The sequence below is a fragment of the Lycium barbarum genome, chromosome 7, assembly GCF_019175385.1.
Source record: "Lycium barbarum isolate Lr01 chromosome 7, ASM1917538v2, whole genome shotgun sequence".
In the NCBI taxonomy this organism is placed as follows: Eukaryota; Viridiplantae; Streptophyta; class Magnoliopsida; order Solanales; family Solanaceae; genus Lycium; species Lycium barbarum.
This window is the reverse complement of record NC_083343.1, coordinates 99,711,596-99,783,684: the sequence shown is the minus strand read 5'-3', so window position 1 is coordinate 99,783,684 and position 72,089 is coordinate 99,711,596. Positions and strand designations below refer to the sequence as shown.

The 72,089-nt window shown below is 38.8% G+C and overlaps 3 protein-coding genes across 6 annotated transcripts; 1 reads left to right on the top strand and 2 right to left on the bottom strand.

Moving 5' to 3' along the window:
- Nucleotides 1-19,466: 19,466 nt before the first annotated feature.
- Nucleotides 19,467-20,681, bottom strand: LOC132601651 (uncharacterized). The gene is made up of 3 exons (XM_060314728.1): nt 20,508-20,681; nt 20,361-20,412; nt 19,467-19,783 (listed from the first exon to the last, which is right to left on the bottom strand). Exons 1-3 carry the CDS (start codon nt 20,679-20,681, stop codon nt 19,467-19,469), a joined length of 543 nt encoding a protein of 180 aa, XP_060170711.1.
- A 23,423-nt stretch (nt 20,682-44,104) lies between these two features.
- Nucleotides 44,105-46,653, bottom strand: LOC132601650 (receptor-like protein 9DC1). The gene is made up of 6 exons (XM_060314727.1): nt 46,158-46,653; nt 45,686-46,007; nt 45,435-45,582; nt 45,065-45,236; nt 44,651-44,916; nt 44,105-44,554 (listed from the first exon to the last, which is right to left on the bottom strand). Exons 1-6 carry the CDS (start codon nt 46,651-46,653, stop codon nt 44,105-44,107), a joined length of 1,854 nt encoding a protein of 617 aa, XP_060170710.1.
- A 13,334-nt stretch (nt 46,654-59,987) lies between these two features.
- LOC132603637 (factor of DNA methylation 1-like) lies at nt 59,988-67,578 on the top strand. Of its 4 annotated transcripts, none has more exons than XM_060316774.1 (8): nt 59,988-60,212; nt 63,187-64,087; nt 64,459-64,640; nt 64,887-64,976; nt 65,355-65,642; nt 65,842-66,060; nt 66,976-67,210; nt 67,305-67,578. In XM_060316774.1, the coding sequence occupies exons 2-7, from the start codon at nt 63,187-63,189 to the stop codon at nt 67,201-67,203; spliced, it is 1,908 nt and encodes a 635-aa protein (XP_060172757.1). In that variant the 5' UTR covers nt 59,988-60,212; the 3' UTR covers nt 67,204-67,210; nt 67,305-67,578. The 4 variants fall into 4 exon arrangements, with proteins under 4 accessions (XP_060172757.1, XP_060172759.1, XP_060172756.1 ...); XM_060316776.1 differs by having other exon boundaries at nt 67,279-67,578; XM_060316773.1 differs by having other exon boundaries at nt 59,989-60,212; nt 67,334-67,578.
- The last annotated feature ends 4,511 nt before the right edge of the window (nt 67,579-72,089 follow it).

Sequence of the window (72,089 nt, the reverse complement as noted above, 5' to 3'; positions counted from 1 at the left end):
AGTACTTGTTGTTTGTACTGACCTGCACTTGTTGCATTCTTTTATGAATGCAGAATTCCAGGTGGGATTGACCTTTGTTTCTCATGGTCGATAGCCATTGCGAGAGTTGCTGTTTAGAGTCTACAGGGTGAGCATAAGGACGCCCGCCGCCTTGAAGATTCTTCTTTCATTTATGTCTTAATTGCTATTCCGAGACATATTCAGACTTCGATGTATTATGGATAATTCCAGACTTATAGATTCTAGTTAGATGCTCTTGTATGGATTAGACAAGACCTTGGGTGTATTTTCTTATTTTCGCACTTTTTCTATATTATTACTGTCTGACTTACGTGAATTATTCTCTTTCGCTTATTTTATTTTATTTATTTATTTACGTCTTTATGATCATTTGGTTAAGGGTTCGCTTACCGAGGTAGGAAAGGTAAGTGCACGCACGGCTTAGCCAAATTGGGTCGTGACACAAACTCGGGGATAAGAGCTCTGGAAAATTTACGGTTCAAGAGATCTTGAATCATGGTGCATGTTGTTGGTCTCGTCGAGAAGCATGTTAAGGCATTAAAGTGCAAGAAGTGGTAGTTGAGGAATTGGTGAATTTTCTCTAATTGCGACTTCGTTTGTTATCTTCAACTGCTAGTCTTGGGTTGCTAAATGCTTACTATCTTAGCTGGTCACTAGTTGATACTCAAAATTTTCGCCTAGCCTCCGTTGCAGTCTGGAGAAGGAGATCTTACTGATTTAGTCGAATCACAGGGGAACAGATTATCGTCAGTTTGACAAACTCGCTATAGTTGAAAAATACCATGGACAAGGCTTAATATCATTAGGGTGGACTAAGTACCTTTTGAGGGAAACGACACCGAGGGGTTCGCTATGGTGGAACACTTACGCGTCATGGCGGACCCGCTGTGGTGAAATGCTAACCACTATGGTGGTTAGGTGGGAAAGACAAGGCTTGCCGTGGCGATACATCTACTCGTCATGGTGGACGCGCCATGGCGGAACACCTCCGCTGCGGCGGAACTCGGGAAGATCAGAAACATAAACGGAGGGTCTACTCCCTCTCCACACCCACTACAAATTCTTCACTGCTCGAAATTCCCTCTCCCACTCCCAAACGTTGCACCCCTTAAACTCCCTTCTACTCTCAATAAAAGTCCCCCTCACCCTAACTCCTACTCCCACACTGTCACGACCCGACTAGGGGGCCATGACGGGTACCCGGAGCTTACTACCGAGCACCACATATCACTCTAGCCTTCATACTCATTCCAATCAAACTAATCTCTCAAAGTAAACTTACCACGAAATGATCACCACCATCTCCCAAACAATACATATAAATACGCATAGGCCCACAAGGCTACAAGAACGATATACAGAATATACACTAATAAGATCACATAGCGCCTACTACCCACACATATGTATCTACATGCCTCTACTAGAATACTGAGATCATAAGGATGGGACAGGACCCCGTCATGCCCCAAATGTGTACACAAAAGAATATACCAATGAGCGGCGACTCCGGAGTAGTGGAGTGCTCCTATATAGCTGCTGGTAAGGCTCCTAAGTGTCCGGGCCATCTCCCTATCTACCTGTAGGCATGAACACATCATCCATAAAGGAAAGGACGTCAGTACGACAATTTACTGAGTATGTAAGGCACATATGATAACATAATAAGAAAGTATAGAAAGCATGAGAAGAAAGGATAACTGTAACTGCTTGCCGCTTGAGGCGGGATCATGCATGCTCACATTTACCTTTAAAACAAATTACACATACATACATAACTGTCTGAATCAATAACATCATTAGCCCGCGTCTGGGCCTCCCGTGTTTGGGGGAATTATCTCACGCCGCCCATTAGTGGTGCTTTCATCATCCATATGCCGCCCGCCTTAGCAGTGCTTCCTGGCCATCTAGGCACGGTGTAATCATTATTATCTATAAGCCGCTCGCCTTAGCGGTACTGCCTGGTCATCTAGGCACGGTGTAATTATCATCATATACTTAACCTAAGCATGCATAAGAACTCAAGTAAAAGTTGTAACTCTATCGGAGTAACGTAAGGTCGGTAACCTCCGATTACATTATGGAACATCATGATCATCATGTCTCACCTTGAAGGAACTAGCATTATAAGGTGAGACTATCAACAATGAATAGCATCAAGGAATCATGTAAAGATCATTAACATCATAATAGCATTATATCATAAGCTTTAAAATATCTGGACATAGATTCATCATTATCATTGTCATATTCATATTCCTAACACATCTCTTAGCTCTATCTCATGAGAAGCTCATAAGAATCTTTAACTTTCATCTTGTGGGATGTTAGAAGGTCATGGAAATATAGAGAAGAAATCATAATATAGGAGTCATGCCTGGGAAAGAAGGGGACTATCCTTACATGCCTTTATTTCTCTTTAACTCTATCGACTAAATGGTTTCCTTCCAAGCGTGCAATTCTACATTCAAGAGAAGTCGTACTATGGTTAAGCCATTGAAAACATGCCTAAGTTAAAACAAAGTGACTAAGAGCTAATGACAGTTTGGCCAGCATTTCCTTTGTTTCTACAACTTTCTCCATCTGATGAACGACTCCCAAACATCATTAACAACACCAAAGATACCATAATCAATAAACATTTTCAAGTTAAACATTATTCAATCCTTACAATGCCTTTCCAATGTCATCCATAACCAAAACTATGACATAATACCATACATATTCTCATATAATACTCCTTTAACATCATTGTTATTATTCACCACAAGATTATACTCATAACATGTCAAGAACTATAATTCAAGTAAAGTTAATGTTCAAGAATACCACTATTTTCATATTTGAACTTCATACTCTACTTTCTTCCATAATCCAAGTCTTTCAACTACTCAATATTCTTAGTAACATGAATTAAATGTGAAACTCACCTTTGATCACATAGGAATGTTCTTTAGATGAAAATACTCCACTTGGAGAAAAGCTCAACTTCACCACCTAAGATGTTCTTGGCTTCTATCAACCCTAGTGAACATTCTTTCACTTGATTTCCCTTGATTGTTGGTGTTTAATCCTTGATTTCTCTTGGATATGTGTTAATATGATATGAGGAATATTCTAGAGGTTTCAAGAGTTGAAGAGAAAGTGAAATCTGAAAATTATGAACAAGGGTCGTCTATTTATAGCTGGAACCAAAAAATTCCAAAAAGGCAATTTGACGGCCAGGTCGACGGTCCGTCGACTTGTCCTATCGATTTGCGCCTGCAGATTTCAGTCTCTAGAAACATGTTGATGGTGTACAGTGACGGCCAGTCGACACTGACTGGTGTCTGTAGAATTTCCTGAATCAGTTCAAATTGCGTCGATTCTGTCTGTTCAAATTATAACCCCGTAAATTACCAGGATTACCTGCTGGTACATTTATACATAGGGTAAGGCACTTTCTACCTTAACTTTCTCCAACGAGCTTTCTTCTCTCGCCTCCAATGTCTTTGGAATCTTAATTAGAATCCTTAAGTATCCCTTTTCACTTCTAGGGGCATCATATACACCTTAACTTGCATTAGTCTATTCACCGCACAGCAACCGAAATTCCGGGGTGTAGCACTCCCCCTCCCCACCTAGGACTTGGGCATAAGGCCACAGATTATGTATGCACATATATATTGGGCCTAAGGTCACAGACTATAATTTTCAGTTAAACATGTGATTCTCCATTCAGAACTGAGAGTATTCACATCTTTACTTCTTTACTTCTTTTGTTCATTTCAATCATCAGCTATTATATATCAGCTTCAGTTTCAGCACTCTTAACATGATTATTGATTTGGGCTGCCCTTTCCCCGAGCACCCCAATTACAGTTCTTTCTTTCAGTTGCTTTGCATACCAGTGCAATTCAAATGTGCTGAAGTCCTTTGTTTCCCAGGGCCTGCATCTCACGATGCAGATAACGATTTACAGGATGACACATCTACTCGCTAGGATCTCCAATATCAGCTTGTTGGTGAGCCCCAGATCTTTTGGGGCCTTACTATTTATTTACAATATTTTTAGTTAGTGAGGTTTGCTGGGGGCCTTGTTCGCGGTGACAGTCAGTATTTCATACTCTCTAGAGGCTTTATAGACTATAGTTGTAGTCAATCAGATGTTTAGAAAGCTTTTGTGTTAGCCTTGTCGACTACTTATTCTGACTCTCAGTCTTATTCAGTATTTCTGCAACTATGATATTTCAGTCAGAATTTTAGTAGATCAGCATGTGTTAATGTTATTTTCGTATTCAAGTATGTTTTGATATCACATGTTGATTCAGCCAGCTAGTTGGTTCGTTCGGTCACATGCAGTAAGGAACTGAGTGTCGTGTTACGCCCAGGCTATGGTTTGGGGTGTGATAGCCTTAGCGGTCTCTTCTCGCCGTGGCGAGATTCGCAGAAGCCAAGAGTATTTGCTAAATATAAAATTTTCCCCACATTATAAAACTAACTTAATCTACTATAAATACACAATAAAAAACATGCAATACAATCAAAACACAACACTCTACATACCAATTGGATTCAACCCGATATCAATTTCAAAGAAGTGGCACGATAGGAATGAAAGAGGTGGAAGCTTCCTAAATTGCCTATAGCCTCTCGCAGATGGGTATAGATGTCCACATATCATTCCACGAGACTCTACTAGACATTGCTCTTGTACTTTTGAGACCGGTAAACCTAAGGCTCTGATACCAACTGCCACGACCCAAATTTCGGATCGTACGGGCACCTACCTTACCCTACCTGGTAGGCAAACCCTTTACAACCAACCCGCCATCAATACCCCCACAAAATAAATTAGTAAGTAAATATTTGACGATAAGAGGGAAATATAAACGACACCCTGTTTATTTAATGAAAACTCCCAAAACCCGGTCTAGACTTGTATAGGAGCTTCTACATTATAAGGAAATGAATTACAAATGAAATAGTAGAGCTTTTATTTTAGACTAGGAATATACAGAAAGCTTTAAGATGACATCCGCTAACTCTGGCTAATGAAATCTTGAGCAATAACCTGAAACACATCAACACCCTGAAAGAATTATAGCAAGAGTAGTATCAATACACCACACGTACTGGTAAGTATCATAGGCTGACTAAAATTAGTTCACGCATATAAGTACAACATCAATCAAGATAATTAGGCAGGTACAATTATCCAAACATTCACAATCCATAGCCTATACCAAAGCATCTACACACAAGTATACCAAGTTTTCCTCGTACTAATGAGAGAACCAAGAATCAAACCACAACAATCATTTACACATTTTGCACAACCTTAACCATGAAACTATCTTGCCCAATTACTACAATACAGGGTAATAAACAAAGATAAGCAGTTAGGCATATAATGACCGATCATAGCCTAAGGTGAAACTTCTAAACCATCAGTCAATAAATCTCAACTACTCATGAACCACTACAATATTATTAGAACAGCACCCAAACAAATCAAATCACAATAGTCATCACCCACGGGGAACCAATGGTGTCCATTTACCACACGCTCCAAAACAAACCTCAAATCAAGAGTTCACAACTAGGCCACATCCTAACCCCCTGTCAAATGTGTCTTATATATATGCGGAGATCAAATGCTAATAAAAGTACAAGTCACAATGTCACAAGCCATATCAAGACTTAGATAAATCTGCTTAACCATAGAATGAATCATACGAACCATCTCAATCAACATAAAGAACCTAGATCATCCCTTTCCTTCCAAAACGCAGCAAAATACACCTCATGATTGAATACATAAAGTAACAGCGACAAGCCCACATAATCAAAGTCAATACCAATCTAAGAGTATATCCATCCCAACATCGTGTCCGAAGACCTAATCATGCTCTATCCCGTCAAGACTACTTCATATGCAATTCACTAATCAAAGTCTAACTAAAGTAGACCGTATCCTACCTCGAATGAAGAACAGGAGTCACGAAATACTCCACATGAGCCTTCTGCCTTCGAAGTGCCTTAGAATGATAGTGGTCTGAAAAACATCAATTTATAAGTAAGCAAAAGACCATAACAACCAACTAGTTGGAAGAAGAATCGATGCAGAAAGGTTAATCAAAATACCCCTAATGAGACGCGAGGGCAAAACGGGAGTTTAAGGATGAAAATACACTACCCAAAGTCTCACTAGTCATTAGCCTTAATTATGGGAAGTTCTAATCTTAAGTGGTTCCTCAATTTTATCATTTAGACCAAATCCCCAAATTAAAAGAACCCTAAATCATGGATTGATTTTAGAAACCAAAGAGAATATTCAAGCCGAGAATCTAATACCTAATGATTAAGTAGAAGAAAATCAGTAATTTAACTTAATTCTAATAGGTTAAGAAGGATTAGTGACCAACTTTAGGGTGCATAGACTCATCTTCCCCAACCCCTCATACATTAGCCAACCAAAGGGGCTTACTAGAAAGAAAATGAACAATTAAAGAAAGGGGAACTTACCCCCAAGGATGATCCTATTAAGTCATCTCTAGAATCTGTCCCTATCAGCTCTAGGACTTAGGCATTAGAAAATGGGGAAAAGAGTTCGAGGTTGGGAATAAAAATAGGAAATCTGGTCACGCTATTCCACCGTAGCGAAAAGATGATCGTCGTGGCGGAAGCGCTATGGCGGTCGAGAGTCCCACCGTGGTGGACTTATTAAATAATCTCCAGTGTCCACTGTGGCGAATGCACACTTGCCATGGCGAGCTCACCGTAGCAGCTCGACTGTCACTGTGGCAGCTGGACTACCCTAGGGAAATTTGGAATTTCTCCCCAACGCGGTTCAAGGAAAAATTTAAACTAGAAGCTTATGAAAAAATCATCGATATGAGCCTTTACAAGGATTGCCTTTAGGGAAAGGTTTGAAAATGCTCGTAATGACCAAACGGGTTGTTACACAAAAGTCCAAAAAGATTAGCTTAGAACTGGATAGAGAAAAAAATGATCCTCAAAGAGCTAGTCGTTGGACTCAATCCTCACATATTCTCACTAATCTCACTAGTAGAATACATAGCGCAACCACTAGCTTAGGATTTAAAAAGGAACCTATAGAAGTGGAATTGTGAATTTTTTGTGGTAAAACTGGACATATAGAATTAAGCGTCCAGTGAACCTAAGGCTTAAAGAAAGAAACCTGAAAGATGTCAACAGAAATACCAAACCTGTTAAAATGAATGGAATGGATAAAAGGAATAGGTTCTCTTATGTGTTTCCAGGATGGACAAAGAAAGATTTGATTCATCCTTTTGCATAAGGAAAATGACCCAAGCTAGTCTGAGTTCCTAAAACTAACCTCTGATTGTTTTGCAGGTGAGAGTGAAATGAAGCAAGCAAAACTGGTACATGGATAGTGCTTGCTCAAGACACATGGCTGGAGATAAACAAAAATTCAATTCACCCTCAGACTTAGAATGAGAAAATGTGGCCTTTGGATGAGGCAAGAAAGGAATAGGAAAGATATGCATGACAGAAGAACATGCTATTGACAATATATACCATGTAAATGGACTAAAACACAACCTCCCGAACATATCACAGCCATGTGACAGGGGGAACAAGGTAGTGTTTACTTCTGCAAGCTACAATATAACTGACCTTAAAACATGTAATGCAGTTCTAGCTGCCATGAGGTACAAGAATGTGTACAAGGTTGACATAATGGGCATACCAAGCGATGATCTCACTTGTCTAAGTGTGACGGACCGTGACCCCTTGCAATGGCACAAAAGACTGAGCCATGCTAGCCTAGGTCAAATGAAAAAACTAGTCTCCAAGAACCTAGCGATAGGTTTGCCAAACATAAGTTTAAGGAAATTTGTGGAGCGTGTTCAAGGGGGAAACAGGTAAGATTATCACTCAAAACAAAGAAGGTTGCCAGTACAACTAAGTCTCTGGAACTGGTCCATATAGATTTATGTGTTCGAATAAGAATAATGAGTCGTGAGAGTAAGAGGAATATATTTGTAATTGTTGATGGTTTCACCAAGTTTAGATGAACACAATGTCTTGCATATATATATGGGGCATGTGATGCCTTCATAATTCTTGTGAAAAATTTGGAAACAAGGCAAGGAAATAAACTAGAATCCATCAGGTCTGACCATATAACAGAATTCAAAAATTCTAAATTTGAAGAATAATGTTCTACTAATGGAATTTATCATAATTTCTCTACACCTAGGACTCCACAGCGAAATGGAATAGTGGAAATAAAGAATAGGGCTCTTGAACAAATGGTTATGTAACGATCCGCTTGGTCGTTATAGTCTGTTCAGCACTTTGACCCCTTTCTCGAGCTTGGTTAGCTCGATTTGACCCGAGGCCATAGTTGACGTGCTTCTCGAGGTGCTCGGGGTTGATTTTAGTGACTTTTTAGGCAAAATAGGCTTTAAGCGAAAAGAGTTGACTCAAAGTTGACTTTTGGGTAAATGGACCTTTTTTAAAATTTAATCAATTCTGACAGGTCAGGATAGTCATTTAAAACTTGTGGGCATATCTGGTTCGGTCCCCAATGCACTCGAACTCGGGTGCATTTTGGGACTTGGGTTGAGAAGTTGAATTTGAGGTATCTGGGGTTGACTTGGTCAACGAGACCTCTGTTGAAAATTCCTAGGCCACGAGTGCATCCGTAGCATGTTTTTATGTTTGTTTGTGTTATGTGGTTTGTGACCAAATCGCCTAGGGAGTTAGTTAGAAATTCGGGTTGAGTTGTGAATTTGGCAAATTTTTTGGTGTTTTGTGCCCGCTTTGGCGGCTCCAGCACCGCGGCAGCGGTACCGCTATTGCGGTAACCCTGCCGCTGAAGCGGCTTGTGCCATTTGACCTTGACCGCTGTAGCGATCACGGTACCATTGGGGCGGTGCCGCTTCATGCAGTAATCTCATCGTGGAAGCGGGTGACGGGCAGTTAGTTCATTAAATGAAGTTTAAATGCCCTAAGTCCCTCATTTATTACTATTCCAAAATTTGAGCTTTTGGGAGCAATTCTAGAGTATTCTCAGAGAAGACGTGGTAATTATTTTTAATCTCTTTCCTATTCCATTGCCCCTAATCATCTTAAAATCCCTTCATCTTGTTAGTTCTTTAAGTGATGGAAGATTAAAAGTGGTATTAATGGATTTTCCATATAGGCTTCTAAATCATGAATTGTTGGTTGGGTTAGCTTCTTTAAGAATTGGATTGATGATTAGAATCCTTTATTTCATAATTTCTTCCTAATTAGAGGCTAATTTATGGAATTGGAAGTTGAGGATTATACCCAAATTTTGGGGTTTTGCCTAGAATCCGAAATAGAGTGAATTGTTGATTATTCTAGCTTGCTATTGATGGGAATTGATCACCTAGAAGTTTAATTTCATGTTTGGACCTTTAGATCCATAATTTCACCCTTCTAGTTCATAAACCCTATTACATAGGTTGGGGATTTGGGCCTTGATAGAAGTAGGGTAGGTTTTTGATGTTCATCTTGATTCTAGTTCTATGATTCGAATATGCTTAGACTTTCTTGATCTCGAGGCTCAAAGGAAAGGAAAGGCTAAGGAGTGATTGTTAGTGTTATTATTGTTCCGCCTTCTATGTAGGTTACGATTTACCCTGTGGTGAGACTTCGTTTAGTGAAGCACATATTTAGATGATATTGTCAGAGAAAGCATGTAAATCTTCAGGTATAAAGTTGGGTTGGATATTGTCTTAGGTTGGGCCCCATTGTGTGATTGGAGCTAGCCACCCCATTGTGTTGTGATTTGATTTGTTCTATTATTGTTGGCTTGATGCCACGTGATGATAGTACATATTGGATATTGTTGATAGATCGTGATCATAATATTGTAGTATCTTACTTATTGATGTTTTATACGAGGATAGTGTTCTATATGGCTTGTGTAGCCTTTTTATGATATTGTTGGCATACCCATGCTTGGTACTAGTGATATTGATCTGATTATTGATGTTAAACTCATACATTTCACGCATTCTCATCCTTCATGATACAATGTTGATACATTGATGATACTTGAGGAAACACTGTGATGAGCTGGGCTCAGTTGGATGAGAGTGACGTGAGGACCGATATTCGATGATTATTCCAAAATTGTGGTTGTGTGGTAGCGATTCTCGAGGTTTATGCCGGGCTCGTGAGGTAGTGGTATCCAGGTTATCGCCTAACCGTGAGGTACATGGGCTCTGCGGGTCCCCCATGGGTTGTGCTACCGAGATGTCGATACTTCCCTCCGGAGTACATATGTACAAATCATTGCATTGCATCCACATTTCATACATTATTGATTTGCATTGCATTATGGCTTTATGTTGATGATATGATGTATACTTGTGTTATTTGGATACGGATTGATTATTGAGACTTGGCACACTTGGGTTTAGATGCTATAACCTAGATGACAACGTGTCTTGGTTTCTGATTTGTGTTGACTTATAATTATTGGATTATCTATTTAACTTGCTTTATTGACTGGATTATGTTAGCTAAACTTAGTCGGCCTATGATACCTACCTGTACTGTGGCTTTGTACTGACCTGCACTTGCTGCATCCTTTAATGAATGCAGAATTCCAGGTGTGATCTACCTCCGTTACTCATGGCTTATAGTCGCTCCGAGAGTTTCTTAGAGTCTACAGGATGAGCACAAGACGTCCGCCGCCTTGAAGATTCTTCCTTAGTTATATCTTATTTTCTATTCCGAGACATATTCAGACTTGATGTATTATTGATATTTCAGACTTGTATATTCTAGTTAGATGCTCTTGTATGGATTAGACCAGACTCTGGGGTGTATTTTCCTTACTTCCACATATTTTTTATATTATTATCGTCCGACCAACATGATTTTATCTCTTCCGCTCATTTAATTATTTGTTAAGGCTTTTACTATTGTTGGGTCGAGGGTTCGCCTACCGAGGGGGGAAAGGTAGGTGCCCGCACGACTTAGCTATATTGGGTCATGATAAGTTAGTATCAGAGCCCAAGGTTACCCGATCTATAATACAATAGCATGTCTAGTAGAGTCTCGTGGATCGGTACGATGAGCTCCGTACATATCCGCGAGAGGCTATAGGACATTTAGGAAATTTCACTTTCTTCCTTCTATGGTGCTACTTTATTCTAATTGGGATCTGGAACATTCGAATTGTTATCTGACTCTAATCCTTTTATCTCTTCTCTCACATATGGTGACGACTGGAGCTACTATAGCCCGAGATCAGGTGCCAGAGCCCGCGACTGCAGCTAGCACCAGAAGGCGAGAAACGGCCAGAGGGCGGGCAGAGCTAGAGGCTACGGGATTGCCCCAACCAGGAACAGGGCTCTTGTGGTAGGACAGCGGTGTGAGAGATCTCCGTCTCCAGAGCCTGAGGATCAGCAGGTTCAAGACCAGGCCGCCGAGAATGGTGTGGCCCCAGCACGGACACAACCCGAGATTAATTTTGATCAGACTATGTGTGATACTATAGCTTGTATTCTACTCCATCTATATACCCAGCAAGCTGCCTCTGGCGTTACTAATTCGGGCGGAGGTTCGCAGGCCAGAGTTGGGTGCAGTCCCCTGAGCAGAGACCTACTCGAGTAGCACACCCCGCTACAGCTATGGCTCCCCGTATTGATATAGTGCTAGCCCCGGGGGATGATCTTAGACACGTGGAGGGTCCTATTATGACCTTGACTGATCAGGATCTTGTTGAGAGATTTACGAAGTTGGAGCCGCCGAGGTTTTTAGGTACTTCTAGAGAGGACGCTTATAAGTTCATCTTGAATATGCATAAGTTTCTACATAGGATGGGGATCGTAGAGTCCCATGGATTTGATTATGTGTCCTACCAATTTTACGGCAATGCGAAGACTTGGTTCCTCCACCTGACTTGGGGCCCACCAATGAGTTTGGATGGACAAGGGTACAAACGGGTATGCAAGACATTAGTACACATGCGTAAATTAAACTAAGTACAACAATTAAATTGAATTATAATTATTACATAGCCAAAAATGAATTACAAATAACATTGGGCCAAGCCCAGTAAGATAACTCAGACTGGTAGCAGTTATTGCAAAGGTGGCCTAATAAAGGCTAAGGAACTATTGGTCTCAGAAACACATAACAAAGTATCCCAAAAGAACAAATGATTAGGGCCCAGAACTGGAGGCCCAAAGCCAAACACCTCAAAATTCCACTAAGGCAGGAAACTACAATATTCACTAAGTATACACCGGTATACCTTCTTTTGGAGGGCAACACAACATGTTGCATACCCTCCAAATATTCAATATACGTCCCAACCTAACTATTTTAATTCCCAAAAATGAATAAAATTATGTGAGCAAAGCAACATCACTGTTTTGAATGTCAAGAAAGCACAGTAACATAACACACAAGTTACACAAGGGGAACTAAGGGGGGCATTGGTGTAAGATCACCTAATCAGGAATCCACAGAAGGCAAACATAACCTGGACTACTCATAAATAAATATTCAAAAGCTACAAGGAACACATTGAATTCAAATTTAGGATGATAGATTAGCTAATAGGCAGGATTAAGATCAAACATGGTCAAACTAAGTGCACCTCCAATCTATTTTAACTTAAGTCAAGTTCAAGTTATTTTTCAAGATAGACTAATATGAGAAACGAAGTAGCACAACAATGGTCTCAGATTCAAGGTCATCTTAAGTTCAGGATTAGATTGTGGCAAATCTCAGGTAGTCAAGAAATGCAAATAGAGATTCCTATGGCGCAAGTAAATGTTACTATGAGTTATCTTACTAATTTAAGCCTAGATTTATTCCCTTTAAGTGTTCAAAGTTCAAGACCAAACAGTACATATTCATTTCATATGTAAAAATACTTTTAATCTAGCTCAGCTTAAAGCAGGATCAAAATGGCAAGTAGTATGCAGGTCATAGGTTGAAAACGATCCAAGTCCCCGGGTTCTCGATTTCTAAGTTAAGGTTCAACTTCAAGTGCTGGAAATGATTTAGCAAATAACAGGTCCTAATAGGAACTCCAAACAGGTTTCAAACATGATAGCTAATCTCAACTGGCCCTCAAAATTATGCAAAAGGACAGGGGATACATATATGTCAAACTAATGAGAATAATGTATAGGATCTACTCAAAGCAACAGAAGGCTTAAGACAAGTTCTCAATCAGCACAAAAGGTCTCAAATAGCACTAATAGGGACATGACACTTACTCAGGCCATGAGATAAGCTCGGAGTAGGACCAAATTCGTACACTTAGCACACAAGCATATATATATATATATATATATATATATATATATATATATATATATATATATATATATATATATATATAAGTTTAGGATGGCAGACAGTATCCAGGATCAGTTTTTAAACAACTCAGAGGCCTCAAGATTGGACATATAGAATATGACACTATGTTTTACTCAAATCAACATATTGGGCCTGGTATCATGTTTAAACTGACACACACGAGCAAATAGGTGGCAAGAAACTCAAGTTACACAATGATTGCAGTAAGAGAAGTATAGACACCAACTTAGACTTTTTACTTTGATTTAGCCTTTTCTGATCATCCTAATTAGCTTAGGTGACCAAGATATACAATGGAGATTTTAAACAGTAAAACAAGCACAAAGAACAATTATAGCAAGTGCTACCAGAATCAACTAAAGAAGTAAACTCAACTGAAGAAACAAGTCACATGATTCACAAAAGTAAAGCAGGTCCAACAGTATACCAATCACCCCATTTCCCTCTCATTCCAAGTTTTAGTGTCAAAAACAACAAGTTCCAAATGCTAGTGCCTCCTCTTTTAATTGTTTGCAAGTCAAATTCCAAGTGCACATAAAGAGTGAACCAATCTAAAGTTTAACAAACAAGCCACAACCTCTTTCAAGCTCTTTCATTAAACAAGTAACCAAGTTACAGCCTCAAAATTCATTTGACTAGGTTAAGAAAACCATTTTATCTCCTTTAAACAGTCACACAAAGTTTAAATAGGATAGAATAGCACATAAATTCAACAAGTAGGTTTAAGAAACACAAATCCAAATCCTCACATTTTAACACAACTAGCTAAACCAAACAGAAGACAACATGAATCATTCTAAAAGGTTTTAGACATGACAAGCTCTTTTCTTTCCAAAATAGCACAGAAAATTCAAAACACATCCTGCTAGGTGTAAACAAGAACAATAAATATCCACAACCATTTTTTAGACCAGGTTTTCACTCAAGGGGTATTCAAAGCCCTTTTAAACTAGTTTGCAGGTAATGAACATATACAAAGCACAAAGGTAAGTTCTCAAATCCACTTTTTGAATTTTAAAGACAGTCATTAGAGGTCAAACAAGCATGACACAAACAAACATTTTGGAAAACCCATTTTTTATCTCAGTTTTGCCTTCAAAGCCTTAAAAAACAGGAATCACAACATGACCAGTACTAAATAGGGGACAGGACATTAAGATTTCAATTCTTGATACAACACAGAAGTTTAGTAAAAGCAGTGTTTAGGCCACAGAAAGTTATGAACTTCATTTGAAACCATTTTAAACAGGAAATCCTTTAAACAAACAAGCAAACACACAATGATTTATGTCTTAACCTTAAACAGACAAACAATACACCTCAAACCTCAAGGAACCAATGGAACAGCAACTCCATCAGAAACAGATCCCCTTTTTGTCATCTTAAAATCATTTCAAGACATCAAATCCTTTAAAACATCAAGACACCACTAACAAACATCTCAAAACATTGAAACAACTAAAACATCTCAGAGCCAAAGGAGAATTCTGTAAAACAGTAGGCATGAACACAATATTGGATTCTTTGGCTCAAACATCTATTTTTAAAGTTCTAAAATATATTAAACAACATCATAAAACAATCAAACAAACTCCATATCCTTATTTCACACATCAAGGTAGTTTTTAAATGGCATAACATGATTTAAGTAACTCAACTAACAATATAAGCTGTAAATAGAGTAAACTAGGTTGGAATAAGAGTGTTACCTTTTTGTAGGGTAGCCAAAAGATCAAAATGGAGGGATTGAGTCAACTTTCAAACACCCACACTTGAAAATCTTTTAAAACAGCCTTTTTTCTTCTTAAATATTTGTATAATATGTGTATATTAGAATAGTATAAGTAGGTATATCTTATAGTATTCTTAAAGTAGTGGTCTATTTGTAGTATTTAGGTAGTATATATATAGTATATAGTATATTTTGGTTTTTTCAGTGTATCTGAGTAGTAGGAGGATTGTATATTTTCTAAATACTTAGAATTTTTAGCCAAAAGGCGGGATCCTTAAAAATGGCACAATTGCCTTCTATTTATAGCAAACAATTAGGGCTTTATGGATAAAAGAGAGAATGTCATTTATCCAAATGAATTTCCCCCCTAAAATACCATAATTTCAATCTCACTAATTCAAATTAAAGGCTATTCCCAACATAATTGTACTACCTTATCCTATATTCAACAATTTTAACAAAATCAGATAATTTCCAATGGATATACTAGAATTTACACGCAAAATATCCAATAAATCCCTAAATACTAGGATAGTAGAGTGAGTCACATATACAACCAAAAAATAGTACAACTAATGTTACAATAGTACTAATTTAGGATAAAATCCCCTAGAATTTCCTTTACCTGAATCCCATGGAAGTTTTCCCTTCAAAATATTTCATTTGGTGTCATGGTGCTCAAGATAACAGCAAGCTCAATGGCTTCTGTCCACGGCTCCCATGACACGGAAGAATTTTAAGGTAACATCCCATTAGGGGTTCAATTAGACATGAAAACATAAGTAAAATATAAAATTAAACCTGATAATAGCATTAGGATAGAAAGGGGAACAAAACCCCTCAAAAATTTGCCGTGGAATAGCCATGAAAATGGCTCGATGATCGATCGCATAAAAAACCCTAAGTCGCCATTTGAGTGAGAAAAAAAAAGATGAGGATCTCAGTGTAAACGAAATAAAAAGGGGGGGAGGAGGGGGGGTTGGAAGTTTAGTTTAAAAACTTTCAACCCCTTTAAAAATCTAAATTCCCCCCAGAAGTTTTTTAAAATATTTAAAAAGGCCCCCTATGTTTAGAATACACACTTTTCAAACTTTGTACTCCATTTCTTTTAATAAGTACCTAATTTTGCAAAAATATGTATTCGTCTAGAAACCCCATCGTAAACTTATTTTTTATAAAAACAAAATTTGGAATACGCCATTTTAAAATACGAACTTTAATATAAACCCATTATTGACATAATTCCGGGTAATATTTAAAGGTGTGAAAAATGCGGTCAAAATGAGTTGTAATTCATATGTCGTTTTAATTAACAATTTTTTCGAGTTAGACGGAGCAGGATACGTATTTTCTTTTTAAATTATATTTATGAAAATAAATAACTCGTAATTTTCTTGCAATTTTCAATTTTTACAGAATAACAATTAAATGTCAATTTTTGCGATTTTTTCGAGATTTTTGAAATTTTATTTTCTTTAAGGGTGCATCCTTGCTCCGTCTTAGACTCGGGAATTTTGAAAATTAAAATATGCATCTTATGAGGTGATATTTAGGTGTCAACAATTGCTCCTTCGGAGTTCGAGGTTCGCAAAGTTATCCTTGAGATACGAATTTGACAAACCTAATTTTTACCGAATAGTAGAAATTACAGCTCTCCTCGAGCAAAATATCGAAAGTATGGCTATTTGTAATTACGAAAGTATGGCTATTTCGAAAGTAAGCCCAGAATTACAGTTGTTGGGCTTCCTACATATCTTAGGCTACACGAGAATTCAGGCCGTTTGTAATTCTGACTCTATGAGAACTATGAAAATAAAGAGTTTTCTTTAAACTATCTCGAGGTGTCTCGAGATAATTATAGGAATATAGTCGAGCCTCGAATTTTGAGTAGCCTACATATCCCTGGCTTTGGGAATCAGACCAATTGTAGTTCGACTCGATAGCCCGAAAAGGAATATCCCTTTATATAGGAATACCTTTGACTATTTCCGGTTGAAAATCCGAACCGAAGGTAGTTTTTGAGGAGGATTTATTAGTGTTGGTGCTTGAAGTGTTTTTACCAATCCCTGGTGTATAAAGCTTGACTCTCGTCCACGGTTTTTGACCGGTTGCCCAAGAAAAAGTTTCACGTATGCTCCGCATGTCTTGAGTCCGGCTTTTACTTCCTTCCAAGGTAGCTTCTAGCTCGTTTCCAAATACTGAATGGTGTTTTTCCATTTTATTGACATTGAAGTCATCCTCCAATATTATGTCCTCCTTTTCGCAAATGCTTGTCCGTTTTCTTTCTTTCTCCTGTAAGTGTGTGTTTTTTGCGTATTTTTTGAAAAAATGATCTACTTTGGAAAATAATCACAATACTTTGACCGGCTCTTTCTCCGTCATTTTCAGATGTTTTCATTGTTCAATGATAACTTTCGTTGGGATTTGGGTCAGGCTATACCGCATTTTTGCAAAACCTACACCCCCAATCCGGTTGTCATTTTCGTAAGCAAGATGCTACTAATGAAAACCATGTTTTCAAGTGCGGGGTCATGTTTTTTTCTTATGACATCCGCCACCCCTGAAAATTTGGACTCACATCATTTTCACAGATTGCGGTGACTCTTGCAAATCTGGTGTCGACTGCATCGTTATCCTCATACGAAGCTTACGGTATACCAGTTCGAGACTACATCACTTATAGTAAAAAATACCCAAATGTAGACTGCACATCAGAGTTCAGTATCATATTCCTCTCATGATGACTACTAACCTCTGTGCCCAGAATTACAACATTTAGTCAGGATGTTCAAGTTAACCACTGCATACTCAAGTGCGGAGCCTTTTCTTATGACTACTACTATCCTTGAACCATGATTACGTTAACTTGAAACAAACTGCCGCAGCGACTGCAAAACATGATGTAGGAATCACATTCCTATTTCAAAGATTGTGGACATCAACCTCGGAATTATGCTACCTATTTCTGGCTATATATATGGATGATGACTCAGCCCCTTCAGCACGTAGTTGTTCAATCCATATCGTCATCTTGAGGAATGAAGCTTACCTCGGTGGCAAGACTAACACCATCCTTTTTTGACTCCGGGGAAGAATACCCGCCCGTCAATATGGTTCACATCTTCCAAAAGGACTAGACTCGATTGTGAATACCGCATTTCAAGACCGATATCAATGCGTCGTCTTCAAATATTAGATTTTTATGAAATCTAATCAGTAAATGTATCAAGGCAAGCCATGCGACGTCTAGGTCGGGGTCTCAATACCTTGACACAATACTATTTAGTGGAGACCTGGCTTTTGGTACCGTGATTATATCTTTCAGTAGTCTTAAAATTTTCTTTTGTAAAAGTCTTTGTGCTCTGTAAAAAGAACAAATTTATCAGCGTAAAGCCAACTTTACTCAGGAAGGATTTTGTTACCCTTTCGTATGCTCTTCTTCGCCGCTTTCCTCGAAATTTCTTCTTCACTTGGCTTGTTGTCGTTATCTTATTTTAAACATTTTTAGCAAACAAGTTAGTGTAAAATATCTATTCTTGTTTGTTCCTTCATCCACAGAAAATTTTTCAGTTTCCCATATGGTCGACCGCTCTCCCTGGGCATGGACTTCTTCCATTCACGCTTTGGCGAGAAAGGATGCTCATTTTCCTTTAAAATCTTTTATTTTCTAGCAAAGTTTGAAAAGCGATGATTTTTTGGAACATATATGTATTTGGTATTTTTTTAAAATGATATATTTTATACATACCCTTTTAATGTCATGACATTAGTTACTCAAACAAAGACTTCCGTCTCTTCTTCTTCTTCTTGATCTCAACTTGTGAAATTTTCGAATCCCTTTCAAAATATTTGCCCCAGTTTGTATATATCTTTGTACCGACTCGAATTTCACTATATCGAAGGAATTTTTGAGACCCTCTCGAAAATTCCGCCCCAGTGTAAGTGTGTACTTGTCTATTCTTGATTTTACCGTGCTTGAGGAATTTTTGAGATTCTTCTAAAAAATTCTGACCCAGTGTAGAAGTTTTAATCAGTTAGTTCCTTTGAACTAATATATTTAAAGAATTTTTGAGGTCCTCTCAAAAATTCTGCCCAGTTTCCTGTGGGGTTACCTTTATCTTTCTCTTGCTAGATCATTTCTGAGGTTTCCTAAGGTTTATTCGGAATTTTGTTTGGAATGACCGAGCTCGGAAGAGCGCCTACGTATCCCCTTATAAGTATAGGAAATCAGGTCCTCGCGTAGTTCGTACATGATTTGGATTTGGTTTTTTCTAAAAAAAAAATGTAAAATTACAAGCAAAAGAAATGCAATTAAAGTAACATAAACTAAAAAAACTCTGAATCTTCGTAGTCGTCTTCTTCTTCACACGTAGTATGTCTTGATGACATCTAAATTGATTGCTCTTGGCCACTCTTGACCATCCATCTCAGCAAGTACCACAGCTCCTCCTGATAGTACCTTTCGCACCATATAGGGCCCTTGACAGTTTGGTGCAAACCTTCCTTTGTATTCGGGGAATATTCGTTTGAGCACCAACTGCCCAATTTGAAAAACCCTAGTTCTCATATGCTTGTCGAAAGCCCACGCCATTCTTTGTTGGTACAATTGACCATGATAGACGGTAATCATTCGCTTTTTATCTATCAAAGCCAGTTGCTCATACCTCTTGCGGATCCATTCTGCATCATCCAACTCAGCTTCTTGTATTATTCAAAGTGAAGGGATTTCTACTTCGGCTGGTATCACTGCTTCAGTGTCATATACCAACAGGTATGGAGTGGCCTCGGTTGAAGTTCTGGCAATAGTGTCATATCCCAGTAATGCATATGGCAGTTGGTCATGCCAATCTTTGTAGTTATCAATCATCTTCCTGAGGATCTTCTTGATGTTTTTGTTGGCAGATTCCACAATCCCATTCATTTATGGTCAGTGTGTAGTTGAATTTCGGTGAGTGATTTGGAAATGTGCACACATTTCTTTCATTAAGTGGTTATTCAGATTATCCCCATTGTCTGTTATGATCGATTCTGGGATACCAAATCGGCATATGATGTTTTTGCGCACAAAATCCGCGACTACTTTCTTTATTACCGATGAATAAGATGTCGTTGCTACCCACTTGGTGAAGTAGTCTATGGTGACCAAAATGAAGTGGTGCTTGTTCGACACAACTGGCTCAATTGGTCCTATGACATCCATGCCCCCAGCGGCGAATGGTCAAGGTAACGTCATAGTATTCAATTCTGTTGGAGGAACCTTTATCAAGTCTCCATGAATCTGACACTTGTGACATTTTTGGACGAATTTGCTACAATCAGTCTCCATGGTCATCCAGTAATAACCTGTTCTTAAGATTTTCTTTGCTAGCACGAACCCATTCATGTGAGGCTCGTAGGTATGCACCTTTTCAATCAACCTTGTAGCTTCGATAGAGTCAACACATCTAAGTAATCCCAAATCCGGCGTTCTTCTGTGCAGGACATTTTTGTTGAGAAAAAAACCATTCACCAACTTCCTGATAGTCTTTTTCTGATTTAAGGTGATTCCTTCAGGATATTCTCCTTTCTCCAAGTACATTTTAATTTCAATGTACCCAGGTTTTTCATCAGTCTCTGCCTCTACAAAAGCACAGCGAGCCGGTCGATCCCTGATTTCAACTTGACAGGATCAATATACTTACTCTCGGGGTACTGAATCATGGATGATATTGTTGCCAATGCATCAGCAAACTCATTCTGTGTCCTTGGTATATGCTTGAACTTGACTTCTTGGAACCGATCTGCCAACCTTTGTACAAGTCCGACATACGGTATGATCTTCTCGTTTTTGGTTGCCCACTCTCCTCGAACCTGATGAATTAACAAATCCCAGTTGCCAATTACCTGAATATCTCTCACATCCATGTCGAGGGCTAAACAGAGACCCAAAATACATGCTTCCTAGTCAGCCATGTTGTTGGTGCAACTGAAGTTCAGCTTGGCGGCTACTAGGTAATATTGTCCTGAGTCTGAAACTAAAACGGCTCTGATTCCTGATCATTTAAAATTGACCGCTCCATCAAATTATAATTTCCATCCTAATTCATCTTTATTTTCTTCGCCCTCAATTTTCATTATTTCTTCATCCGAGAAGTAAGTCCAAAAAGGTATGGGATTGTCATCTACTGAGCTTCCTGCCAGTAGATCTGCCAATGCTTGCCCCTTAACTGCTTTTTGTGCGACGTACTGAATATCGAACTCGCTTAATAGCATTTTCCACTTGGACAACTTCCCTATTGGCATAGGCTGCCGAAAGATGTACCTTAGGGGCTCCATGTTTTGGATCAAATGAGTCGTGTATACAGCCATATAATGTCTTAACTTCTGAGACACACAGGTTAGAGCGCCACACGTCTTTTCCACCAAGGAATATCTGGATTGACAGGGTGTGAACTTCTTACTGATGTAATAGATGGCCCTCTCTTTCTTTCCTGTTTCGTCATTTTGTGCCAACATGCACCCAAAAGCATTTTCTAATACTAACATATACAGCATCAGAAGGCTTCCCGGCCTTGGCGGGACCAAAACGGGTGGATTTGACAGGTATCTCTTGATTGTGTCAAAGGCTTTCTGACAGTTTTCTGTCCATTTAGTTGGAGCATCTTTCTTGATGAGTTTGAGAATTGGTTCTATGATTACTGTGGACTAGGCGATGAAGCGTCTAATGTAATTCAACCTTCCTAAGAAACTCATCAGCTCTTTCTTTGTTCTTCGCAATGGAAGTTCTTGGATTGCTTTGACCTTTGTGGGATCTAACTCAATACCACAACGGCTGACTATGAATCCTAGTAATTTTCCAGCAGGCACTCCAAATGCGCACTTTGCAGGATTCAACTTTAGATCGTACTTGCGGAGTCTGTCGAAGAATCTTCTTAAGTGCTCAAGACGATCATCACCCACTCGAGAGTTAATGACGACGTCGTCCACATACACCTCAATCTGTTTATGCATCATATCATGGAAAATGGCAGTCATTGCCCTCATGTAAGTGGCACCGGCATTCTTGAGCCCAAAAGGCATTACCCGATAATGATACACTCCCCATGGTGTGATAAATGCCGTCTTTTGAGCATCTTCTTCATCCATCAGTATCTGATGATAGCCTGCGTAATAATCCATAAAAGATTGCACCTCATGCTTGGCGCAGTTATCAATTATTATGTGAATGTTCGGGAGTGGGAAATTATCCTTTGGGCTAGCGCGGTTAAGATCACGAGAGTCCACACAGATCCTTATTTTCCCATCTTTCTTTGGTACTGGGACTATGTTTGCTTAACCATGTCTGGTAGGGTGTCACTTCCACAACTCCCAACTGAATCTATTTTTCTACTTCTTCTTTAATTTGGATGCTGACATCAGGCTTTAGCTGCCAGATTTTCTATTTTACCGGATTCGCCCCGGTAAAATAGAAAATCTTCATACTTTTTAGTTATCAGCGTATGACTAAGCGAAAACATCTTCATACTTTTTCAACAAACTCTGATACCCTTTTTTCTCTGCTTCTGTCAAATGCACACTTATTCTAGATTCCCAAACCAACTCCCCATTTCCTAGATTAACTGCCTCTATTTCCTCTAGGTTTGGCGTTGGCCTATTCTCGTATTCTTCTTCGGCATCTATCAACCCCTCTGGTTCAGTTATCTCTTCTTCTTGATCATTGTTTTGTTCGTCGTCGTTTTTACATGTTTCGTAACATGTCACAACATTATTTGTGGCCTCTCTATTATTACTGTAAAATAAAATAACACGGTTATTAATCATGTAAAAGCAATTTTCATTATGTTATATATATATATATATATATATATAGGTAAAGTAAAATGATTTCATCATATTGTAAACTTTGAGGCATTTTCATTGAAGTTTAGAAAAGCGATACAAACTGTGGTCCTGACTCGGAATGGAACATCGAGCCATTTCCGTTATTAAACAACACGTAATAAGGAAACATGAAAAGGCGACAAGCAAGGCCTCAAAGCCAACTTTCGCCATTTTTTCTGAAAATGAGCATTCTTTCTACTGTAGAGTGAACAACGGGGTAGAAGTCCATCCACTTGTTGTTTCCCCTAGCTCAGCTCGCTGAATCTCCAATGCTTCGAAGCATTCTTCAATGATGGTTGCGCATTCCTCTTCCGAAAACAACGTCCTTAAACCCTCTTCTAGATCTCGGCTGTTAGGATTCAATGGGCATGCTGTAAAGTACTGGTATAGATGAGGGAACGGCTTTCTCATTCAACGGGACCTCTTGGTCCATATTCTGCTTCTTCTTCTTCTGCCTCACACGGCTCGTATCCAACCCCAAATCGATATTTTCCATTTTCGATACTCACTGGTTCTTTGATTCCTTGCAAGTTCTTTCCTAAACCTTTCTTGGGCTCAAAACCACTCTTTATCATAGTTGTAGCCACCATTTTGTAGACCAGCGGCATAGGGATATCTTCATCAGCTCCCCTATGGTCTATCATGGCTAGTTCAACAGTGTGAAAATCAGTACCAACTGGTGACCACTCTATGACTGGCACGGAGTTGTCCAGCTAATTGTGAATGTTTCCTTTACCATGAATCACAACTTCTTGATCATCCCATATGAATATGAGACATTGTTGCATTGAAGATGCTACAACTCCAGCAGCGTGTAACCAAGGTTTTCCCAATAATAAGTTGTAGCTTGTTTTGATATCCATGATGACGAACAGCACTACGAACTCTGTGGGACCCATTTGTATATGTATATCTATCTCTCCAATCGGGTCACTGGTCGCGCCATCATAGGCTTTCACGTTTGTTTGACTCTGGCGAATTTTGCCAACATCATACCCGAGTTGTTTCAAAGTCGCCACAGGGCAGACATTCAACCCAGCTCCTCCATCAATCAGCACTTGAGGGATAATCTTGTCATGGCACTTGAATGTTATGTGCAAAGCCTTATTGTAGGTCATATCCTTTCTTGGTAATTCATCATCAGAAAATGATAGCCTATGCGCTCGTACAACATATCCCACAATCTCGGCCAATGTTTCACTTGTGGTGCCAGCAGGCACTTGGACTTCCTCCAAAGCTTTTATCAAGGCTAAATGATGTTGAGACGAACTGACTAATAATGACATTACTAATATCCTGGCAGGAGTCTTATGCAGGTGCTCAACAATTGAATAATCCTTGACTGGCATTTGCCTCCAAAAGTTTTCAGCTTCGCCTTCAGTGATTGGTATTTTCTGAGGGTTTTCGCAACGTGGCGCTTCGAGCACAGGTTCTTCTAGGGCATAACACCTTCCTAGCCTGGTCATACACTAAACCACAACAGCTATCTCTTTTTCTTTATTGACCATCATCTGGTTCGCGGTTTGATCACAAAGGGTGCATTCTCAATTGGTCCTGATGTTTTGAGTATGAATGGCTCGTTCTGAATTCGAGCGACTGTCGAGGGATATTTGAGCACGAAAGGCTCTCTTTTGGCTACAGCAGATGTCTCAGATTTCTTTGTCAAAGGGCTTAACACTTCTTTTCGCTCTTGTAAAGACAACGAGTAGACGGTGCTTTCTAACCCTTCAATATCTGGATGAATTATTGCAGGGCTCTCTTCCCATTTGTCACCTCTTTCTATCATGTGAATTTGATTCCTTCCATGTTTCGGGAGGGGATTTGTGTCCACGGTTGGAGGTGTTGATTCCAGGATAAGCTCATGATTGGCAATCATATCTTATAGTTTGCGCCTTAGGTTTATGCAATATTCGGTGGTATGGCCAACTTGGTTAGAATGATAGTGCAAGTCAAATCTGGCCTATACCAACGATCCATGGGATTTGCAGGTTTTGGTGGAATGGCATTCATTCGCCTAGCGTCTCTTAGTTTGGCAAACAAACTAGCCCTTGATTCCTGTAAAGGAGTGAATACTCTCATAGGTTTATTTTGGGGTGCCTCATAGTTTGCTGGGGGAGGCTAGTTTTGAAAAGTCTGGTTTTGTGGAGTTTGGTTATTTGGTGCTGGCATTCGGTAGTTTGGTCGTGGAGCTCGGTTGCTAGGTGCCGGTGTTTGATAATTTGGTTGTGGAGCTTGGAAGCCAGGTTGTGCGTAGCACACAGACATTGGGCTATATTGGGGCGAAGTAGTTATATAGTTGGTTGGTAGAGGTGATTGGTAGTTATCTTGATTTTTGTGGGTCATCTCTTTTCCTCGGCTTTTTAGGCTAGTAGCTCTAGAAACATAAGTTATGTCTTCTCTCTTCTTTTTGCCACTCATAGCATCAGACTCACTTAATACACTAACGATCCTACCGGTCTTGAGGCCATTTTCAATATCTTCCCCAATGGCGACTAAATCTATAAAGGAACTCCCTTTCATAATTATCATTTTGTCAAAACAGTCAGCCTCTTGGTACCGTATAAATGCAGCTACCAGCTCAGCTTCACTCATAGGTGGTTCCACATGTGCTGCCTTGTCTCTCCAGCGACTGGCATATTCTCTGTAGGTTTCCGTCGATTTCTGACTAATTTTCTCCAATGAGAAGCGATCGGGCACATTTTCCACATTAAAGCGAAATATTTCCATGAATGAACTTGCCATCTCTTCCCATGTCTTCCATCGACTGATGTCTTGAGAGATAAACCATTCCATGGTTGTTCCTGACAGACATCGACTGAACAACCTCATGAGCAAAGCTTTGTTTCCGTCATTTTCAACCAACTGGTTGTAATAAGCCCTCAAGTGGGCTCCTGACCGATTAAAGTGATCAAATTTAGGAACTTTGAAGCCTTCTGGTAAACCCAGATCTGGATGTATGCACAAATCAGAGTACCTTAGCCTTCTTTTTTTTTAGAGCCGTGTTCTAATTCCGTAATTTTCTTCCCCATCTCCTTCTCGATCTTGTCTATTCTTGCCTCAAAGAACATTTCTATGTTCTCCAGTTCTGGCGAAGAATCAATATGGGTGACATGGTCTTGAAAAGTGACATTTGGTTGTACGGGATAGATCACAGGAGCTCCTATTGCCCGAGGGGCTTGATAAGCATTTGTGTTTGTACCATGAACGGGTGTTTGGTGGGAGGAATTCCCCACATGGGTGGTATTTCGGTGCAGTAGAGTTTGAAAAGTAGCCCCAGTCTGGGTTTGTGGGAAATGATCAGGAATCAGTAAATCCAGATTTGGAAAAATAGGTGGAGATATTCTAGCCTCAGCATTAGCAGTGTTTTCATTTTCGGCCCTCAAGCGGGCTGCTTCTTCTCTAGCTTCAGCCAATTGCCTCATCAACAGGCTAACAGCCTCTTCCAAAGGCATTCCGACTATGTCCGCTGTCGGGGTACCCTCGACTAAAGCAGTTCTGTTCAATGGCAGAGTCTCAGGCATGTTTTCTTCTTGAGGATTTAAGAAAGCTGCAGTAGCTTTTAATCAAGTAACCGGTGCAAGCGAATCGACCCTTGTCTATAAGAGAAAACAACTCAAAAGCTCCCGAGTTAGCGTTAGATTTAAGCACGAAACACAAGATATCACGTTGTTTATAGTTTATAGCACATAGATTCATATATTTTATTTCAACTCTTGACTGATTCACATTCCAATGGTATTTTGGTTTTTTTGTATTTTTTGGGAATATTGATTTTTCGGTAAGTGGCCTTTATGGTTGATTTGCTTCTACCCATCCTGTACTAAGGGAGATTTAGGTTTTTATTATAAAAGGACCGAGTCTTAAATAGACTGCCTACGTATCCTACCAAAGGGAAATCAGGTCCATCTGTACTTTAGGTATACACAGAAAAAGGTTTTTTCCTATGCTACCTGAAACTTAGTTTTCTACCCTGACCATGCCTTAAATAGGCTTCCCACGTATTCCCAATGGGACCTCAAGTCAGCGTGGTTTCATTTACATAAAAAGGGAAAGAGGTATTATATCTTATTGAAAGAAGTAAAGGGATACTTATGTTTTCTACCCAACCATACTAAGCGGATCTTCATTGTCTTCTTTATCTTCATCTTCTATCCTTGTCTTCCCATGACAATCCAAACATGGCCTTCATTCACAAGGAGTTCTAGTTCAAGCTTGAAATTCACACATTCTTCAATGTCGTGGCCAGGGCGGCCATGGTGATACACGTAAACCCTTTCTTTTTGGAGCTCCTGGGAGACCCTGATAGGTTTGTGGTACTGCTCTTATGTTCGTCACGCTACATAGTAGGGAGTGAATCCTGGCGTATGACTCTTCGAATTTGGAAAGGTCGCTTCTCCAGAACCTAACCTTTGATATCTTTTCTGGATGGTTTCTTCCTTAGTCATGGGTCAGGAAAGAGTGGGGCCCCCATAGTTGGCTAATTTTCCCTTGTTCAATCCATTGGATAAGCTTCATTTCCGATGCTCCACACTCCTTGGCTGTATGTCCTGACTGATTTCGGTGGTAGACGCATTTTCTGTAAATCATAGAAGGAGCACATAGTGGCAACATATTTGGGCTTTGCACGAAAACTCCAAAGCTCCCCAAAGTCTCCAAGAGTTCTTGTTTAGACAAATCTACTGGTGTACCCCAATTGTCCGATCGTGTGCCTTTAAGAACAATTGTGCACAAAACTGGAGATTGCTCTAGTTGCAATTCGCGTGGGTCTCCATCGACTTTCAGATTAGGGATAAGTAGTTCGTCATCTCGATATGCTATGGGGTCAAGCCCTTCTTGCTGATTGAGTGGGACATATCTCCCAAGTGGTGCTTCAGGTGCCTTTCCCCGCTTTACCCGATTGGCAGGGTGTTGCTTAGTTAGCTCCTCAACATAAGCTAGGAGAGTTTTTGTTTCTTTCATTTTCTCATTGGCCGCCTTAGTGGTTTGTACAGCTTCTTTCATTCTAGCAGCGAATAGGGCCATCTTATCATCCCATTGTCGATTTTTCTCATTTGTCGCTTCCATGTTCTCATTGTCACTGACTAGGTTGACGTAAGGAGAAGTCGCACTCATGCTGTCTGGAGCCTCCATTCCCTATTAGCAAATCAGCTTTTTAAAAGTGGAGCTAAATTTAGTTTTAGGGGTTATTTTCTTGGTTTTTCTTTTGGGTAGTGACCGAATATAAACCAATCAAGAGTTTCAACAACATATATGATTTTTACGCAAAGCAGTTATATCAAACAAGCATTTATACTATACATAATTCGCTTTCCTATACCTCGTTACTCCGAGGCTACTAGCGTATGAATCAGAATTGTGTCATATGTAAAACAGATATATTGTTCCTGAAAAATAAAAATCCCTGTGCTTTTCATTAATAGTATTTTCCCAAGTGAGATAACAAGGCTTTTAAAGTAAATGCAATAATCAGAAAAAATCCACTCCACAGACAGAAATCTGCTCTCTATCATCTCGTGCCTTCTTGGCCCTTTGAAGGGCATTCTGAATGGCTACGTAGGCTGGCATCAATGTTGTCCCGATCCACTGACCCCTCTGATCGTTAGTCAACAACATCCTGTATCTATGGCTCCTTTAACAAAAGTGTCAAGCCATTCTAAGCTCTTCAATGAGGCGTTTGCCTCATCTGTCAAACTCTTAATTATCTCTTGGTCATATTTTGTTTTTGCTTGATGATCCACTTCGATTCCTTCCATTTGTCGTTTCATTCCTCTAACCTGAATTGCATTCGCGGCTTCCCTATCTCAGGGAAATTTGTACAGATAGGGTCCTGGAGTAGCAGCACCAGCTAGCTTGGCCCTGAGCCACTTGTAGTAGTTCATCATGACTTGGATTATTTGGATCATTATCCAACTTATCTTTCTTTATCACATTCTTCCAATCTTTCTGAGCATCCCTTATGCCTTCGATACGACCTTCTTCATAATCTCGTACAAACTCTCCCATATTATCCACATTTGGAATAACTTAGCTCATACCAAACTGTCTAAGTACTCTTAATGGTGTGTAAGGTCTGATTCCCCTAATGCCCATAAGCGGCAGATATGGACGTCTACGACTCTTAACACAAACAGTCTTGAAATGAAAATCAGGTACCCTCCACGTTGGATTTGGTTTGGTTGAAAATGGTTTGAATAAAAACGGGTTGGGTTTCAAACTGCTCATATTTCATATGGGTAAATATGGGTTGGGTGATAAATGGGTGGGTTGGTTATAGGTTAGCTCATATTATACAAGTGTAATATTATAAATAGAATTTTCACGGGTGGTGTGAGGGGTAAAAAAAAATTCCATTTTTTTATAAAAGTAAAATATATGAAATTGAACTTTAGCGCAGGGGGGGAAGGGGACGGGGTCGTGCAGGGGTTGGCGTGGGGTGGGGATAAGAGTTTTTTTTTTCATTTTTTATAAATTTTTTATAAAAGTCAAATAAATGAAATTGATTTTTTTTTTTGGGAGGGGGGAGGGCTGGGGGTGGGGGTAACACCTTTTTTTTCCTTTTTTTATAAAAGTAAAATATATGAAATTGAAATTTAAGGGGGAGGGAGGGGGGTTCGTTGAGGGGTTGTGTGGGCAGTAAGAATTTTTTTTAACTTTTTATAAAAGATGTAATGTATGAAATAGAAAATGTTGTTGTTGGGAGGAGGGCAGTGGTGGGGTTAGGGGTCGGAGTGGGAGGAAGAAAAAAATTCTCACTTTTAAATTTTTTATAAAAGTAAAATAAAGTATATGAAATAAAAAAATGTGGTGGGGGAGGGGGGGGGGGAGTTAAGAAAAACTCCTCATTTTTTATATTTTTTTTAAAAAGTAAAATAAATTAATAGAAAATATTTTGGGTGGGGTGGGTGGTGGGGTAAGAGTTGGGGTGGGAGGTAAGAAAGAAATTTCTCATTTTCAAAATGAGTTGTTATTGGGTGTAGTGTATTCTTATATGGATAGCCATATTTTACCCATATTTGCCCATATTTTTATGGGTTAAAAAGAGCTCTTTAGCCCATATTCACCCACCTAAAATATGAGTGACCCAAATCACTAAAATGTGGGTTAAATGGGCTAATTTTCTAAATATGGGCTCAAATTGCCACCCTTTCCTCCACCTGATACGTTCGCCTCACAATCTAGAAAAGATGTGAGCCCATCTTCTTTTATCTTGAACCCCACAAGGCATAGCGGCGACTCCCAAATCATCCCCTCCCAGGTTCGGATCTCGGCGGGTAGATAAACCGTTCTTATCTAAATGCTTAAGTATCCACCATTGAACTAAGAGGTTGAACCCTGGAAATAATAATAACGGCCGTGGCATTTTCTCAAAGCTCAGTATATATCTGATAAGATAATAGGGATGATGTCAAAATATTTGGTAAGCCCATTCGTTGTCTGGTGCAGCATCAACTGCCTGATGTTCAGCTTTCATTTGAATTATGGAGAAACCATGATCTTTGGCTTTGCATTCCACAATTCACTCAAAGTGAGTACCTTTTAGCACTTTTCTTAGGACAAGCCACCCTTCACTTGCTTCATTTGGACCATTTCTCCCACCAACAACATTATGTTTTACAGATTTGAGATTAGTCGAGTAGCCATTTGTGGAGGAATTTGAATCTTGCTCAATTTGCCTCCCTTCGGTTGACACTCACTCTTGCACTTGTAACTCAATTCTTTTGGCATAGGTGTAGAACCTATCAACGAGAGTGCCTTGCACTTTTTCTCACATGAAGAATGAATCATCTTCTTCATGCTACACACTAGCACACTCCTGTGCTTTAAGGCTTTGAGTGAGAGATTATCCATTTCTCCAGTTATATGCTCAGAACTGTAAATATCTTAATCATGTTCACTGTCTTATCTCAGTCCATCCTTCTATTGTGATCACCTGTTCACCCTAGGAACCCAATTCTGCTTAGGCCCCAAGTGGCAGTAACATGGATAGGCTTGATCCTGGTTCACACATCCTTGTTACTTACCTTTTATTCTCCAGGGACCGGGTCCCATGTCTCTTGATTCGTGTAAAAAAAACTCCTTTTTTCTCCGTTCAACCTGAGCCTTTGCTTTGTCCCAAGTCTCAAGATAACCGGTGTGGTTATGATAAGAGCAGCTCCATTTTTTAGACACAGATATGTATTTTCCCTGAGCAAAGTGTGAGACTTTGATTCTTTCAGCACCAGAGTTCTTTCTCTTATCATATTAATTACGGAAGGAGATGTCCTTACCAAAAGGCCATGTCCAGAGATATGACATCTCAAGATCTGTCTTTGTCTGCTTTACCTTCTCCTGAAGTAGCTTATTCTTTGCAAGCTCAGCAATGAGATTTGCTTTGGCCTTTTCAAGTTCTTTCTCAATCTCAAGATGAATCTCACAGATCTCCTGTTTTAGTCTAGGAGAAATGTTAGTTAACTTCTTCATTTGATTGATTTTCAAGACATTTTCCTTGATCTCTCCCTTAACTTGTTTCTGTGGATTCACTATGGATACAGTCTCGTTGTTTCTAGTTTACTAAAACACATCAGCCAAGCCATGATAGATATTAATCAAAAGATCTGCAAGAGATATCAACTTTTTCTGAGAGTAGCTTTCCAGATCATTTTGAGTATCAAAAAAATTTGCTTTGTTGTCAAGAACCTGGTCTTCCTCGTTTACTTCTTCGCCTTTTCCTTGATATCTCACAATTTTCTCATGGATCATGAGGTCATTGATAACTTCTTCATTACCATTATCAGCAACAGATCTTTCCTTGAGTATAAATGTAGATTCATGTTCTGCAGGTTCATTGTCAACACCAATCATAGTTATATTACCTTGGTCATCTTCAAACTTACTGAAGAAGTCTTTTCTGGCAGCCATGTCTTGCTTCACCAAGTGGTCAGCATCAATTCTTCTATTGGATTTCTTGACAGGGACCAAGTTCCATGCAGTTGTATTTTCAGTGTGATTTTTGTAATGAATCTATATATGATGAGGTCATTCCTTTGAGAGGTGTTCATGCTTTCCACACTTATAGCAACAATTATTTTCTTTGCAGTTGCTTCTAAATCCTCCTTTCTTTGGGATCCCACTGTTTGTTCGAGCTATATCTTGGAATCTTTGAGTGAAATACTCCATGTCGAGGTCGTCACTTTTTGAGTCATCTTTCTTCGACTCTCCTCTCTCAAGATCTTGAATAGGCTTGTTGTCCTTCATTTCTATAACCCCCTGCACTCTTGCCTTCCACCATTCATAAGATTCTATATTGAATGTTGGTGGTCTTGTGCTAGATTTTCCCTTCTCTAGGTTTGGTGAACAAGCCATAAGAGGATCATTTCTAAGTATTACCCTTTTAAAAAGTCCCTGCTCTGATACCAATTGATAGAACCTATGGGTTCACACTTTGCTAGTTCATAAACTGAGAGTTTACAAAAACAGTCTAGGAGACCAGGTCCTTAAACTGTTTTCACAGATAATGACAAGAAGTAAATAAGGCAAGTAATTTATGTGGAAAACACCTTACTCAAGGGATTAAAAACCAAGACCTACCCCAATAGGATTTCCAACTTCACTAAAACGAGCAACATCATATTACAACCTATTGCAACATAGGAGTTAAAACCTTAATCCCTAACCCTTACAAGGCACTCATTGTAAGCACTTTTACAATAGCTCTATTGCAAAGCTCCAAGTCATGACTAACTCTAGCCAACGACATAATTGATACTTAGCTAACTCTAGCCAAGAAAACAAAGTTACAAAGATTCAAATATATCCTAGTATGATGCTTCTTGACAAGTAGTGTAGGAATGAAAATAAAGAACATGAAACAAGACTCAACTATCCTAGAGGCTTCAGATGTCTTCAGTGGCAGGAAATGGTCCCTTTGACTGTTTGTAACGACCCGTTTGGTCGCTATAGCCTTTCTGGCATTTTTGCCCCTTTTCAAGCTTGATTAGCTCACTTTTGACCTGAAGGGACCGTTAACACGCTTCCCGAGGTGTCTACACTTAATTCGGGTGACTTTTTGTGAAATATGGGCTTAAAGCGGAAAACGTTGACTCAAAGTTGACTTTTGGGTAAAAAGGATCTTTTTCGAAAATTCGTCGATTCCGAGAGGTCTAGATGGTCATTTAGAACTTGTGTGTATATCTGATTCGGTTCCCAATGAACTCGGATGCATTTTGGGACTTGGGTTGGGAAATTACAATTGAGGTATCGGGTGTTGACTCGGTCAACGAGACCTCCATTGGGAACTTTGAGCTCACGAGTGCGTTCGTAGCATGTTTTTATATATGTTTATGTATGTGGTTCGTGAGCAGATGGCCTCAGGAATGAGTCGAAAATTCGAGTTGAAGTCTGAAAACTTGGTAAGTTCTGGTGTCTTGTGCCCGCTTTAACGGCACTAGCACCACGACAGTGGTACCGCTGAAGCGGTCACCCTGCCACTGGAGCAATCATTGCCATTTGGGCATGACCGCTGTAGCTGTCATGGCACTGCTGGAGCGACACCACTGAAGCGGCCTTAGCATCGTGAAAGCGGGTGACGGGCAGTGAGTTCATTAAATGAAGTGTTAAAAGCCCTTAGTGTATCATTTAATATCATTCCGAAATTTGAGCACTTGGGAACTATTCTTGGGGATTATTGATGAAGATTCTTGGTGGTAAGTTCTCCCAACCCTTTTGCTATTTCATTGTTCCTAATCATCTTAGAATTTCTCTTTCCTTGTTAGTCCCTTAGTAATGGAAGATTAAAAGTGCGTTTTGATGGATTTTCTATCTAGGCTTATTAATAATGAAATTGATTGGGTTTATGCTAGATTATGATGTATCTAAGGTTTTTAATCATATATCTTCCATTATTAGTGTTGGATTCTTGAATTTAAGAGTTATAGTTTATACCCAAAATTGGGTTTTTACTTGAAATTCGAAATTAGGTGAATCCTTGAGTTAATTTGGCAATTAGTTGTTGGGTTTTGATCACCTAGTGCTTAATTTGATATTTTACTCCCGAATTTCCCGTTTTGACCTTGTGGGCCCCGTTTTCCAAAATTCGAGGGTTGGGTTTTGACCTAAATTGAATGATAGCAATGTAGGTATCGATTTTCATGATTTCTAATCTAGATTTCGAATATGCCTAGACTTTATTGATCTTGAGGCTCCGCGAAAGGGGAAAGCGAAGGAGTGATTGTTGGTGTTTGTTGTTCGGCCATCCAAGTAGGTTATGGCTTACTCTTGGTGAGACTTCGTGTAGCGAAGCATATATTTAGATTATATTGTCGGAGAAAGCATGTAAACCTTCAGGTATGAAGTTGTGTTAGATATTGTATTAGGTTGGGCCCTATTGTGTGATTGGGGCTAGCCACCCCGTTGTGTTGTGATTAAGTTGTCCTATTGTTGTGGGCTTGATGTCGTATAGTGATAGTGGATATTAGAGACTATTTTGATATCTTTTTCATGATATTGTAGTGCCCCACTTGTTGGCATTTGATTTTGAGGATAGTATTCTATGACTTGCATAGTCATTCATGATATTATTGGCGTACCCATGTTTGGTACTTGTGATATTGATCTGACTATTCATGTTGACTCATACATCGCACACATTCCCATCTCTCGTGATATATTATTGATACATTGTTGAACCTTGACGAAACACCGTGATGAGCTGAGCTCAGTTTGCATGAGAGTGATGTGACTAGCCTGCTATCCGATGGTTGACCCAGAATCGTGGATTGTGTGCGAGTGATGTGAGTAGTCTGATGTCTGATGGTTGTCCCGAAATAGAGGATTTTGTGATGTGAGAGTCCGATGTTCGATGATTGTCTCAGAATCGTGGATGAGTGATTACATGGACTTCACGGGTCCCTCATGGGTTGTGCTACCGGGACGTCGATGTGTACACTACATTGCATTGCATTGCATTGGCATTCTTACATCATTGCATTGCATTGCATCTTGGCTGCTATTGTGATGATCCGGTGTTTTACTTGTGTTGTTGATTTCGGATTGGATATATATTGAGACTTGGCATATTTGGGTTTAGATGCTTCAACCTAGGTGATGACGGATACTTGTTGCTGATTGTGTTTGACTTATACTTGTTGATTTATCTTCCTATCCTACTTTATTGTCTGAATTATGTTAGCTATACTTAGTCGACCGATGATACCTACCAGTACTGTTGTTTTGTACTGACCTGCACTTGCTGCATTCTTTTACGAATGCAGAGTTTCAGGTTGGGTCTGCTTCCATCACCCGTGGCTGATAGTCGCCATCAGTACAGCTTCGTGTTTCCAGGGTGAGCACGAGATGTCCGCTGCCTAAGACTCCTCTTATTATGTCTTACTTTTCCATTCTGAGACATAGATAGATTTGATGTATTATTATATTCCAGACTTGTATATTTTTCATTAGATGCTCTTGTATGGATTAGACCAGAACCTGGGTGTATTTCCTTATTTCTGCACTATTTCTATTATAATATCGTAAGATTACGTGATTATTCTCTTCCGCTTAAATTGATTTATTTATTTATGTCTTTACTTTCGTTGGGTTGAGGGTTCGCTTACAGAGGTGGGAAAGGTAAGTGCCCGCAAGGCTTAGCCAAATTGGATCGCGACAAGTTGATATCAGAGCCCTAGGTTTCCTAGTCTATAATACAAAAGTGTGTCTAGTAGAGTCTCGTGGATCGGTACAATGAGCTTTGTATCTATTTGCGAGAGGCTATAGGACATATAGGAAATCTCACTTTCTTTCATTCTTTCGTGCTACTTTATTCTAATTGGTATCAGAAAAAAATCAAATTGGTATTTGACTCTTACCTATTCTCTCACAGATGGTGAGGACTCGAGCTACTATAGCCCGAGGTCAGGCGCCAGAGCCAGCAGCTGCGGCTGGCACTAGAGGGCGAGTGACAGCCAGAGGGCGCGGCAGAGCTAGAGGCGGCGGGGCTGCCCCAGCCAGGGGCAGGGCTCCGGCAGTAGGACAGCGGCACGAGAGATCTCCATCTCCCAAGCCTGAGTATCAGCAAGATCGAGAATAGTCCGAAGAGGATGGTGTGGCCCCCGCACGGACACAGCCCGAGGTTACTTCTGGTCAGGCTATACAGGATACTTTGGCCAGAGTCTTACTTCATCTAGATGCCCAGCAAGCTACCGCTGGTGCTACTACTCCTGGCAGAGGTTCACAGACCAGAGTTTGGGTGCAGGCCCCTGAGCAGAGACCTACTCGGGTAGCACACCCCGCTGCAGCTATGTCTCCCCTTATTGATGCGGTACCCACTCTTAGTGATGATCTCAGGCCCATGGAGAGTTCTATAATGACCGTTTATGATCAAGACCTTGTTGGGAGATTTAGAAAGTTAGAGTCGCCGAGGTTTTCGGGTACTTCTGCTGAGGACGCTTATGAGTTCATCCTGGAAATGCATGAGTTGCTACATAGGATGGGTTCGTGGACACCCACGGAGTTGACTGTGTGTCCTACCAGTTTTGCGGCGACAGTAAGACTTGGTGGAGGTATTTTGTTGCTTGAAGACCTGAGGGTTCCCCTCCCCTAACTTGGACTCAGTTCTACCGGGCCTTCCTTGAGAAGTATGTGCCCCGGTCTTCGAAAGAGGCGTGTAGGGAGGAGTTTTTACATCTTTAGCAGAGGGGTATTTCGGTAAAGGCCTATGTGACCCGCTATCTGTATCTGGCCCGTTATTCCACTCTTTTGATCCCTACTGAGGCTGACAGGATCAGGCGATTTATTGGTGGGCTAGTCGGTTCTCTTCAAATTCCTTTCCTTCAAATGGAGGCTATGAGGGCTTCCTTCCAGTCCATCGTCGAGCATGCTTCTTTGGTTAAGGGCGCTAAGGCCCGTGCATTTGGTGGTGCTGACAAGAGACCGCGTCAGACTGGGAGTTATGGTGGTTATAGTTCGAGAGGTGTCGGTCAGCTATATTCCAGCCACCCTGTGCATTCAGCTTTGTAGGTTTCTCCCAGTGAGCCCCCCAAACAGAGAGCTCCCAAGAGTTCGGTTTCTCAATCGGTAGATAGGGTTGTTTCATCCGGGTCCTTAGCTTCAGTTTATCAGCCTCTGACTTCTTTGACCTGTTATGCTTATGGAGAGGTTGGGCATATTTCTAGGAGATGTTCCCGACCCAGGCGTGATTATCAGCCACCGAAGACTCCGACATCATCTGGTGGTCGATGTGGTGCATCTCAGAAGGGCGGTACTCAGTCAGGCTGCGGTGGTTCTCATGGTTCTAGAGGTGGATCCAAGGTAGTTAGAGGTGATTCCCAGAGTGTGAGAGGGGGATCTCAGACTGGACGTGATGGGGCCTATTGTTACTCATTTTCGGGTAGGCCCGAGGCAGAGGCCTCAGATGCTGTGATTTCATGTACCATTTTTTTCTGTCATAGAGCAGCATCTGTGTTGTTTGATCCTGGATCCACTTATTCGTATGTGTCTGCATATCATGCCGTTGGTTGGGATTTACCTTGTGATAGCATAGTTATACATGTTCATGTGTTTACTTCGATTGGAGATTCTGTTGTTGTGGATTGAGTTTATCGATCTTGTTTGGTTACTTTTATGGGGTATGACACATGGGTAGATTTGACTATTCTCGATATGGTGGACTTTGATATTATATTAGGGATGTCCTGGCTTTCTCCTTATCACACGATCTTGGGTTGTCATGCTAAGACAGTTACCTTAGTTATGCCGGGCATTTCTAGGCTCGAGTAGAGGGGTACTTCTAGTCCCGCTCCGAAGAAGATCATTTCCTTCGTTCATGCCAAGAAGTTAGTAAATAAGGGGTGTTTAGCCTATCTGGCTCATGTGCGTAACACGACTGTTGAATCTCCACCCCTTGAGTCCACTCCTATGGTGAGCGAGTTCGTGGAGGTATTCCTGTCGGATCTACTGGGTAGCCACCCGATCGCGACTTTGACTTCTGTATTGACTAGGATCCGAGTACTCGCTCTATTTCTATTCCGCCATATCGGATGGCACCTACCGAGTTGAGAGAGCTTAAGGAGCAGTTACTGGATTTATTGAGCAAGGGGTTCATTAGACCGAGTGTCTCTCCTTGGGGTACTCCTGTGTTATTCGTGAAAAAAAAAAGATGGGACCATGAGGATGTGGATTGATTATCGCCAGCTGAACAAGGTTATTATTCGGAACAAGTGCCCTATGCCTCGTATTGATGATCTATTGGACTAGCTTCAGGGTGCTTCAGTATTTTTAAAGATTGATTTGCGTTCAGGCTACCACCAGTTGAGGATCAGGGCGGAGGATATTTTAAAGACAGCCTTCCGGACGAGATATGGCCACTATGAGTTTCTGGTGCTGTCTTTTGGGCTTACCAATGCCCCGGCTGCATTTATGACTTTGATGAATGGCATTTTTAGGCCATTCCTTGACTCCTTCGTGATCGTGTTTATTGATGATATCTTGGTGTATTCCAAGAGTAGAGAGAAGCATGAGAGCCATCTTCATACTGTTCTTGGGTTGTTGAAGAAGCATAACATGTTTGCTAAGTTTTCTAAGTGTGAGTTCTTGTTGGAGTCTATTGCATTCTTAGGCCACGTAGTGTCTAAGGATGGGATTATGGTTAACCAACAGATGATTGAGGCTATGAGGGGTTGGGCGAGGCCCACTACTGTTACTGAGGTTCGTAGTTTTGTGAATTTGGCCGGTTATTATCGCCGCTTTGTGAAGGGTTTTGCTGCTACTGCTTCATCTTTAACCAGATTAACTCAGAAGGATGTTCCCTTCCAGTGGTCAGATGATTTTGAGGAAAGCTTTTTTTAACTTCAGCGCCGATAATAACATTATCCGTGGAGGGTAAGGATTTCGCAGTTTATTGTGATGCCTCCCGTATCGGTTTGGGTGCTATATTGATGCAAGAGGATAGAGTAATAGCTTATGCTTCCCATCAGTTGAAGATTCATGAGAAGAATTACCCTACCCATGATTTGGAGTTGTTGGCTGTGGTCTTCACCTTGAAGATTTGGAGGAATTATTTTTACGGTGTCCATTGTGAGGTTTTCACCGATCACCATAGTCTTCATCATGTGTTTACCAGAGAGATCTTAATTCCACGCAGCGCCGATGGATGGATCTCCTGAAGGACTATGACATCTCTATTCTTTATCATCCCGGGAAAGCCAATATTGTGGTCTTGAGTCGCAAGTTAGTGAGTATAGGAAGTTTTGCTCGTTTGATTCTTTCCAAGCGTCCGTTGGCCATAGAGGTTCAGACTCTGGCCAAAAGTTTCGTTCACCTTGATATTTCAGCTCCAGGCAGGAGTTTAGCTTGTGTAAAGGTGAGGTCATCTTTATTGGACCAGATCCGTACTCATCAGTTTGAGGATGCTCAGTTGAGCAAGATTCGAGATAAAGTTTTGAGAGGTGAGGCCAAAGAGGTTGTGATTGATTCTGAGGGCATTTTGAGGATTCAGGGACACGTGTGTGTTCCTCTTGTTAGCGATTTGATTCAGTTGATGTTGTCTGAGGCTCATAGCTCTCGCTATTCTATTCATCCGAGGGCAACTAAGATGTATCGTGATTTGTGACAACACTATTGGTGGCATCGGATGAAGAGAGATATAGTTAAATTCGTGGCTAAGTGTGGGAATTGTCAGCAAGTAAAGTATGAGCACCAGCGACCCAGCGGTGTGCTTCAGAGGATGCCCATTCCTGAGTGGAAGTGGAAGAGGATTGCCATGGATTTTGTTGTAGGTCTTCCAAAGACCCTGAGAAAGTTTGATTCTATTTGGGTGATAGTTGATCAGTTAACTAAGTCCGCTCACTTTATTCCAGTTCAGGTTTTCTATACCGCGGAGAAGTTAGCCAAGTTGTACATTCGGGATATTATGAGATTGCATGGGGTTCCTATTTCTATTGTATCTGATCGGGGTACTATTTTCACTTTTCGATTCTGGAGGGCTTTTCATGAGGAATTGGGTACCGTATTGGATCTCAGTACAGCTTTTCATCCCCACACCGATGGCCAATCCGAGCGGACCATTCAGGTGCTCGAGGACATGTTGAGAGCGTGTGTTATCGATTTTGGCGATCATTGGGACCAACACTTCTCATTGGAAGAGTTGGCGTACAACAACAGTTATCATTCGAGTATTGGCATGGTGCCTTTTGAGGCTTTATATGGTAGGAGGTGTAGATCTCTGGTTGGCTGGTTTGATGGGTTCGAGGTTCGACCTTAGGGTACTCATCTGTTGAGAGAGTACCTTGATAGAGTGAGAGCTATTCAGGCTAAGCTTTTGGCAGCTCAGAGTTGACAGAAGATGTATGCGGATTGGAAGGTCCAAGATTTAGAGTTCGTTATTGGTGACCAGCTTCCCACGAAGGGTGCCAGAGGTTCGGGAAGAGAGGAAAGTTGAGCCCCAGGTATATTGGTCCCTTTGAGATTGTTGACCGTGTGGGCGATGTAGCTTATGAGTTGGCATTACCGCTAGGCTTGGCAGCAGTTCATCTGGTTTTTTATGTTTCGATGCTGAAGAAGTACCATGTCGACGGTACCGACATTGTTCGTTGGGATTCGATATTACTTGATGAGAATTTGACCTATGAGGAGGAGCCTATTGCGATATTGGACAGGCAGGTTCGGAAGTTGAGGTCGAAGGAGATTGCTTATGTGAAAGTGCAATGGAACCATTGTCCTATTAAGGAGGCTACTTGAGAGACTGAGTACGACATGCGTAGCTGATATCCCCAGTTGTTCGCTGATTCAGGTATTTTCCCCGTTCTTTTTCTTTCTTCGCTCGAGGACGAGTGATGGTTTAATTGGTATCTGATGTAATCGTTATAGCCTTTCTGGCATTTTCACCCCTTTTCGAGCTTGGTTAGCTCACTTTTGACCTGAGGGGATCGTTGACACACTTCACAAAGTGTCTAGACTTGATTCGGGCAACTTTTTGTGAAATATAGGCTTTAAGCGAAATAAAGTTGACTCACAGTTGACTTTTGCGTAAACGGACCTTTTTCAAAACTTCATCGATTCCGAGAGGTCTGGATGGTCATTTAGAACTAGTATGTATATCTGGTTCGGTTCCCAATGTACTCGGATGCATTTTGGGACTTGGGTTGGGAAATTAGAATTGAGGTATCGGGGATTGACTCAATCAACGAGACCTCCGTTGAGAATTTTGAGGCCACGAACGCGTTCGTAGCATGTTTTTATGTGTCTCTGTGTATGTGGTTCGTGAGCATATGGCCTCGGGAATGAGTCGAAAAGTCGAGTTGAAGTGTGAAAACTTGGTAAGTTCTAGTGTCATGTGCCCGCTTTAACAGCACCAGCACCGCAGCAGCGGTACCGCTGAAACAGACACCCTGCCGCTGGAGCGGTCATTGCCATTTGGGCATGACTGTTGTAGGGGTCATGGCGCCGCTGGAGCGGCCTTAGCATCGCGGAAGCGGGTGACGGGCAGTGAGTTCATTAAATGAAGTGTTAAAAGCCCTTAGTCTATCATTTAATACCATTCCGAAATTTGAGCACTTGGGAACTATTCTTGGGGATTATTGGTGAAGATTCTTGGTGGTAACTTCTCCCAACCCTCTTGCTATTTCATTGTTCCTAATCATATTAGAATTTCTATTTCCTTGTTAATCCCTTAGTAATGGAAGATTAAAAGTGCATTTTGATGGATTTTCTATCTAGGCTTATTGATGATGAAATTGATTGGGCTTATGCTAGATTATGATGTATCTAAGGTTGTTAATCATATATCTTCCATTATTAGTGTTGGATTCTTGAATCTAAGAGTTAGGATTTATACCCAAAATTGGGGGTTTTACTTGAAATTCGAAATTAGGTGAACCCTTAAGTTAATTTGGCAATTAATGGTTGGGTTTTGATCACCTAGTGCTTAATTTGATATAGTACTCCCGAATTTCCTGTTTTGACCTTGTGGGCCCCATTTTCCCAAATTCTAGGGTTGGGTTTTGACCTAAATTGAATGATAGCAATATAGGTATTGATCTTCATGATTTATAATCTAGATTTCAAATATGCCTAGACTTTATTTATCTTGAGGCTCAGCGGAAGGGGAAAGCGAAGGAGTGATTGTTGGTGTCTGTTGTTCGGCCATCCAGGTAAGTTATGGCTTACCCTTGGTGAGACTTCGTGTAGCGAAGCATATATTTAGATTATATTGTCGGAAAAAGCATGTAAACCTTCGGGTATGAAGTTGGATTAGATATTGTATTAGGTTGGGCCTTGTTGTGTGATTGGGGCTAGCCACCCCGTTGTGTTGTGATTGAGTTATCCTATTGTTGTGGGCTTGATGTCGCGTAGTGATAGTGGATATTGGAGACCATTGTGATATCTTGTTCGTGATATTGTGGTTCCCCACTTGTTGGCATTTGATATTGAGGATAGTATTCTATATGACTTGTGTAGTCTTTCATGATATTGTTAGCGTACCCATGTTTGGTACTTGTGATATTAATCTGATTATTCATGTTGGCTCATACATCGCACGCATTCACATCTCTCATGATATATTATTGATACATTGTTGATACTTGAAGAAACATCGTGATGAGCTGAGCTAAGATTGCATGAGAGTGATGTGAGTAGTCTGATATCCGATTGTTGTCCCGGAATCATGGATTATGTGCGAGTGGTGTGAGTAGTCCGATGTCTGATGGTTGTTCCGAAATCGTGGATTGTGTGATGTGAGAGTCCGATGTCCGATGATTGTCCCGGAATCATGGATAAGTGAGTACATGGACTTCGCGGGTCCCCCATGGATTGTGCTACCGGGACGTCAATACTTTCGTCCGGAGTACATGTGTACACTGCATTGCATTGGCATTCTTTCATCATTGCATTGCATTGCCTCTTGGCTACTATTGTGATGATTCGGTGTTTTACTTGTCCAGTTGATTTCGGATTGGATATCTATTGAGACTTGGCATACTTGGGTTTAGATGCTTCAACCTAGGTGATGACGGATACTTATTGTTGATTGTGTTTGACTTATACTTGTTGATTTATCTGCCTATCCTGCTTTATTGTCTGAATTATGTTAGTTATACTTAGCCGGCCGATGATACCTACCAGTACTGTTGTTTTGTACTGACCTGCACTTGCTGCATTTTTTTTATGAATACCGAGTTCCAGGTTGGGTCTGCTTCCATCTCCCGTGGCTGACAGTAGCCATCAGTACAGTTTCATGTTTCCAGGGTGAGCACGAGACGTCCGCTGCCTTGAAGACTCCTCTTATTATGTCTTTCTTTTCCATTCTGAGACAGAGACAGATTTGATGTATTATTATATTCCAGACTTGTATATTTTTCATTAGATGCTCTTGTATGGATTAGACCAGGCCTTGGGTGTATTTCCTTATTTCCGCACTATTTTTGTTACAATATCATAAGACTTACATGATTATTCTCTTCCGCTTAAATTGATTTATTAGTTATGTCTTTACTTTCGTTGGGTTGAGGGTTCGCTTACAGAGGTGGAAAAGGTAAGTGCCCGCACGGCTAAGCCAAATTGGGTTGTGACATTGTTGAGATCTTGTTTTTGTGGTCACCTTGAGAAAGGTAGCCGCCACACTTGCGAGAAATATAGTCGTTTAGATTTTGCAAGTGTTAGGTCAAATAATCCCAACATGTTGTATATTTATGAGACCAAATAGAGAGCATGTGAGAAACATGTGACCATAGATGGTGATTTTTCAAGGGCTTTTAGCTTTTAGCTTTTAGCATACATACAGTTGTGCTGTTGCAGTTCTGCCTGAACAATTGCAGCAGCTTTACAGCTGTTAAGTACCGTGCAGTACTCCCATGGGACCTGATGGAGGACCTGGTCCTTGGCTCGTTTGTCAAATCATCAAAACTATGAAATTCTATGACTCATCACGTCGCATGTTATATATAGTTAAAACTTTTACTACCTTAAAGCATCAACTAAAGCTAATCCTTTTCAAAATCTTCTATTTATTGAAATTATTGGAAGTACAAATGTGCTCAGTATAGATCTTCGATTAATTGTTATAACAAAAGCATAAATACTAAATACGTTCAATAAACTAAAAGATCAGCATAGATATTAACTTGAATACTTGAAGTTCTGAAATCAAATCTTGCTCAATTAGTAACTTGCCTAGAAGTGATTATTTCGTCTTCTATAATTCCTTTGACGTTGTTGCTTCTTTCTCCTTCGCATAATAATTCTGTGCTCCAATTCTTTAATGATTCTTGCAAGCCATTTCGAATTTCCAGTTGAAACCATGAAATATATTATGGATAACCCAATACATAGTCCATTTACATAGCCCATAAGAGCAGCTTTCCAAAAATCATTGAGAAATTCAGAATTGTTTTCTTCATCATCTAGTGCGGGTAAGGTATAATTTGTCTCTGACACACGATCATGGCCACAACCTTCTGAGATTGGAAATCCACGTAACCCATCATTACTTTCATATGAATTGCTCTCAAAAGTATAAAATTGAAGTCCTTGAGAAATGCATCCTTGAAGATGATTGTGGGAGAGATTTAAGAATGCAAGAAAGGTAAGAGAAGCAAGTTGTTGTGGTATCTCTCTCGAAAGCTGGTTAAAAGAAAGGTCCAATGATTCGACTATAGATAAACTTCCAAGTGATGATGGTATATGACCTTACAATTCATTATGAGATAAACTCAACACCCGGAGCGCAATAAGATCTCCCATATTACTTGGAATACGTCCTTCGAATCTGTTATTTGAAGGATCAATAGTGGTGTACAAATACAAGATTCTCACAATTTCACGCTCAGATCCCTTAGTTACAATAGTTACAGAATCTTGGTAATATCCATCACTCGGTGCCTTCATTGGTTGATCAATTATCCTCATCGCTTTCAAACGTTGAAACAGACTTGTTGGTAACTTTCCCATGAAGGCATTGTAAGAAAGATCTATGATACGAAGCTCTGCAAACATGTTCTCAATCTTTGAAGTTCTGATGGGTCTATGCAATTTATTTGATCTCAAGCTACAATCCAAAGCTAAAAGTTGTTGGAAGTGTCCCAGAAAGACTGTTGTGGTGCATATCCAAAACCTCGAGACTATGGATATTACCTAAGCATTGCGGAATTACTCCCTTCAAGTTATTTCTTGCCAAATCTAGTATTTTCAATGACATCAGATTGCAGATAAATGAAGGAATTTCCTCACCAAGATTATTTTCTGATATGAAGAAGATTGTTGTGGAATTTGGTGGAATAGGTAGTGACCCTTGAAGAAAATTTGACTGCAAATCAATAATATCTAGAGATTGAAGAGGAATAGAATCCACATATGTCAGCATGTTGTGGGATAGATTGCGATATGACATTGAAAGCATCAAATTAAACAATCCCAATCAGGAATTCTCCCTTGAATCTTGTTATTTGAAAGATCCAAGATAATAAGCTTCTTTGTGGACCTAAAAAAAATCCAGTTCTTTTACTTCACAACCGGACAATCTTAAGATCTCAAGAGACTCAGGAAAAATAAATTCAACTTCCTTCTCATTAGTCAATGAAATACTATTATATGAAAGATCAAGATCCGTAAGATTTTTGAGGTCTGAAAAGAGGCTGACATCCACATGAGCACTAAAATTATTCGATGAAAGATCAAGCAATGTTAGGTTCATAAGGTTTTGAATTGACTTGCAGTTGATTGCCTTGTAAGTCAAGAAAGAATAATGAATTGTACTTGAAATCCTCAAGCTGACCAGAAAAGTGCTTATTCCGCAAGTTTAATAAACGTAATGATGAAAGGGAGAACATCCATGATGGTATAGGCCCCCAAATATTGCAATATTGAAGTGTCAAAGAACCCATTAAAATTAGATAGCCAAAAGAATCAGGAAAATTATCATAAAAATTCACATAACTAAGATCTAACATCATGAGAGATGTACTGCTATTCCATTTGGTCTTTGGGAAAGAACCACTAAGCTGATCATTGTTTGATAAGTCAAGTATTTCTAGGTTGGACAGGTGAAAAATACTCTCAGGTATTATCCCATACAATCCTGTAAATCTCAGGCTCAGAGTTGTTAAGTGAGAAGGAAAATTAGGAGGAACGGTCGAAGAGATGTTTACTAAAGTAAGACCAAGCTCGCTTAATTGGGTCAAATTCTGAATGAGCATCTTAAAATCATGAGTTGCGAGTCTCAACTAACCCTCAAAATCACTTGCGAGATGAAGAGATTGTAACTTGGAAAGACGAGAGATTTCAGAAGGAATTTGACCTGAGAAATAGGAGGTGGAAAGATCAAGATACATCAAGATTGAAAACCTGCCAAATTTATGCGAGATGTCAGAACCAGAGAAGTTATTCCCAAAAAGGTGGATCCTTTGGAGATGAGAGAGTTGGAATAGGCTGCTATTGGAATCAATCACCCCAATAAGTTGGTTGCAACTGAGGTCAAGCTCAATAACATGGTTGGTCATCTCATTACATTTGACTTCATCCCAAAAGCAGCAATCTCTGCTCATATTCCATGAAGTAGTCTTTGTATAAGAGGAAAGGCAAATATCATTTGGGAGACCTACAGTAAGCAAATTCTTGAATTTTAGAAGGGAAATGCTTTCATCTTTGAGGCACAGAGATGAAGAAAAAGCAATTTGACAAAGAAAGACAATTAAGAGCAGAACTGAGAGTTGCCCGTAGCCCATGTTTGAATGACGGAGTTCGAAAGTGGGTAATGGAATTTTAGAAAAAGCTTTGCAAATATATATACTGAGAATGATTTTAGAAGGAATCCATGTTTGAATAAAAGAGTTCAAAAGTTTTCTTTGACTTGTCGAAGTTGCTGCTAATTAAGTACTGAGAACTGAGAAGGTATGTGCGTTAGACAATTTTATTTTATTTTTAAATTGAGCTAAAAGTACTATTTGTGTCAGCTAATTGTGAAATTCACACTTGATTGAATTTGTATATACTGTTAGATCTAGTTGGCTAAAATGATTAAATGAATACTTCTTCCTTTCACTTTTACTTGTTCATTATTCCAAAAATATATTTTCACTTTTACTTGTCCACTTTCATATATCAAGAGAAAAATAATTTATTTTTCTTGTTTTACCCTTAGCATTAATGGCTCATCCCAAATCATTTTTCAAATTCATTAAGGAGTCATACACCAATTAATATGGGTATTATGGTAAAATATACACTTCACTTATTATTTCTTAAGGGGTATGCAAAGTCCATAGTGGACAAGTAAAAGTGAACGGAGAGAGTACAACTAAGTTGTTACATGCCGGACAATAAAAATAAAAAAAGTTAATGCTTCTAACTCTTAACTCCGGATAATTCAAGTTGCAATGTTGATGCAATTGCTACAGCAAGAAAGTTATACTTGCATTTAAAAGTATAAACTCATTTCCTTGTTCTCAAAAGAAAAGAAAAAATACAAAGGTAATTTGAGTCAAGAAAAAGACCACTTATTTATGAATATTGAAAATTTTATTGTTTCTCAAGTCAATGCACAAGTCTTGCATAAGAAACCAAAAGTAGTAAAACATTACTTTGAATTAGGTCTTGTAATGTATTTGTCAGAAATAAATTGACTTCATATTTAGCGAGTCTCTTTATGAATAATTTGTTACTTGAAACATCATAGTTAAGTATTTTTAAATTTTAGCTACCTTGGTTAAATTGCTTAAATTGATATAAGCAGTGGGTGCAGGTAAATTTTTACTTGACTTTATATCTTCCCGTTCAGAAATCTAAATCCTATCTATGGGACCTCCCCTTCATGTCTACGTGAGGACTGAAGAACGAGTGAATCTTGTTTTAGGGTTTATGCCCATTGCCGATCATGCGGTCAGTTTTCCCGCTTTCGATTCCGAACTTCTTAAGCGAAAGTTTTCAGCTTGCTGACTAGGGTTGGCAGCTAAATTCAGTCTGAAGAATACAACATAAATGGTCAGTCAAATTTTATTTATTACACCAATGACTACTACTCCATAATACATGCTTTATCCTTCACTTCCACTTTTTTTTCAAAAAAAAAAAAATTATTACATAGACCAGGTAGGGGAAGGGGAAATGGAAGAAGGATTACATAGCTTTAGGAATCGCGTGTCCAATTTTTTTTTCTTACATCTATATAAAACCGCTTCTTTGAATTTTCAAGTCATCGAACGAGTCTTCCCGCTGATTCTCATAGAGGAATTAGGTAGGGAAAAGAATTATCACCATCCGCTTCTTTAATTTGAGGGACATGGCTTTGAACTTTCTTCTATGAAATAAATTACTGTACTTACGAACTTTATTATCAACAGAAAGAAGAAAGGGGAATAGAGGCAAAAATCAAGAACTAACTTCTGCATTCATATCAAATAATCAATCAATTCAAAGTTTGGAAAATGTTGTTATCCTCAATTCAATGCAGAAATCTTGTCAATGGAAATGTTAAATGATCGGGTCAATTTTATCTGATAAAATAATCTTTTAAAAAGTTTTCTTGTCCAAAATCAAAATCAAGCACTCAAAAAAGAAAAAAGAAAAAAAGTTCTCACACCAACTATCAGATTTCATAATTAAGCGTGTGCGGTTTAACAGTCAAATGATGTGGGTGAAAACTACAAGAGATCTGCAGGGATGAAATACACTAGTGATTTCTAAATGCTGAAATTGTGCTTTTGGTAGAGCTTTGGCGAGAATATTGGCAACATGGTCTTGAGTGCTAAGATAACGAGCAACCAAGGATTTATTCTTCACCTTTTCTTGGACAAAATGGAAGTCAATCTCTATGTGTTTGGTGAGTGAATAGAAGATACAATAAGCCGTTAAATAGGTAGCACTCAGGTTACCAAGTGCGCTCGGATTGCAGCAGTGGCCAGTGGAGGATACTCTGCCTCGGTACTAGAATGAGCAACTGCTCTCTGCTTCTTGGAAGCCCAGGATATTGAATGAGAACAATATCCTGCGACACTGAGTACATCGTGGTACCGAGAATCTCGTCTGACTAGAACTACTCCGAATTCTGGAATTGGAAACTCTGAGACTTTGGGGTGACCTAGAATAAGTAAGTCCATCAAATCTGAGTCTGGGAAACTGCGGAGGAGCACCACTTGTGAAACGAACTGAGTGCCTAGAGAATTGTTGCCTCGAATCACCCCTAAACTCATGATCAAACCCTGAAGAATTATCTTCCTTTCTCCAACCCCTGTTACCGTGGCCCATATCCTGCCGATGAGCTTGACTGGCAACCAATTGAGTCAGTAAAAGAATAGTCTGTCTCATCTCTTGGCCCGAGGCATCTGGGGGAGGAACGGGGGATGCTGGAGCTAAAGTTGAGGCTCCCCTTTGATCCTCGAAAGTGGGTGAAGTATGGGAAAAACGAGGTGGGGCCTTATTCTGGGGTTCGCCCTCCTCCATATATATAGAAGGCTCTTGATCGAGCCCTTCTTCAACCACCATCTTGCCCTTCTGGGCTGCAGTAGCTTTTCCCTTCATCAGCTTCGCTGAAATTATAACGCACCATTAGGGAGGGGATAATCTCATAATACAGCTCTATCGAACGATTTCTTATGATGAAAGATGGTCATTTTTCCTAAATGCCCTGTAGCCTCCTGTTTATTAGTGTGGCGCGCAACACACCATAAACAAGACTCTACTAGACACGGCTCGTAGACACTCCCTAGGATTGAACTGCTCTGATACCACTTTTGTCACGACCCAGCTAGGGGCCGCGACGGGTACCCGGGGCTAACCACCGAGCACCGCTCGTTCTATGACTTATCCTACTAATTTAGTGCTCTTTTAATCAATTTATATTCAAATCATAAAGAAATCATCTTTTGTTTGAAACATAAATACTTTTGTAAACATAAGCCTTTAGGCTATCAAAATAATATGCACGTATATGTATATAAATTTCTACATAATGGCAACCTTGGGAGACCACATAACCCACACTGCGTATCTACGAGCCTCTACTGGAGTACTAGACATATACATATATACACAAAAGCATAGACCGACTGGCACCTCCGAGATAGTGGAGTGCTCCTGTAAATCTGCTGATAGCTCCTATAGGTCTGCGCCGTCTCTCTGTCTACCTGTGGGCATGAACACAGCGTCCAAAGAAAACGGACGTCAGTACGAATATTGTACTGAGTATGTAAGGCATAACAATGAAAATACGTCAATGAGATAAAGGAAACATCAATAAGGAGCAAATGTATATGACTGTCACGTATAGAAGAAATAGCACATGCTGACTTACTTCATATCATATATTTCTGCGGAACGTGCAGCCCGATCTATGTGTCATCATATATAAATATATTGTCGCGGAACGAACGGCCCGATCCATATGTCATCATATATAAATATATTGTCGCGGAACGTACGGCCCGATCCATATATATAATATAGTATACTAGTGCCGAGGAACGTACGGCCCGATCCATCACCTATCTATCCCGCGTCCGGGCACCCCGCGTCCGGGATGAAATCATGATATGCCAGTTGTACAGGTGGCTATGCGTCTATAGCGCCTCACCTTTCCCCACTTCCCCTGAAAACATTTTCATATCATATATATATACATACATAATATACATAGCATGCAGGAGAACCCAAGGAAAAGCTATAACTCCATCGGAGTGACGTAAGGTCGAACACCTCCGGTTATATTATGGATTAATCATGATCATCATGTCTCACCTTGAAGGGACAATCATCATAAGGCGAGACTGTCAACGAAGACTAATATAAAAAGGGGACAGAAAATAGGGTCATAATCTTGTAAGAAGTCATTCTTTATACTTTTGGAAATCTTTAAGGAAATGTAGTCGTCATTCATGAATAAAAATCAAGGAGTCAATGGATGGCTCATCATTCTCATGTCATTTTTGAAATCGTAGGCTTGGAACCTTTAATCATAAAACCTTTCTCATCATATTCATCATCATCATTGAAAAACATGTCATCGTTATTATACTCATAGGTCACATGATCACAACCTTTGGATAGAGACTATGAATGTTTTGGAAAACCTTCATGGGTTAACAAGAAAGGAATCACGCTTTGGGATTGTAGACCTTTAGCCTTCGATAGTAAGGAAAATATGGAAGTGTTATGAAATCTTAACCCAAGGATCATGCCTTGAAAGGAAGGGATAAGCCTCACATACCTTCGTCGTCAACTATGCTATCGTTCTCTTGATTTCCTTTGATGTCACGTCTCTACCTTCAAGAGAGAATTCGCACCATCGTTAGTCAATCGATGAGAAGAACGCGCTACTAGTTCTAGGGAAAATTGGGCAGCGTTTCCTTTGTCCCTACTACATTTCCCATGATTCATTTCAACTACCAAACATTCCTAACAACACTCACAACATCGTAACAACAATCGTCATTTATTTGCATTTACCACATTCCACTATTTTTCTCCAATCTCTCCACATTTATGGGTTTTAGCTCATCATCACACTTTCTCATACATCACACCTATTTCATGGTTTACATGTCATTTATAACGTATTCATACTCGTAACACACTAACATTCATGATTCAATTCAAACCTTCACCCAAAAATGTCACTATTCACCTTTCATGACCCATTTCCTACACTCTTCTTCAATCCAAGCATTTTAACTTATCAACACTTTAATCATCATGAGAAAGTCATGAAACTTACCTTAGATAGTGATTGAACAAGTCTTGAGTGGAGTTCCCCTTCTAGCACCAAAACCCTACCTCACCTTCCTTAGGATTTTCTTGAAGAAGATAAATCTTACTTGAGTTTCATACACTTTGATTCCTGAATTTGATGTTGTTAATCTTGGTTTCCTTTGATTTTCTTGTGGATGAGATGTTAGAGAGAGTTCTAGAGGTTTTTAGGACCAAAAATGGTGAAAATAATGAGTTAGAAACGAAGTTGGTCTATATATAATGTTCTGGATCGACACAACCTGCGGCATGCTTCGCGAGTCGCGAGCATGATCCGCGAGTCGCAGGTGGTGTCGCGGAGCTTGCCAGCTGACCTACCCTCACTGGCACACTTTGCGATGAAACGGCGTGGTCGCGGGTCGTGTCCGCGAGTCACAGGTCATCCGCGAGTCGCGGATGGTGCCAGAAGGTGATATTTTTGCCCTGTAACAGTCTGTCGTAGAATGACCATAACTTTTGATTCCGCTATGCTGTGAAGGCTCACGACCTATGGTTGGAAAGATCTTTTAATTTTCTACAACGTTCATCCTGTGGTGTGTTTCCCAAATTCCAACTTTATAATGGTGTTTTGGCCCCTCCAAACCAGATCATTACGAAGATGTTTCCTTAACTCGCTCTTTTGGATGGCCTATGCTCATGTTTGGCTTATGGGTTCTTCTTGAAACTTACTTGGCACTTCATTACCAATATAAGGGACATTATAATTCTTTTCCAAAATGTCATTAAAACATCCTTAGTTCGATACTCGTAATAGTTCCTCGTCGGTCAGTTCACTGTGCACGAACGAAAATTTTCCGAGGTGTAACAATTACACTTAGATCATTCACATGGTATCAGAGCCTCTGCTATTTTTTAGAGATTCAAGTTGCCTTTTTCGGCGATAGATTTTTTGGTGACTGTTCCGGCATCTTCTTTGGTGATTGTTCCGGCATCTTCTTTTCTAGCTAGCAGACACTTCCAGCAAGTCTTTTCGGAAATCTCAAACTTTCATTGCGGGTTTGTGAGGGTCAACAATTTATTCTATCTTACCCATCACATTTCCTATAATTTACGGCGATCAGAAAAGTTTTCCGGCATCAGAAATACGAAACTGTCCTTTGCCTTTGATTTCCGGCAACCTTTGATGCCTCCACTAAGTCCTTTGTCTTGGAAGTTTCGTTGTTCGTTCCTTTTTAGGCGAAAACAGTCATCCTCGTCGACGTTTTCTTCCTTTTCCGGCGTAGTTCTCATTCAGTTCAGATCTGGAAAAATTCTCCCAGGTCTTTATTCTCATCCAGTTCAGATCTAGAAAACTTCTACGAGATCTTCATTTTCGTAGATTCATATCTGGAGAATTCTACCCATTTTAAGCAGGTCGAATCAAGAATTGAGTCGGATTTAGGGTGGGTTGGGTCCTAAATAAACCTAAATATTAATTATAATTTTTTAATTTTTTTCAGAGTTGTCATGCCATTAAATGGGTATCGGAAATTATATTCCGGCTAAAATGACAATGGAGGCTAAATAAGTGAAGTTAGATAACCATGGAAGCCAACTAGACAAAGTTGGATGACTTTTGAAAGAGAAAACAAAGTTGAGTGACTTTGGGGGCCAATTACTATAAATTGAGTGTTCATTCAGACATTCAATTCAAAGATTAATTTAATCCCCAAATTAGTAACGCTAGAAGTTCAATTTTCAAATCACCAAAAAAAAAAGGTAAAATAGACACCAATTCGAATCATCAATAGCTCCTAATATAATTGTGGAATTTGAAATTCTGTGACTATTTTTTATGGGAAATAACTCATATGTATGGCCCACACATCTAGTTTGCAGCCGATGTAACCCATTATATCATTCTTATATAGATAATGTATATGTTCTGTATAGCTATGTGGCCCAAGATAATGTATATGTTTTGTATAGCTATATATAAATATTGTATATATTTTGTATAATTATATATAAACACATAAAACCAACTCAAATTGCAGCGTATAGATAATGTATTTTTGTTATGTAAAGCTGTATATAAACATTACATATATTACAATGCCAAATATGAATCCTAGCAAACTATGAAACAAAGTGCGTTCTGTATAACCTTGTATAAACAGTGTACAATTATATATAAACATTGTATCCACATTGTTATACACAACATCAAAGGTGAACCAGGTCATCATCTTCATCAATTTTTCAGCTGCTCGAATCAGTTCAAACCAGTTCCAATCGCCAACAATCTATTTCCCAAAGGAGATTTCCGGATTTGGAATAACCCAAAGCACCGAGACCCCAACAATGGTGGCCTTCAGATTGCTAAATTTTCACCCTCAATAATCACCAAATTCATCTCAATCGAATCCCCAAATCGACTTCCTTGAGCTATTACCAACAAAATGAGATAATACTCATTCAAGATTTCACAACAAATTTTCAGATCTGGGCAAACCCAGATTTTTCGAAGTATGAGATAATGTATTGTATTTCGTCTTTTGACATTCTCTCCATTGACAAGTAGCTCGCATTTACTAGTGTATTGTCCTTTCAATCTTGTTATTTTATCTTTAATCCATGTCCCATTTGCTTCGTGTATCCAAATGACCAGAATGATATCTTTGGCATTCTAAGAGCTTAATTAGAACACAGAGAGATAACGATATCTTCGTCTCTTCTAAGAACCTAGAACACAGAGATAGAATTATATCTTCGTTTCTTCTAAGAGTTTTGAACACAGTGAGACAAAGAGATAAAGAGGGATGAGAGAATGGGTTATATGGGTAATAACTTAGGAATAGGGCCAAATTTCGTAAATTAGATCACTGATCGGTATTAGGCTATAATTATCTCTTTTTTAATTACAGGATTTTAAAAATAACTAGGGAAAAAAGAGACTGTGTGGCCATCAGAAATTTTAGTGGCTCAAATTTGACCTAAATGCCATGAGATAAACATTCGGCCCAAACTATTGACACAAGTAGCCTATCCATAGACCAACCCTAAATCTTTCGTCCCCTTTTCCCCAAAACATTGATGTCCTTACAAAAACTCTGCTCTTCATCCTCCTCATCTCTTTCTTGAAAGCTCTACTCTTCTTTGTCCTCCTCGTCTCTGAACCCCTTCTTCTTTGTTCATTATGCCGACTTACACAACAATAGCCTTCGAAAATCTACTTGAACCTGGTGTTCGACAATCCTATGAAAGCAACAGCTAAACGAGAGAAGGAGGAGAAAGAGGAGGAGCAGCAGAAAGAGCAGTAGAAACAGGAGGAGGAGGAGAAGTTTATTAAAAATTAAGGAGGAACAAAAGCTCTTTTCTTAAGATCTCTAGTTAATATTTTAAGTTAGAATTTTCAGAAGAAGTGCTTTTGTTCTTCATTAATTATTTTTTTTTATCACCTTAAGCTCCAAACTCAAACAAGAAGGAATACATTTTCTAAAAAGAGCTTTTCTTTGACCTTTTGAAAAGTTTTAATTCTAAATCCTAAATGTAAACCTTAAACCTTCAAACATAATGAGATATTAGATTAAAAATATGTTTTTTAAGGAAGTTTTTATTTTTCTTTCTTATTTAAAGAAAATGATCAGTCTACTATGTGTTGTTTGTACTTCATCCAAACTTAATTGGTATTTTTCAATTGTGGACTTGGCATGTTTATTCTAATATCAAACAATTTTTTCTTTTCACGTTTATTCCCTAACCACTGGCTAACTATTTTGCATATTTGGTTGTTTACATATTATGTAAAGTTGGTTAGCTAGCTAGTGTACCTTGTTATTTTTTGATTTATTATACTACTATTTATTACTAAAGGTATTGATATATGACTTCATAGAATGGGTGGAAATTTCCCCTATTCACAAACTACCATTATATGATGGATAATATGCAATATCCTGACACAAACTATACTTGAATATCTCCGTAGAACCAAAGACAACAGTCAGGACACCGATTACTCCCCATTTTCGTCCAAGCTCAGATGCACCAATTATGATAACGATGATCAGGAGCGGCTCAATTGGTGGCCTAAAGCCAAATCTTAATAAGAGGTCTCAAATATATACAATAAAACTAGTTTTTCAATGCGCCGCACGTGCATCTCGGGCACTGCACATGCATCCTGTGCATATACTACACAGACATCTTCTCCAACGATGACAGTTATAGATGAGAGCAATAACTAATTGACAACTAAGAAGAAGATTTCCAAAAGCATTCGAGATTTAGTTGAATTAATCAATATTATAGTGCCCTACTCAGAATTTTGAGAAAATAATGGAAGATTGATGGAAATTCCCCCTATTCACACTGATTAATTGCATAACATAAAACAGAGGGCATCGTTATCCCAATCCAAGGGGAGGGGAAGATCGCAGCATTTTTTCCACATGGATTAACACAATTAACTGATGTTCAGGTTTTATAGTCACTCCAAAAGAGGTTACATACGCAGTTAAAATGGCTAACACAAAGATTTTTAATTAAGAAACCTTGATGGTGGCAGATTGAATTCAAAACATACAAATTTGAGCTGAATCAATTAATTCTTTCAGCTATTCATTAAGAAAGATAAAAGGAACTGACAAAAGTTTAACGGACATTATATTCTACCATAGTGTTACTTGAATTCGGATAAAAGCTAATTACAGTCAGGGGCCGAGCCAGCCCTTCGGGTGTGGGTTCAGCTGAACCCTATAGCTTTGGTCCGGATCATATATTTGTATTAATTTTTTTTTTTATCAAATATGTACAAATTATTGATTTGAAACCCAGTAACTATAAAATATTAAAACCCCGAACCCACAAGCTTCAAATCCTGACTCCACCTCTGCTTACAGTATGCCGAAACTGCCAAACACTTTGAATTTTCAGAATGAAGTTGCATACTCAGTCTGAGGGGGAAATTAAGTACTATTTTCCGGAGGGTAGGGGTGTTTACACTGACACAAACTATACTTCCATATTTCCGTAGGGCCGACGACAGATAGGACACTGGTTACTCCCCGTTTCCCTCCAGCTCTGGATGCACCAATCATGAAAATAATGACGGCACGAGGGAACGACTCGGACGTTTTCTTCGACCTTGAAGGATTCCAAGCATATAGTGCAATCCCCCTCCCCAGAAAATTGTTCGAGGGGAAATGAGCTAACGATAACTGAACTGTAGTGGTCGACATCGTCAACGCCCTCACTTGGCCCTTGGTTTGAAGAGGAGGTTGTACCTCAAAAGCGTTATCAAGTAGCTGGGTTGGAGGCTGAGCAGTAACAGTGCCATCCTGACATGGTGTATGATCACGTATAAACCAAGTGTATAGGAAATACCCAACGATCAACAAGATATATACATACCCACCTGTAACAAATAAAGGCTTCCGTAGCAGTTCATATTTGGAGCCCTTACCGTAGTTCATATTTGGAGCCCTTACCTTACAATTCGGTGGATTGTGCGTCCGCCAGAGACTCGAGATGCAGAAAGGTGAAAGCTGCCACGTTGGTATGTATAGCCATATACTTGTGTGTGGGGTACTTGTTTTCTCTGAATTTTTGCGAAGATGGAAGGATCATCCAACTGAGACTACAGCAATGTGAGATGGTAGTCAGCTACTCAGCAAGAGTAAATGTAGGAGAGATGTATATAGGAGATCTGCTCATCAAGTGGTACTTTTTTCTTTTTTTAATTACTTTAATTGGTTAAGGATTTTACGTACTCTTTGTTCCTTTGTTTCTATTTGGATTTACTAAATAAGGAATCGACGAGGGGTTACTCAATGAAGAAAAGATGGAATTGATAGTATGAAATGAAATCGCTACACATGGGACGTAGTAGGAAAGATGAATTAAACTTGTATGGGTATGTGTTTTGAGATCATGCGCAGCTGATATGGGTATTTGACTAGCTAAATAAAGAACAAAGTTTGTTAGTACGTATTTTTTTTGCTTATTGCTCAATGTAACTTACAAATTGTTTGGATTACTATAATACTAAAGCACAGCTTACCACTGCATGAATTTTTTCTCTTCTTCGTCATACTAAAGCACAATATTTGGCTTTTTAGTTATTTTCTAGTCAATAATTTAATACTAATATATCCACCCATTAAGAAAAAAATGGTGCCAAGAATGGCAGTTAGCTTTCTCAAGGAGGTCTCAAATATATACAATAAAATTAGTTTCTGTGTGCGCCGCACATGCATCTCGTGCGTTGCACGTGCCTCCCGTGCGCCTCACGTGCATCTCATGTCAATTAGTAAAAATATTTTAAAATCACATAGTATATATTATTGTTAAACATGTGTGGGTACTGTGTATACATATGAAGTAAAATGAAATTAGTGCAAGCTCAAAATGATGAAGGATGATGCTATTTCTCCAACCTAAAAAAGTGTCCAAGCCTATACCACAATCCCCCTCTCCAGAAAATGATTTGGGGGGAAATGAGCTGACACTAATCGGACTGTAGTAGTCGACATCCTCAATACCCTCGCTTGACACACACACGTGTAAACCAAGTGTATAAGAAATACCCGACTATCAAAAAGATGAATATCTCCCTTGTAACAAATAAAGGCCTCTGTAGTAGTTCATAGGTAGAGCCCTTATCATCTCTATTTGTACATTGACGAAGCTAAGACTTTCCATGGCTTCATCTTGAGAAGAAAATATAACCCACCCAGCGTACATAAGTATGTGACCTTTAGAAGGGGAACTGATGTGGGATATATGGAAGAGCTAGAATCCTCATCAGCTAAGCAACAGTTTTGTTGGTTATCTATGACGAGAACCAAATTTAGTTTATTCAACCGATTCTTGGGCTCCTTCAAAATATTACAGTAGGCTTTATATGAATGCACTAGCTTTTCAAAAGTGTACAGTATCTGATCATGTCCCATATATGAATGAAGGTAAATGAAGAGTGGTTATATACATATAAGAGGGATTCTAGCTAAATAAAGAAGAAAAATTTGTTAGTATTTGTTTTGCTTATGGCTCAATGTAACTTACAAATTGTATGGATTACTAAAAATACTAAAGCACAACTTTTCCACCGCATGGATTTTTTCTCTTCTTCGTCATTAATTATTCCTCTCCCTTTCATACGAAATTCTCTATAAAGAAAGTTGCTTTTCTTCCTTCTTCTTCTTCTTTTTTGTTCTGCCTTTTCCCCCATTATTGGTGTTTTTTCCATAATTCTTATTTTAGTTACAAATATTTTTTTGAAGAATTTTCATAGTTTAGGAAGTGGGAATAAGGTATTATTTGTGAGCAGTACTTAAAGATATACTCTTATTACAATAATAATCTGTAGAAGGTACTATAAATTCCTACAAGCTAATATAGACATACAAGAAGAAGAAGAGGAGGAGGGGATAAGGAGGTCCGAGTATAAAGTAAACATTATTGTTGAATAGTTGATGCACTATTTTTTTGTTACTCTTTGTTTGCAAGGCCTTTAGTTATAATGTGAATTTTTCTTTTTGGTAACTATAGTTTGAATTCAAATGTAATGATCTTGCCTTTCATTTTGCTTGTAAATGCCCTATTTTGAATTTTAGAAATTATTATACTGTTCGCATTTGATTAAAACTAAAATGAATAATTGAGAAGGTATAATTATCTTCATGATCTCAAAACAAAATATAATTCATCTCGAACAATTAATAGATAATTTATGCATATGCAAACTATATGACAAAGGGAACCTTCAAGAAGTATCCCCAAAATATGTATAATAATTATACATTTATTAGACACAAATTAAACAACAATGATACGTTTTCTATATACCTGCCGTCAGAATACATATTCTACACAACAATAATACCATTTTTATATGTATGATACATTTTCTACACATATACAGTAGTGATCCATATTCAATACAACAATGACAGTTTCTATACATATTGTTGGAATTAGTTGAAAAAGCTACGAAATGGAAATATTTTGAAAAAACTAAAAAATACTCTCTCTGGTTCAAAAAGAGTGTCCACTTAGCCTTTATTTTTTTGATTCAAAAAGAGTGCCCACTTACTAAATTGAGAAAGAATTAGTCATATATTTTCAGATTTGTCCTTATTAAGTGTTAAGTACTGACCAAATTCCAATACCTACTTAATTAGAAAAAGTTTAGTCAAAATACATTTTTGTCTAAGAGTTGGTAGAGTGTGCAAATGGATCAATGGACACTCTTTTTGAATTGGAGAGAGTATTTTAAACTTCTTGAGTCATGCGGTTGCCAATAGTTTCACCCGGATGGTCATTTATGTTTTTTTTTCCCCCTATTTATTTGTGAATTTTACAAGTTCTTATCTAACTTCCAAATTGGGCTCACAATGAGTCCACCAAGTGAGTGATTAAAAAGCCCAATGATGCAATTGGTAGTAGGGGTACGCGAGAATCAGCTCGCCATGCCTCGAAAATTACAGTTAGCAATGTCAGTGTCCGTTTGTCGGCAATTACAGTGAAGTAATTGCATATCATTTCTGAAGTTCAGTCAATTCTTTCCTTCTCACTAAACCCTCTTTTTTTTACAAAGATTTTCCAGTCGATTTCATAAAAGGTATGAAAATGTAGAAAAATAAGAATTTTTTATCTCTCAAAGGGTTATGTTTTGTGCATTAATTTTCTTGCTTTCTGCTTATCTGAAACATTTTCCATTTATCTTATCTTTTCTTTTTTTCCTTCATTTTTTGTTATGTCAGCTACTTAAACTAGTTAGGGTTAGCTATATCCAAATAATTTTGTCTTAAAAGACAAAATAGGGATACTCAAAGCTAGATGTTCTCTCTAACTAGGTGTTGGGTAATATTGAGTTGATGTTTGCTTTAAAAAAAGAGTATTTGAAGTTGAAGGTGGAAGAAAGAGTATTTTTTCAAGGTTCAGGGTGTGTTTGGTATGAAGAAAATGTTTTCATGGAAAACAAGTGGGTTTCGTCACTTATTTTCTAGTCTTTGTTAAGAAAGCAAAATAATACTCCCTTGATCCCTTCCTCTATTTTTACTTGTCCTCTATACTAAAATAGATCCTTTTTTTTTCATCATACTAAAAATAGATCTCTATACTAAAGTAGATGTTCACTTTTACTTATCCGGTTTGAAAAATCAAGAGATAATTAACCATTATATACCTATTTTACCCTTATTATGAATGATTGAGTTGGAAACTTCAAGAAATTGTTAGTGGTTGCACAACTTTTAAAGTATGTTTGATTAATTTCAGCCATTAGATGACTTAATAATAATTAGGGGTAATGTAATAAAATTGTTATTCTATTTATGACTCCTTAAGGGTCATTTTCCTCATTTCTGAGGAACTTGTTTTCCTAAACAAAATGTTTTCCAAAACATTTTGACCAACCAAACTTGAGAAAATTGGAAAATATTTTCTCGAAAATGTTTTCCTCCATACCAAACGCACTCCTAATTCAGCATGAAGTTCAATATTTGCGAATATTGAATAGTGATTCATGCCCAAACAAGCCCTAATTCTCATAGTTACCTGCACTATTATACAAGCCCCTTAGATGAACTAACACTTAGTCCCAGCTAGTTAGTACTGCAATATATGGATTTTTCCTTATTTTTTGTAATTCTTAGTGGGTTGGGGTTTGGGAGTAGCAATGGCTTAAATGATTTTAAGCTCCATAGGTGCTGTGGTGACTGGGATTTGATACAACTAAGTTTGAGACTCTTCAATAAAGATTTTACGTTCATACCAGTGGTAGTAGCATTATTCTCGTAGTTCCTTGCTCTTCGATTTCTGGTACTACTTGTTGTTTCTTGGGCTTCATTTATCGCATTATGTGGCTGTTGTAACTGCTATTTTTTTTTTTCCTGAGTGCTATGTAATGCTCTCCTCTCCCTATTATTTGCTATGTCCGCTTTATTCTATATTTTCCTTTTCTAATTGCTTTGATATGCGTTACTTGAGCTGAGGGTCTTTCGGAAACAGCCTCTCTACCTCCACGAGGCAGGGGTACACTCGACCCCACCTGTGGGATTACACTGGGTATGTTGTTGTTGTTGTAACTTTTGTTAGCTCTTAAATTTCTTCCAGAAAATATCAATTTTGTGTTGTTTGGGACTGAGACGTAGTTGTTATGCTGTTGTTTCCACAAGTTTTTTTTTTTTGGTCTATTCCTGGTCCATCTAAAACATTGGAGGTACTTTTGCCTGAGTTTGCTATGTAGACCTTCTTACCAGTAGTATTAGCACTATTCTTATAGTTTCTAGTTCTTCAATTTTGTTACCACCTGTGTTTCTTGTGCTTAGGTTATCGCATTATTTCTTTGTTGTTATTGTTCTTTTTTCTGAATGCTAATGCTATGTACTGCTTTCGATTTCGCCTTATTTCGTTGTTGTTATTGCTTTCATTTCTGCATTCCCTTTTTTAAACTGCTTTGAAATGCTTTACTTAAGCCGAGGATATATCGGAATCAGCCTCTCTATCTCTACGAGGTAGGGGTAAAGTCTGCGTACCCTCTACCCTCACCGGGATTACATTGGATATGTTGTAATTGTTGTTGTTGCTATGTAGACCTTTTGATTATGAGTACCTCTACCTTTGTTCAATGGTCAAATTATAGTGATCTTAATATGGCAGGGTAGATATTTTCAGCATGCATTAATCAAGTCATTTTCAGGGGAAATATTGTAGATTATTAGCTAATATCTAGGTAGTTTCTTCCTTACTATCCATCCTTTTAGGATTCAGATTCCAAAGAGAACCAACCTCAGAAGAAAGGCTATGATTGTTTTCAGTCCGTGCTGTCAACTGCATTTTAACCTTGAACTAGGCTTATAGATTGTTGGTACTTTGCTTTGTTGTTTTTGGGATATGTATGGTAAATGGATCTTTTATCTTGTTTTTGTTTGCTTCATTGTTCTACTAATTATTTATGAGTTGAAAGTTATGATTTTTCCTAGTCTAAATGAACTGTAACAAGAGTGTTTTCAATGATGCTGCTGGTAGGATTAAGTCTGGAAATCTGAACTTGTTGCAAGCAGGCAAGCAGTTCCATAAAACTTCCATACATGGATTTCAATTATTTTATCTCTTCAGATTCCTGATTTTCTGGAATTATTATGAGTTGCTATTTGGAACTGTAAATTAGAGTAGTTGGGACTATCACGTTTTGGTTCCACTATATCAGCACAAATCTGAAATTAGACTTAGTTTTCTTTTGTGAGAAACCATTGCTTGAAACAATCTCTTCTAACCATAAAACCATAATGTTCTCATCTTACAGTAGTATCACTTGTTAATAAGCTTGTGTTTGCGAGTTAAGGCGATCTTTTACATGATCTCTTTATAATATCTAATGTCTGGCTTTCATGATGTTCATCAGCTATGGACTCCTATGCAAACATACACAATTTCATGATGTTCATCAGTTTTCTGTGCTTGTTACTGTTTTGCAACATATTTATGTATGTGTATTTGTGTCCACAGCCACCATCTGCTGCTTCTAACACCTTCTGATATACTATTATCTTCTTCTCTGAAAATTGACTCTTGCTTTGTCTTTCAATCAGATGAGTAGCAGCTCGGATGAGGAATCAGATTTCAGTGATTCTGAGATCAATGATTATATAGAGAAACCGTATCAAGAACTGAGAGCTGGAAAATACAAAGTGAAGGGTCCAAATGGGTCTCTCAGATGCCCCTTTTGTGCTGGGAAGAAGAAGCAGGATTACAAGTACAAGGAACTGTTTGCACATGCTTCTGGTGTAGGTAAAGGTGCTGCCAGTAGACGTGCAAAACAAAAAGCCAACCACTTGGCACTTGCAAAGTACTTGGAATCTGACCTAGCAAATGAGGCTGAACCAGTACCCCCACGTGCTGTCACACCAGCAGAGTGCACAGAAGCTGAACAAAAAGAAGTATTTTGCTGGCCTTGGATAGGGGTTATTGTCAATATATCAAAAGAAAAAGCAGATGGAGAATCTGTGGAGGACAAGGAGTATTGGTTGAAAAAGTTCTCCTTGTATAAGCCCTTGGAAATTATGTTTTTCCATGATAACCAAGCGCAGGTATCTGAAGTTATTGTGACATTTGATAGGGATTGGACCGGTTTCAATAATGCAATGCAATTTGAGAAATCCTTTGAAGCCAGACATTGCAGTAAAAAAGAATGGGTTGCCAATAGAAGTTTGCCTGGTTCAAATATTTATGGATGGGTTGCGCGGGAGGATGATTATGGAGCAGAAGGGGCAATAGGAGAATACCTGCGTGGAAAAGGGGAGTTAAAGACTATATTTGACCTGATGAAGGAAGAAACACAGGATAGAAATAAGGTTGTAGTTAGTCTAGCTAATGAGATTGATATGGAAAATGAAAATCTGGATGAGCTGCAGGTGCAGTTCAACTTAAAGACTTTGTCTCTTAGGCGGATGCTTGAGGAGAAAGACATACTACATCGCTCTTTCTTTGAAGGTTTCCAGTCATATAACCATCTTTTTTATTATTTCATTTGACTGTCTGATTAGATGTGAAAATTATGTTCCTTCTTTTTATGTGTTGGGAAATTGACGTTTTCCACTGATCAGATGAGAGTACTTGGACTTAAAATTATACATCACGCATGTTCTCTATTGAAGTGTGTTTCATTTGTTTCTACATTCAATTTATTTTGAATGTATACAGGATTGCTTCAAAAAAACTAAGGGACTCTAGAGCATCATTTTGATATTATCAGGAATTCCAGAAAGTCTGTTTCTGGAGAAAAAAATGGGCCTAGTATGTTTGTATTTTGTAATTAAAGAAACTACCATCATACCTCCTATAACTGATATTTTTAAATACAGAAACAAGGAAGATGCAACGCCTTGCGCGGGAGCACGTGCAGAAGGTCCTACATGAGCAGGAGATGTTAAGTGTAGAGTTGGAGAAGAAGAAGAAGCAGCTAGATATTTGGAGCCGAGAATTGAACAAACGGGAAACTTTAACTGAAAGAGAAAAACTAAAGCTGGATGAGGAGAAGAAAAAGGTGATCAAAGTTCCAATATAAGTCAAAGTTGTCTGAGTTTTTGAATTACAATAATTTAAGTAGTTACACTCTTCTGGATTTTGGTGGTTGGCTTACTTGCCGCCGTATTGTTCTGAAGTAGAATAAAACTCTAAAGATTCCTGTTCTTTTTTTAAGAGAAGTTGTCCTGAAAAGTAGATTCAATGCTTTATAATTCACTTGCAAGTTACACTCAGCGGATCCTGAATATTGTTTGTGGACTTTCAGAATGACGAAAGAAACTCCGCACTTCAAATGGCCTCTGAAGAACAAAGAAAAGCTGATGAGAATGTGTTGAGACTAGTTGAAGAACATAAGGTGCTGTATTCATAACCTCCACCCCCCACTTTCCCCTTTCTCTCCCCTTCTGTTTTCACGCACATATGTGTGTGTGTGTGTGTGTGATTTTTATTACTATATTTATTAGGTTTTGCTTTTAGTACTGCTCCCCATCCTTCAAAACTGCCGTCTGTTTCTATAATTAAGTAGTTTGTTTCTAGAGGCATATTAGAAGATATGCAATATAGTGATGACGAAATAGAGATAGACTCAATAATAATATATATATATATATATATATATATATATATATAATTTCTTCCGCAAAAACCTGGCAATGGGGTTTTCTGCTACTGTTCTTTACATCACTCCAGTTATTCAATACTGTTTTAGTCATTAGTGCATTTAAATGTGCAGAGAGAGAAGGAGGCAGCTTTGAGAACGATTCTGGAGCTTGAAAGAAAGAATGATGCCAGGCAGAAGCTGGAAATGGAAATTGCAGAACTTAAAGGAAAACTAGAAGTTATGGAGCATCTAAGAGGTGATGATGATGCAGCTGTGCAAAATAAAATCAAGGAGATGAATGAGGAGCTGGTTGGGAAAATGGAAGAAATGGAAGACTTGGAGTCCTTGAATCAAACCCTTCTAGCAAAGGAGCGCCAGAGCAATGATGAGTTACAAAATGCTCGGCGCGCATTAATTACGGTATAATATTCAGTATTTCTGGAACTATGACAGTATGATTTTTATGTTATGATATGTGGTTAAAAATCTTGTGTTACTATTAGAAAAAAAAACTTGCAATGTGTTGAATAAGACCAGCATTTGATAGTATTGTAGTTTCTTCCTGTTAAAACATACCGCTTGTTAGAGGCTGAATCATTTGCAATTATCATCTTTTTAGGGAATGAATGAGATCTTGAGCAGTGGGCGCTCCCATATTGGGATAAAAAGAATGGGGGAAATCGATGAAAAGGCTTTTCGGAACGCATGCAAGCAAAGGTTCCCAAATGAGGAAGCTGAGATCAAGGCTTTAGAATTGTGTTCTCTTTGGCAGGAAAAAATAAAAAATTCTGATTGGCATCCATTTAAAACTTTCATGGTTGATGAGTCCAATGCTGAGGTGTGTTTCTTATGCCTGCTTGTTTTATTTTGTTATTGTTGCCAACTTTATTCTTATGCCTGCAAGGTGGGGGTTAGGTCTGCGTACACTCTACCCTCCCCAGATCCCACATGGTGGGATTATACCGGGCTTGTTGTTGTTGTTGTTGTTGTTGTTGTTGTTGTTGTTGTATTGTTGCCAACTTTATTCCTCTTAGGTTAAGAGCCATTTATTGCACATAAAGGTCCGACATAAAGAATTAAAGAATTTGTTTTATAAGGTAAATTAATTCTATTAATGCAGGAAAATTCCCCTATACAAGTATCCCAATAGTTTTAGAGCCTGCACAAAAACACTCTCTAACAAATACGCCCAATCTCATGGATGCACCAAAAAGAATGGAGGGGTTGGCCTGGTGGTAATTGGCTTGAGCCTTGGGGTGCTCCCTTTCAAGGTCTCAAGTTCGAAACCCACTGGGTGCAAACAATTTCTGAGGGCCATTGGACTGGGGTAAAACCCTGAATTACCCGTGGTGCACTTGCGGGAAACTCCTTGCCGAGGGCCTGTGCACCCCCGGGATTAGTCGGGGCTCAAAGAGACCCGGACACCCGGTGCTTAATCAAAAAAAAAAAAAGAATGGAGGACTTCTGTTGCCGGGTATTAGCTTCATGGATTTTTAACAACCACCGTCTTATATCTTTGGGTAAAGTTGTCAAAACTTAACTAGACCATAATCTTTAGTTACGTAAGGTAATAGCAAAAACAGAAAGCCAAACCCCTATTCGATGCCAGCCAAAAAGAGAATAGTTCGAGCCTGTCCCCTCTATTTTGTTATCTCCACAACGATCAGATAGAGAGAGAGAAGAGATAAAAGCATATTCCGTGCCATGCTGGCAGCCATTTTGAGTATCTAATTAATTTTTCTAGTAACTGCAGAAAGTGATCGATGAGGATGATGAGGCGCTAAAAACGCTCAAGGAGGAATGGGGAGATGAAATTTACAATGCAGTAACTGAAGCTCTAAAGGAGATTGAGGAATACAATCCCAGTGGCAGATATGTGATCGGTGAGCTGTGGAATTTCAAGGAACAAAGGAAAGCCACGCTCAAGGAAGCAATCAGCTTCATTTTCAAGCAATTGAAGACACAGAAGCGGAAGAGATGATAACAAGGTGCTCATATATTTTCTTCTCTATCTGCTTACTTCTTAACTTGCTTTGTTTCATGCATTGTAATGCAGTATCTCGTTCGTGGTTGATTTCATAGTTGCTGATGATGTTGGGACTCTTTGGCAGATGCTATGGGAGTTTACACGGTGAAAATTGGACATCTCTCTATGATATTAGTCTGCAACTAGCACTTAAAACATTCTTCATGGCGGTTGTAAACTTTGTATCTCTGATTAAGTAGTGAAACATCATTTTCCGTGTGACTGTACCAAGGATATTCCAAACTGATGACTGCTGTGTCTAAGATTAGCAAATGTGTGACACTAAAACTTATATCTGTTTGAGTTGATAATATGTTTGCCTGGGAAAAAGCTACACAGTGATCGGCTCCTAGGGGCTTTGACTCAACAGAAAAGGTGGTACAGTATGGGACGTGTGGTAGGCGCATGCCACAAGTTCGAATCATGACTAGTGAACCAAACCTGTTCTTTAAGTAGAAAAGGTAGAGGGTAGAGCCTATTATCTACCGAATACCTGTTATATTGATTACTCAAGAATGAGTCCCTGCACTAAATTCAAACATTAGCCGCCTCAATTTTCCGATCTACGGATTTCTGCACGCCCATTCGCCATGAAGGTTGGAGCATGATTCAAACTTTCGAAGGGTGGCTCAGGTTTTGAAAATTAACGTTTGAAGAAGGATTTCGAACTTAACGTAAAGAGTCATCAGTTTAATAGTTGTGATTGAATTTTGAGGTGTGATTTGTGTTCCCTTCCCCTCAGAGAGTGACTATATTACTTTTTGAATGATACCAAAAGAGTTTTGGGTTAAAATTGTCCCTTATCTATGGGAGTAGGTTCATTTTGGTCCCTCAAATATTAGTCTGAGCATATTTGATCCCTTTTCTATGGGAGTAGGTTCATGTTGGTCCCTTAAATATAACGTTAAGCATATTTAATATCTCAACCATGCTACGGTGGGGCACTTTTGGTTCTCCTAATAGAATTTGTTAAAAAAGTAACGGTGTTAAATTCATGTGACACTCACGTGACTTGTATAAGGCTAAACCCATTAGACAAAAATACTAAACTCATTCGGCTCTCTCCCTAACTTCATATGAAGAAATACTTCACCAGAAAAAGCCCTAGCCTTTCTGTAGAAAGCTTCAATTGGCTGGAAGGAGAAGTTGATTTTTTTAAAACAGGCAGAAACTTTATCTAATATATTAAAATTTGCATTCACATGCTTTTGAAAAAAAATTGGAGCGGTTTCACCAATTATGATAATTTATAACAGTTGTTAAAAAGAATTTGATTTTTTAAATATTTAACAAAAATAACTTTATATTCACATGCTTCCAAAATAAGTGGAACGATTTCATGTGTGCTGTCAGATTACCGTTTAAGGGTTGGTTACCAACCATATGATCCAAATATTATGAGTTGCTTTGCTAATATCTTATACGAGTTGCATTTTTTAGAGAAATGTCATTACTATTTTGTCTGATGGGTTTAGCCTTTTACGAGTCACGTAAGTGCCACATGGGTTTAGCGCCATTACTTTTTAAACAGGTTCTATTAGGGGAACCAAAAGTGTCTCACCTTAGCATAGTTAAGGGACTAAATATGCTTGACGTTATATTTGAGGGACCAAAATGAACCTACTCCCATAGATAAGGGACAATTTTAATCCAAAACTTGATACCAAAACAATAAAGATGAACAAAGAGAGGGTCCGATCACGTCCACGTTTAGGTAACGCTATCCCCTTTTTGTTTCAGGCAGTGCCCTGAAAAGTGCTTAAAATGGTTCTCTAATAAAATTGCTCGCACCACATGCAATATATTACTATAAGAGAAGTCCTAATTCAACTTCTATTGTTAATTGGAGATGATATTAGGGGTGTACATGGACCGAGTTGGTTCGGATTTTTTAAACACCAAATCAAATTAATTGCGTTGGGTTTTAAAATTTATACACCAAACCAAACCAATAAAATTCGGGTTTTTCAACCTCGGGTTTTCTCGGGTTGTTCGGTTTTCTCGGATTTTTTTTTTCGGAATAGTCTTGATACAAAACATATAACTTTTACTTTAAATATTTCTCTAGTCCTAGTAAGATACAATTATATAATTAAGATGTTTCTTAAGAAAATAACACAAAATGTGAGAAGTGTAATGACATTGTATTAAAATATTCAACAAAAACTAATATAATCGGTTAAAATAAATATTGCTAATTAACATTCCATAAAAGAAAATGACCATAATCTAAACATACTAAGTCATGCTAAAATAAGTATTAATTATATGACAAAGAAAAAAAACTTAAGTTATGTATTTTTACTCTCTAAATCAATTATGCAAAACTAAAGAATAGATATCCAACATTATTGTCATTTCTAGTGGTAAATTGAATTTCTTTTGTTAGGATTAGTGTTGAGTTGGTTTTGGTTTGGACTTTATTTGAGTTACTAACATCCATAGGATATAAAACTTATTGACATTCAAAATTCTAAGTTCAAACTTGAATAATATGATAATAGATAAAAAATTACGAAAAAATTTAAGAACTATTTATAAATTACTTTACAAATAAATATTTTTATGTATAAAATATTTTAAAAATTGAATACATGTAATGTCGGGTTGGTTTGGTTCGGTTTGACTTTTTTTAGTTAAAACCAAACCAAACCAATTATGGTCGGGTTTTTTTGTCCAACACCAAACCAAGTCAAACCAAACAACTAGTCGGGATTTTTTCTCGGTTTGACTTGGTTTATCGGTTTGGTGCGGTTTGTCGGTTTACTTTGTACACCCCTAGATGATATTAGAATCTTAAAAGTTTCGCCTCCTTGGAGATCTGGTGTTTCGGTTTGGTTCGATTTTCCTCTAAAAAGAAATCAACCAATTATTTTTTAAAATATTGAAACCAAACAAAATCAATTAAGAAAAGGCCATTTGCACTTTTGTCCCTATTTTGTGTTGGTCTTTAATTTTTGCTTCAAAATCGAAAATATGCATATATGGACATAAGTTACGCATCATAATATGCACAAGTTATGCCGGCACCCTTAAATGACTTACGTCCCACTAGACATAAGTTCGATTTTGAAGCGCAAAAATTAAAGACCTGGCAAAAATTAATGATCCTTCAAATCCCGTGCGGTTACTTCATTAGGAAAGTGTTTCGATTGGCTTAAAAGTTGGTCAAACCAGCTTAAAACCCCCTTTTAGCTTGTTTTGGTGTTTGATAAATTTAAAAAGTGCTTTGAAAGATGAGTAGTCAAATTAAGGGTGTTAAGTGGGTCGGGCCAGCCCGAACCCGGCCCGGTAAACCCAGCCCACCACCGGCCCGGCCCCACTAAGAGGTGTAAGGGGCTGAGTTAGGTGGGATTTATTAGGGGGCTGGGCTGGACAAAGTGGACAACTCACTAGCCCGGCCCACCAGTAGCTTGGGTGATGGCCCATCGGGGCATAGGCCCGGCTCGACCCACTTCAAATAAATAAAAAAAGATAAGTACTACATTTATTACTAATAATAAGTATTTTAAAAACATTATATCCTAATAAATTAGGAGTCTCTTTTTACGGAGCACTTTAGTTTTCTTTAAAATTGTATTTTAAAGCTAGACAATCATGTTTTCTCAACAAATATACCTTTGATACATTTTCAGTATATAGTATATATTAGATTGTGATAGTACTTATCTCAACAAATATACCTTTGATAAATCATTCAGTTCAATTTCATGCCTTGTCACAAGTGTCTACGCAACACATCGGTACCCCTCCCCCCCTCCACCCCCCACCCCCTAATAGGCTAATACCCGACGCTCCGGACTTGTAGAGATATATGTCACCACAATGTTGACATTTAACATGTTCCTCATTTACTCGCTCAAAATGCATCCACACCGCACTTGAAGTTGATCTTAGAACTCGAGGAGAAGGTGGAGGTGAAGTAATGTACACTAGTTGAATAACAAATTTAGATAAAGGGAGAATTGTGTGAAAATGAAGAAGAATTGAGGGGTATTTATAGTTTGAAAATATGACCAAAGTGAAGTTATTTATAAATTTAGGAGTTCAAATAAAATTAGCAACAACTAGTTTTTTAAATTTACAACGGTTAGCTTTTTAAATTTGACGACGACTAAACTTTTTTTTTTAATTTAGCAATTTTATCATTAGATGTAAATATTAATTTTATTATTATTAGTAAATGTAAATGTCTATTTTTTGTATTAGAACTTTTAAAAAAAAAAAAAAAAAAAAAGCCCGGCCCACTAACTATAACCCGGCCCGGCCCGGCCCGGCCCGGTTAGCTTGAGGTGTAGCCCCTATCCGGGGTGGGTTGGGTCGGACACCCTTTTCCCTCTCCAAGCGCGGCTCCTAACTTACAGCCCGACCCGGCCCCTTGTGGCCCACGTTTAAATGGCCCGGCCCGACCCACTTGACACCCTTAAGTCAAATGACTTCGTTGCTTGTTTTAGAAATAGTTGAGGAAGTTAGTAGAAGATACAAAAGAATATTAGCATGGCCAAAAGGTGAAGAAATAAAATTGAGATTGATTTTGACAAAAAAAAAGTAGTCAAAACGACAAATCTTTTGAGGACCTCTGATTAACAAAAAATAATAATTCACAAAACACACTTAAGCGCGCAACTAAGATCCCAAATCAAGTAGTACTAAAATATGTATGTATACTCGGGGATGATTTTTGTATTATTTATTATCAAGAGCCTTCATTTTCTTTAGGGAAAAGGGTCAAACATACCCCTCAACTTTAGTTTATTGGCTAACTTTGCCTTCCGTTAGCCAAAGTGATCAAATATACCCCTCTGTTAGCTAAAGTGTTCACTTATACCCTTAAGTGGATG

Bases quoted from the DNA above. Each gene is read 5' to 3' on its own strand.
- LOC132603637 (XM_060316774.1), top strand. From the start codon at position 63,187: ATGAGTAGCAGCTCGGATGAGGAATCAGATTTCAGTGATTCTGAGATC. The intron at 64,088-64,458 runs GTTTCCAGTCAT...TTTTAAATACAG, and splicing joins ACATCGCTCTTTCTTTGAAG to AAACAAGGAAGATGCAACGC. The intron at 64,641-64,886 runs GTGATCAAAGTT...GTGGACTTTCAG, and splicing joins TGGATGAGGAGAAGAAAAAG to AATGACGAAAGAAACTCCGC.
- LOC132601650 (XM_060314727.1), bottom strand. From the start codon at position 46,653: ATGGGCTACGGGCAACTCTCAGTTCTGCTCTTAATTGTCTTTCTTTGT. The intron at 45,583-45,685 runs GTACAATTCATT...GAATAATTTTAG, and splicing joins GGTCAGCTTGAGGATTTCAA to TGCTCATGTGGATGTCAGCC. The intron at 44,555-44,650 runs GTGTTGAGTTTA...TCTTTTAACCAG, and splicing joins GAGATCTTATTGCGCTCCGG to CTTTCGAGAGAGATACCACA.
- LOC132601651 (XM_060314728.1), bottom strand. From the start codon at position 20,681: ATGTACTTGGAGAAAGGAGAATATCCTGAAGGAATCACCTTAAATCAG. The intron at 20,413-20,507 runs GTGCATACCTAC...GACTGATTGTAG, and splicing joins CTACAAGGTTGATTGAAAAG to CAAATTCGTCCAAAAATGTC. The intron at 19,784-20,360 runs GTTCCTCCAACA...TGGATGATGCAG, and splicing joins TTCATGGAGACTTGATAAAG to AATGGATCCGCAAGAGGTAT.